Source organism: Hypanus sabinus, chromosome X1, assembly GCF_030144855.1.
Source record: "Hypanus sabinus isolate sHypSab1 chromosome X1, sHypSab1.hap1, whole genome shotgun sequence".
Classification (NCBI taxonomy): Eukaryota; Metazoa; Chordata; class Chondrichthyes; order Myliobatiformes; family Dasyatidae; genus Hypanus; species Hypanus sabinus.
Genome location: NC_082738.1, coordinates 2,698,782 through 2,770,870, shown reverse-complemented (window position 1 = coordinate 2,770,870; position 72,089 = coordinate 2,698,782). Strand labels below are relative to the sequence as shown.

General features: G+C 43.1%; 1 long non-coding RNA gene across 1 annotated transcript; it reads right to left on the bottom strand.

Moving 5' to 3' along the window:
- Positions 1-17,040: 17,040 nt before the first annotated feature.
- Positions 17,041-65,329, bottom strand: LOC132385014 (uncharacterized). Its single transcript, XR_009509053.1, has 3 exons — positions 65,234-65,329; positions 64,281-64,563; positions 17,041-17,381 (listed from the first exon to the last, which is right to left on the bottom strand). It is a non-coding gene; the product is annotated as an uncharacterized LOC132385014 (long non-coding RNA).
- Positions 65,330-72,089: the final 6,760 nt, after the last annotated feature.

Below are 72,089 nucleotides of genomic sequence, written 5' to 3'. Positions count from 1 at the left end.
TTGTCAATTGGTTGCTGAGCCAGCAACCAGTCACCAAGAGAAATGAGTTAAATTCCATGTCACCTTACATCTAGAGATCTGAAGACCTGCAGTAAAAGCTAGCAAACATAATAGAAGAAAATCTGCCATCTTTACCAGCGTGGTCTGTGTTTAACATGGTAGGCTTATTCAGAAAGTCAGAAGGCATGAGATCCAGGGAAGTTTGGCCAGGTGGACTCAGAATTGGCTTGCCTGCAGAAGGCAGAGGGTCGTGGTGGAGGAAGTACATTCGAATTGGAGGGTTGTGACTAGTGGTGTCCCACAAGGATCGGTTCTGGGACCTCTACTTTTCATGAACTTTATTAACAACCTGGATGTGGGAGTAGAAGGGTGGGTTGGCAAGTTTGCAGACGACGCAAAGGTTGGTGGTGTTGTGGATAGTGTAAAGGATTGTCAAAGATTGCAGAGAGACATTGATAGGATGCAGAAGTGGGCTGAGCAATGGCAGATGGAGTTGTTCAACCCAGAGAAGTGTGAGGTGGTACACTTTGGAAGGCCAAACTCCAAGGCAGAGTACAAAGTAAATGGCAGGATACTTGGTAGTGTGGAGGAGCAGAGGGATCTGGGGGTACATGTCCACAGATCCCTGAAAGTTGCCTCACAGGTAGATTGGGTAGTTAAGAAAGCTTATGGGGTGTTAGCTTTCATAAGCCGAGGGATAGAGTTTAAGCGATGCGATGTAATGATGCAGCTGTATAAAACTCTGGTTAGGCCACACTTGGAGTACTGTGTCCAGTTGTGGTCGCCTCGGTACAGGAAGGATGTGGAAGCATTGGAAAGGTACAGAGGAGATTTACCAGGATGTTGCCTGGTTTAGAGAGTATGGATTATGATCAGAGATTAAGGTAGCTAGGGTTTTACTCTTTGGAGAGAAGGAGGATGAGAGGAGACATGATAGAGGTGTACAAGATATTAAGAGGAATAGATAGAGTGGACAGCCAGTGCCTCTTCCCCAGGGCACCACTGCTCAATACAAGAGGACATGGCTTTAATGTAAGGGGTGGGAAGTTCAAGGGGGATATTAGAGGAAAGATTTTTACTCAGAGAGTAGTTGGTGTGTGGAATGCACTGCCTGAGTCAGTGGTGGAGGCAGATACACTAGTGAAGTTTAAGAGACTACTCGACAGGTATATGGAGGAATTTAAGGTGGGGGGGGGTTATATGGGAGGCAGGGTTTGAAGGTCAGCACAACATTGTGGGCTGAAGGGCCTGTACTATGCTGTACTATTCTGTTCTATGTTAACTCCAGACTACCAGCATGGATGACTATTAACTGCCTGCTGAAAGGACTTTGAAAGCCATTCTCTTCAAGAGAAACTGTGAATGGGAAATAAGACACTCATCTTCACTCTGACACCCACATATTGTCAATAAATACAAATTATGAAGAGGTGTCATGATGAGGTAGGGAACGTTTATAATTTGTTGGATTAATAAACCCAGATGTTTAAATGCAACTGCATTGCCATACTAGATAGACACCCTAGTAACACAATAACAACTTTTCGACATTGCTTCTCCCATCACAAACTGAATTTGGAAATGTGTGGATGCTCTGTTCCACGACCAACTCAATGTCCACATATGGGTAGTATGGCTGGAGTGCAGTTTCTGACCAACACTAACTTGTGTTGTAGCTGTTACTAGTGTGTGGTCAGGGAGGGGGTGTGCCCTCTGGTACTTAAGTTGTAGTCACCTTGGTTCCAATCCTCCTGCAATACCCATAAGAGGATTATTACACTTGGAAAAATGTCAACTTGTGTACCAGACAGGGAAATTTCATTTGGAATGATTCAACAATCAGAATCAGAATCAGGTTTATTATCTCTGGCATGTGACGTGAAATTTGTTAACTTAACAGCAACAGTTCAATACAATACATAATCTAGCAGAGAGAGAAAAAATAATAGCTAAAATAAACAAAAGAATGAATAAGCAAGTAATTCAATTACATTATTTGTATATTGAAAAGATTATAAAAAGTACAAAAAGCAGAAATACTGTTTATTAAAAGAAGTGAGGTAGTGACCAAGGGTTCACTGTCCATTTAGGAATCGGATGACAGAGGGGAAGAAGCTGTTCCTGAATCACTGAGTGTGTGCCTTCAGGCTTCTGTACCTCCTACCTGATGGTAACAGTGAGAAAAGGGCATGTCCTGGGTGCTGGAGGCCCTTAATAATGAACGCTGCCTTTCTGAGACACCACTCCCTGAAGATGTCCTGGGTACTTTGTAGGCTAGTACCCAAGATGGAGCCGACTAGATTTACAACCCTTTGCAGCTTCTTTTGGTCCTGTGCAGTAGCCACCCTGCCCCCTCAATACCAGACAGTGATGCAGCCTGTCAGAATGCTCTCCACAGTACATCTATAGAGGTTTTTGAGTGTATTTGTTGACACGCCAAATCTCTTCAAACTCCTAATAATGTATAGCTGCTGTCTTGCTTTCTTTATAACTACATCGATATGTTGGGACCAGGTTAGGTCCTCAGAGATCTTGACACCCAGAAACTTGAAACTGCTCACTCTCTCCACTTCTGATCCCTGTGTGAGGATTGGTATGTGTTCCTTTGTCTTACCCTTCCTGAATTCCACATTCAGCTCTTTCATCTTACTGACATTGAGTGCCAGGTTGTTGCTGCAGCACCACTCCACTAATTGGCATATCTCACTCTTGTACGCCCTTTCATCACCATCTGAGATTCTACCAATAATGGTTGTATCGTCAGCAAATTTACAGATGTTATTTGAGCTACGCCTAGCCACACAGTCATGGGTATAGAGAGTAGAGCAGTGGGCTAAGCACACACCCTTGAGGTGCACCAGTGTTGATCGTTAGCAAGGAGGTTATCACCAATCCACACAGACTGTAGTCTTCCTGTTAGGAAGTTGAGGATCCAATTGCAGAGGGAGGTACAGAGACCCAGGTTCTGCAACTTCTCAATCAAGATTGTGGGAATGATGGTATTAAATGCTGAGTTATAGTCGATGAACAACATCCTGACGTGGGTGTTTGTGTTGTCCAAGTGGTCTAAAGCCGTGTGAAGAGCCATTGAGATTGCATCTGCTGTTGACCTATTGTGGCAAAAGGCAAACTGCAATGGGCAGGGGTTCGGTCTAGTCATAACCAACCTTTCAAAGCATTTCATCCCTGTCAATGTGGGTGCTACCAGGCGACAGTCATTTAGGCAGCTTAAAGATCTTAATAGTCATTTAAGGATGATTCATGCCTGGATCCACCTAGTCAAGATCCCAAAGTGGCATAAAATGACCTGTTATTGATTGTTTTTGCAGTTCACTCGAAAAAAAAGGATTTTTAATTGCATAATGTTGTAAAAAGATGTAATGTAGTAAATATCAACATACCACACAGTCATGAACTTAAGCACTGACCATAAAGGAAGTGAACTGAGACTGGGAAAGAATACATACTCCATTGTTCATCTGCTGTTGGTAAGGAATGTTATAGTCACTTTGAAATTAGGTGTGGGAAATCACAGGTGGGCGTTGAAGGAACATGGCAGTGAGATTAAGCTTTAGTTTACTTAGCATACATCAACGAAAGTTATGTCACTTTAATGGACTCCATAGTTCGGCAGCTGGTCACCCAGCTTCCGGCGTTATCATTTCAGAGGGTCTGTCCAGGGTCCATTACAAAAGTATTACCCCTCAATCATCAGGCTCTTGAACAAGAGGGGTTAACTTCACCCAACTTCACATGTCCTGTCTGTCAGTGAAATGTTCCCACAACCTATAGATTCACTTTCAAGGACTCTTCATCTTATGTCCTTGATATTTATTGTTTATTTATTGTTATTATTATTATTCTTTTTGTATGTGCACAGTTTTTTTTTGCACATAGGTTGATTGTGCGCAGTTTTGCATTGATTTTTGGTACTATGTATTTTTTGTGAATGCCCATAAGAAAAAAACTCAGGGTTGTATATGGTGACATATATGTACTTTGATAATAAGTTTACTCTGAACTTAGAAGTTAATTTCTGTTTTGTTAAATTGTGCTTTTGTGTGAGTGGTGTTTGTGGTCTACAGGTGATGCCAGCATAATTGAAAATTAGGAAAGTGCTATTCAACACCATTATGTGTGCTTAGTCTCCTCTTATATTAATGCATCAGACAGACAGAGGTCCAGAAGGAAAACTCTGGGGCTTACATCTCATGTTTAAATTCCCAAATTTCAGTTACTAATACATTTTCTGAAGAAATCCATTTTCAAAGCAGGCATACTATACACCACCAAATTCGCCACCTTTGTTTCAACTCGATGGTTAATGTGACCACCTGGACTTGTTCTGAGCATCTGAGAGTTTCAGAGGAGCTTCGCACTGACTGGCCCTGGGATTTCTGTCTAGCTCTTGCTTCTCCCAGTATTTTTAGAAAAGAAGTTGGATATATTTAGGCACAAAGTTATGGAGATTGCCATAAGAATTATTACCTTCAGTATAAAGACTTTGGTCAAATAGTAGGACCATGTTCTGCAATGTGGGGTTATAATTATGCTGAATACTCAATGTTGGAATATTTCTATGTGTTGATAGTTTTAGTTAACTCTGCCATGGACGCTCCCAAGCCTGGCTGTGAGAGGAGGAGGGCTGGGCATGGGGCTAGCAACCCTATCACATAAAAACCCAGTGCTACAGAAATGCCAACAGAAGCTCCAAAGTCCTCATCCCTGGAAAAGGAAGGATACAGTTTGAAAGACTGATTCAAGACAGAGGATTCTGGCAAGCTGCTGTCAGCAGTCTAAGCTCCAGTAGGGGTGATGAGCTTAAGTAGATAGCCTTGGTTACCTTTGCACCAACAGCACTATTTCAATACTGCGTCAAATGTGACTATAACATTTGCAGAGAATTAAGTGATCACCGAATTAACTTGATCATGGTATTACAATGAATACAACAATGATCTTTTTCAACAGTATGGTAAACAGATAATATGGGATGCTACTCCTCACCTAATAAGTGTCTTCAGTAATGCTCTAAATCACTAATTAGCGAGCAGACAGATCTTTTATTCATGTTAAGACATAGTTAAGATAACCTGTTCCAATAAACCCATTATGAGCAAATGAATATGCTAAGTGCAACAAAGTAAGGCATTGTAGAAGATTACATTCATTGAGACTGCACTCCACATTCTTGTAGGTGGATTGAGAGTAAATCAGTTTTGCTAGAGTCAAAGAGTATGCTATTTAACAGCCCGATGTCATTTATGGGAAGAAGTGGCACAGAAGGTAAACTTTGACCTGCAGGGTCAAGCCAGGAATTTTATTCTGAATTTCTTCACTACATTTTACATAAGCATAACCAGCCGAGGCTTTCATAAATACCGTTCCATCAAGCTGACTTCGCAGCAAATGTAGCAAATTAAAGCAATCCCTCTCTCAGGACATGCTCCTAGACTTAGTTGGCTCTTTCAATAGCTGAGCCACATTGTGTGAGGGATACTTGTACAAGAGATCTTCTACTTATCTATAGAGAAGGGTATAGCTTGGATTTAGGTAGCCCCTGAAAACATTTTTACAACAAAACAAATATCATGAAGCAAGATATCATGTCGGTGTAGGAAATCTGGCAATCAAATTGTTCATAATGTCCTGACAAACACCAGTGTGATAATCTGTTTAGATACTGGTGAATAAGGAATGTTTGCAGAACACGTGGAAAAACAGATCTGTTCTACAGGCCCTTCTGGCTTTTTGAGCCACAACACCCAGCAACCCCCGATTTAATCACGGAACAGTTTACAATGACAATAAACCTACCAACTGGTACATCTTTGGACTGTGGGAGGAAACTGGAGCACCCAGAGGAAAGCCAGGGGAGAATGTACAATTTCAGCTGTGGGAATTGAACCCTTATCACCTGTACTGTAATGTGTTGTGCTAACCACTATACTGTTATGCTTCTTCATGATAGTTCTCCTTCTAGAGTGTACTGAAGAGTCAATTCAGGTCTGGGGAGTGGGGGTGGAGGAGGTTAAAACCACTATCTGCTGACACACAGGCAACAGTGTTACTGCTGAGCATAGTATGAGCCACGCTACAGCCTTTGAACTCAGAGTGTGGAGCTGCAACCTTGGCAAACTTCAATAGATGTGTGGTGGAAAGTGTGCTGACTGGTTGCATTAGGCCTGATATGAGAACATCAATGCCTTTGAGTGGAAAATCCTTCAAAAGTTAGTAGATTCGGCCCAGCACATCAAAGGTAAAGCCTGATCACATCTACATGAAACAGGAAGGAGTCAATAATTCTACTGGGGTTGAGTCAGGAACGTTCACGCCGTGACCCTGTTAATCCGAAAGGAAACCAACCCTGACATTACGTGCCAGACCAAGTGATCCAGTGGGTGGTAAAAGGATAAACCCTTGGCCCACTGGAAATCATGAAAATCGTTAGCCACAACATCGAAGGCTTCAGCCACAGTAAAGCAGAAATCCTGGCAAACTTAAAACCGGACATCTTGTGCATACAAGAAACTCATAGGCTGAACAACCAACCCTACGAGCCAGGAATACACTTGGCTACTGACACCCCTAGCCAAACTTATGGAAGTGCAATCTTTGTTAAAGATAAATCTATAGTAATGAGCACAGCAAACATCCAGGGTGGCTCAATGGAACTTCTGAAAGTTGAAACAAAACACATAAATATCATCTCAGTCTACAAACCCCCTAATGAACCATTCATGTGGCTACCTAACCTAGATCTCCAGGACAAAATGTGCCTCATTAATGGTGACTTTAATAGCCATAGCACCAACTGGGGATACGAAGATGACGATGCAAATGGACAAGTTGTATCATGGGCTCTAAACAACAGCCTTGAGCTACTATACGAGTCAAAGGACACCCCTACCTTCACTAGTGCCAGATGGAGGAAAGGATACACCCCAGACCTTGCCTTTGTTACCTTGGCAAGCTCCAACCACTTCACACGATCAGTCCTCCAATATACACCCAAATCCCAATACCGTCCAGTCCAGGTAGAATCCCTTCCAGTCTGAGACCTGTACCGTCAAAGTACCTACCAAGATTTAACCTGAGAAAAGCAAATTGGACATCTTTCTCAGAATCCCTTGATCAACTTATCGATACCATACCACCAGAACCTGATCATTATGATGAATTTGTCTGACTAATCTGGAAAGTAGCGCAACAGAATATACCTAGAGGCTGCAGAACCAAATATATTCAGGGATTGACTAGTGATATCAAACAAAGTTATGATGGGTATGTCAACTTATACAACCAAGACCCGTTTGGTCAAGACACAGTTGAAATGGGAGAGTCAGTTCTGTCCCGACTGAGCCAAGAGAGACAACAGCATTGGCAGGAACCGATAGAAAACACAGACAGGACCAAGAACAGTAAGAAGGCATGGGCAACTGTTCGGAAACTCAACTCAGACAACAGACCACCACAGAGGATTGCTGCCGTAACACCCAGTCAGGTTGCCCACCAACTAATACTAAATGGTCGACCAAATAACAAGGAACGGAGGCAAAAGAGAAAGCAACATCAGGAGATGGAGTCAGCTCTCTCAAATGGGAATAACAACTTCCCACCTCTCACCCTAGAAGAGTTTAAGGATGAAGTATCACAGCTAAAACCCAACAAAGCTGCTGGCATAGATGGGATTCTTAATGAATTCCTTAAACACCTTGGACCTAAAGCACTCCACTGGCTTCTGTCCCTTTTTAACTGTTGCCTAAGATCATTAAAAACACCTAAAAAGTGGAGAAGAGCCTAAATTGTTGCTCTCCTAAAACCCAATAAAGACCCCAACATTCCTAAAAAACTACAGACCGATTTCCCTGCTCTGCACCCTCTAAACTCTACGAGAGACTCAAACTGAAAAGAATAGTCGAAGATCTTCCAACACCAGACCAGGCCGGGTTCAGGCCAGGCAGCTCTTGCTGAACCCAATGTATTGAAGATGGCTTTGAAATGCAACAAACTACAGGGGCAATATTTGCCGACTTAACAGCAGCATACAGCACTGTGAATCACAGAGGCCTTCTACTGAAATTATCTAAAATGTCAAAGAACAAAACCACATTCAAAGTAATAAGAAGCCTCCTAGAAAATCATAGATTTTATGTAGAAATGAATGGAATTAAGAGTAGGTGGCGTCCACAAAAGAACGGACTACCACAGGGATCAGTCCTGGCACCTCTACTATTTAATGTTTACACAAATGACCAGCCAACCTTTCCTAACACATGCAGGTTTATTTATGTAGATGACCTATGCATAGCAACACAAGCTAACTTTACTTTACTTTATACTTTAACTCTACTTTACTTCTTCCAAGAAGTTCAAGTACGACTTACAGCAGCCCTCGAAGCAATGAAGCAGTATTATGAAAAATGGTCTCTGAACCCAAATCCATCAAAAGCTCAAGTGTGTGCATTCCACCTGAGGAATCAAGAAGCAGCTCGGAAACTCAAGATCTTCTGGTGTGGGTAGGAGTTCATCCGACTCCAATTTACCTGGGCGTGACACTTGATAGGACACTATCATTTGCCACCCACATCCAAAAACTCTGATGGAAAGATCCTGAGAGGTAGGATTTATGAACATTTGGAGAGGCAGAATATGATCAGGAATAGTCAGCATGGCTTTGTCAAAGGCAAGTCTTGCTTTATGAGCTTGATTTAATTTTTTGAGGATGTGACTAACATTGATGATGGTAGAGCAGTAGATGTAGCTTATATGGATTTTAGCAAAGTATTTGATAAGGTACTCCATGCAATGCTTATTGAGAAAGTAAGGAGGCATGGGATCCAAGGGGACATTGCTTTGTGGATCCAGAACTGTCTTGCCCACAGAAGGCAAAGAGTGGTTGTAGATGGGTGATACTTCTGCATGGAGGTCGGTGACCAGTGGTGTGCCTCAGGGATCTGTTCTAGGACCCCTGTTCTTCGTGATCTTTATAAATGACCTGGATGAGGAAGTGGAGGGATGGGTTAGTAAATATGCTGATGACACAAAGGTTGGGGGTGCTGTGGATAGTGTGGATGTCACGGTCCTGATTGGTGATTCCCTGGTTCCTTTAAATTTCCTTTGTGTCATGATCGGGACCATTGACTCCTTGTATTCCTTTATTCCTTGTTTCCCTGCATTTCTTGGGCTCTTTAATTAAAGTCCCAGCTCTGTGTCCTGTGTCCAAGAAGAGTCCCAGCTCTGTGTCCTGTGTTCCGAGTTCCAAGTCCAGGCGCCGAGATCTGAGTTTCAAGTCTGGGTCCCGAGTCCAAGTCCAAGCCCTGGCCCTGAGACCCAGTCTACGTCCTGGGCCTAAGTCGGAGTCCAGCCACACTTATTCCCACTTCTGCTTTGCTTACTCCTTGAATTCCCTCTGAGCAACCCTTGCTTTTTGGCTTTCCTTATAACTATTAATAAACTCTATTTTGTTAACGCTACAGAACGTGTTTGTGTTCTGCATTTGGGTCCACCCATGCCCTGCACTTGTGACAGTGGAGTGCTGACAGCAGGACATTGTTAGGATGTAAAACTGGGCTGAGAAGTGGAAGATGGTGTTCAACCCAGATAAGTGTGAAGTGGTTCATTTTGGTAGATCAAATATGATGGCAGAATATAGCATTAATGGTAAAACTCTTGGCAGTGTGGAGGATCAGAGGGATCTTGGGGTCCAAGTCCATAGGACGCTCAAAGCAGCTGCGCAGGTTGATGCTGTGGTTAAGAAGGCATACAGTGCATTGGCCTTCACCAACCATGGGATGGAGTTTAGGAGCCGAGGGGTAATGTTACAGCTATATAGGACCCACTTGGAGTACTGTGTTCAGTTCTGGTCGCATCACTACAGGAAGGATGTGGAAATCATAGAAAGGGTGCAGAGGAGATTTATGAGGATAGGTTGAGTGAACTCGGCCTTTTTTCCTTGGAGTGTTGGAGGATGAGAGGTGACCTGATAGAGGTGTATAAGATGATGACAGGCATTGATCGTGTGGCTAGTCAGAGGCTTTTTCCCAGGGCTGAAATGGTTGTCACAAGAGGGCACAGTTTTAAAGTGCTGGGGAGTAGGTACAGAGGAGATGTCAGGGGTAAGTTTTTTACGTAGAGAGTGGTGAGTGCGTGGAATGGGCTGCCGGCGATGGTGGCGGAGGCAGATACAATAGGGTCTTTTAAGAAACTCCTGGACAGGTACATGGAGCTCAGAAAAATAGAGGGCTATGGGTAACCCTGGATAATTTCTCAGGTAAGGACATGTTCGGCACAGCTTTGTGGGCCGAAGGGCCTGTATTGTGCTGTCAGCTTTCTATGTTCTGTGTTTCTATGATGGGTCCAGGACAGGCCCTCTGAAATAATGACATCCAGGAAATGAAAATTGCTGACCCCCGCTACCTCTGATCTTCTGATAATCATTGGCTCATGGACCTCTGGTTTCCCTCTCCTGAAGTCTACAATCAGTTCCATGGTTTTATTGACATTGAGTGAGAGGTTGTTGTTATTACACCACTCAGTCAAATTTTCAGTCTCCCTCCTGTATGCTGATTCATCATCACCTTTGATACAGCTCACAACAGTGTTTTCCATATATGCTGTTGGATCTGAACTTCGGCACACAATCATAGGCATAAAGCAAGTAGACCAGGGGCGAAGTACACATCCCTGCAGTGCTCCTGTGCTGATGGAGATTGTAGAGGAGATCTTCTTGCCAATCTGAACTGACAGGGATTTACAAGCGAGGAAATCCAGGATCCAATTGCACAAGGGGGCATTAAGACCCAGGTTTTGGAGTTTACTGATTAGTTTAGAGGGCATGGTTGTATTAAATGCTGAGCTGTAGTTGATAAAGCGCATCCTGATGTACACATTTTTAGTGTCCAGATGTTCCAGGATTCTATTATGGTTATTGGATTTATTGAGTATACCTGCAAGAAAAGGAATCTCAGGGTTGCAGAAGTCTTCGACACACATATATAGCCAGGATGCCTAAGACTTTAGCAGAGGACAGTATTTGTTAATGTGGAGTGGAGGATGTTGGGAATGGCGAGGGTGGAGCGGAGCAGGAGTGGGTGTGGGACAGATGGCAGAGAAGGTGCACTGGGGTGGGGTTGGCATAGGTGCAGACCCACCCAGCCCTGAGACACCAGGGAAGGTCATCTGATTCCAAACAATTGGCTTATTGATCATTACAGAATGTCTCTCTGGTACTTCCCACTCCCTCGGCAGTCCCTTCCCCTTTTCCCAACCATGATTCCCCTCTCCCTGCCCCCTTCCCACTCTCAGTCCACAATAGAGACCCAGATCAGAATCAGGTTTATCATCACTCTTGTATGTCATGAAACTTGTTTCTTTTGTGGCAGCAATACAGTGCAATACATAAAATTACTACAGTACTGTGCAAAAGTCTTAGGCATCCTAGATATTTATATATGCCCAAGACTTTTGCACAGTATTGTATATGGTGATATATATGTACAGTACTTTGATAATAGAACATAGAACATACAGCACATTACAGGCCCTTCGGCCCACAATGTTGTGCCGACCCTCAAACCCTGCCTCCCATATAACCCCTCACCTTCAATTCCTCCATTTAATAAAATTATAAATTTACTTTGAACTTTGAACTTCAATTTCAAATTTCAAATAATTAGTTCATATACCAGGCCGCAGTGAAGTTCCTTGCTCACAGTGCCAACTGTGTAGATGGTAATAACAAATCAACACTAAGCTCAAAACTTCAGAAAAATGCAAAGACTGTAGTGCAATTGAAGAAATGCTGCAGTGACAAATGTCTAGTGAAATCTTGGGCATGGTCTTGAGCTGAAAGAAAAAGCAAACAAAGTTCTGTTTAATTTGCAAAGGAATCCAGTCAGACCATTAGGCCAATTAGGACATTGGCCCATCGAGTCTGCTCTGCCATTTCCTCATGGCTGATCCATTTTGCCTCTCAGACCCAATCTCCTGCCTTCTTCCTGTATCCCTTCATGCCCTGACCAATCAAGAATCTATCAACCTCTGCCTTAAATACACATAAAGACTTGGCCTCTACTTTTGCGTGTGGCAAAGAATTCCACAGATTCACCACTCTCTGGCTAAAGAATTTCCTCCTCATCTCTGTTCTAAAATGACACCCCTCTATTCTGAGGCTGTCTTTTGGTCTTAGACTCTGCCATCTCTCCACATCCTCTCCACATCCACTCTGTCAAGGCCTTTCACCATTCAATATGTTTCAATGAGGTCACTCCTCATTATTCTGAATTCTAGTGTGTGTGTGTGTATAGATGACTCGAGAGTAATACGTTACATATTTGAGTTGAGAATCATTCTCTATTGAGTTGGAGTTTATAGCTAAGCAGGGAAGAGTGCTGTGTATTTAATATTTCAGTAATACTGTAAATATATTGTTTGCTTAAGCATTCTTGTTCATTTAAAAATAATTATTGGTTACATATAAAATTATGTGAGTGGCATACATCATCACAACACCACGTCAGATATGTGTGTCTCACTAAAAGTAAAAACAAAATTAGACACGCATCTCTCAGGCTCCCTTATTTTTATTTTGATAAGTTTTTATGTTTTGGTGTTACACCATCCACCAAGTTGGGACTGGCAGGGTGGGGGCGTGGGAGTGACTGGAGCAAGGGGGAAGATGTCGTAAGTTTGAGCTGGGAAACATTGAACTGAGTGTATCTTCATTGATGATAGTAGGTATAGTCTATAGGAGCCTTCTCCACTACAAACGGTCCCACATAGTGTGGGGCCAACTTGAAGCTCTCTACTCTCAAAGGAAGATCTTTAGATGCCAGCCAGACTTTCTCCCATGGCTTGAGAGGCCACACCTGCTGATCAGCCTGCTGGGCATATTGTTTTTGAGTACACAGGAGAGAAACCCTGGCCTTTCTCTGCGTGTGCTTGTAACGTTGGACCGAGATGAACTGCTCAGCAGCAGGGACTCCCACGCCCACTCTGTTTTTCAGGGAAGAGCGGTGGCTGGAATCCCTTCTGGCATTCAAAGGGGGCCATGGAGGTTACTGTGGGCCATCTCTGCCCAAACCAGTTGGAAACTCCAGGACGTGGGGTTGGAAGAGACAAGGCAGCACAAGGTTGTCTCCAGCTCCTGATTCACTCTCTCAGTCGGGATGTTAGATTGGGGGTGGAAACCTGATGAGAGGCTGGAAGTGGCTCCCACAAAAGAACAGAAAGCCTTCCAAACATGGGAGGTGAACTGCGGTCCTCAATCAGACACGAAGTCCTGAGGAGAGCCATGCAGCCTGAACATGTGTTGAACCTTGAGTGTGGCCGCTCAGGGAGAGCAATGAAGTGGGCAGCCTTGGAGAGCTGGTCCACAATGGCCAGAATGGTGGTGTTTCCATCTGACCAGTGATGAAACCCATCGCCAGGTGGGACCAGGAGCAGTGAGGCACAGCCTGCGGGCAGAGCAAACCAGCAGGGGCTATCGTGACGTCTTGTTCTGGGCACAGGTGGGACAGGTATGGACATGTGTGGACATCTTGGGCCGCAAAAATCACCTCTTTATAAATTCCAGGGTCCACTGAATCCTCAGGTGGCCAAGCAGATGGGAAGAGTAACCCCACACCAACACTCTGAGGTGCAGAGTGGCAGGGACATTCAGCCAGTTGAGAGGTTGCCCACCCGGGCCTGGATCCGTCTGTTGGACAGCCCTCATCTCTGCCTCTATGCCCAAAACACAAGCGAGGAAGGGTGGATTGGCATAGTCCTCAGGGATGTCGAGCGGGTGGGAGAGAGCACTGGCCTTGGTATTCTTGCTGCCAGGATGGTAGGTGAGGGTGAAATTAAACCGGGTGAAGAAAAGAGTCGAAAGGGCTTGATGGGAGTTGAGTCTCTCAGCGTCCCAAATGCAGGAGAGGCTTTTGTGATCTGTCCATAGCAGAAAGTGGTAGCCAGAGTCGCCATGCCTCCAGGGCCTCCTGTTCCTCGGTTCTCATCATCATAGCTACATCAGGCAACAGGAAACAAAATCACAGCTGATTATCCAGAGAAGAGCGCTGGGAGAGTAGAACTCCATTGGTGACACCTAATGCATCAAGCTCAACAATGAAAGGAAGGGCTGGGTGAAGCATTGCTTTAGTTCTGAGAAATCTTGGTCCAGTTCACCTGTCCATAGAAATCCTGCAGAGCTCTTCTTGGTGGGTGCATTTATGGAACTGGGGCTTCTAATGAAGCAGTGATAAAAGATTGCAAACCCCATGATGCATCTCACCTGTTTGACTGCCGATGGATAGGGCCACTCTGTGACTGCATGAGCACTGGAATGAGTGAGGATGAGACTCAAGAATGACACTTGCTCTTTGTGGAAATCACACTTCTTGGCATAAAGGTTGTTCTCGAGGAACCATCTGAGAACCCTCTGGACGTGTTCCTGGTGAGAGCGGGAATAGATAAGAATGTTGGCCAACTACACAAAAACAAACTGATTTAACATCGTTGATCAGGGCCTGTAAAACAGTAGGGACGTTGTCCTGACCAAAGAGCATCACAAGGTACTCATAATGGCCAATTGAGTTCTTGAATGCTGTCTTCCTCTTGTCCCCTTCTCCGATGCAAACCGGGCTGTAAGCATTGTACATTTTGGAGAATATGTTTGCTCCCTGGAGATGGTCAAATGCAGAAGTAAGCGGGGAAGAGGGTAGCAGATTTTCACTGTGATTTTATTGAGTGGCTGATAACGAATGCAGGGTCAAAACTTGCCATTGTTCTTTCTCACAGAAAAGAAGCCCGCCCCTGCTGGTGAGGTTGAGAGACAAATAAATCCTAAGGCCAATACCTCCATGGCCACTGTCTTAGGACAAGAGAGGGAGAAGAGTCAACCCTGGGGAGGACCAATACTGGGTAAGAGGTTAATGGTGCAGTCATATGGCTGGTGTAGAGGCAGGGAGGTGGCCTTTTTCTTTCTGAACACCTCTAGAAGGTCAGCATATTCAGCCGAGACACCAGACAGGCCCACACCAGCAGTTGGCACAGGACGGGATAGGCTGACAAGGGCTTGAGCTCGACCCTGACAGGCATGCCAGTCCCCGCTCTTGGAGTGCCCTTAGGGACTTATCGATCCATGGATTGTGTTGAGGTAGCCCAGGGAGGCCAAGCACCACTGACAATTCAGTGAATCAACAAGTTGGAGGAAGAGCCGTTGTCTTGTAGCACAAGTTGGAGGGTATTGTGGCAAGGTGGATCTTGCTGGTGCCTAGAGGCCGTCCATTCAGAGAACGTACACAGCATACAACCTGAAATATTTAGTCTTCACAGACATGCACGAGAGAAGGAAGAACCCCAACAGAATGAACGACAGCAAAGCATTAGAACCCCAAAGCCTCCTGTCCCCCTCCCCCTCCCTGCGCAAGCAGCAACGTAACAACCTCCCCCTACCCGGCCCATTTCAGCAAAATGTGTCAGCGTCCACCATCCATCCAGCCAGTAGCAAAGCACCCAAAGAGAGACCGTGACCTGTAGTCAACAAAAACTGTTTGACGTGCCACAGACCCTCCCTCTCTCTCACTAACGAGGGACAGAGACATCACTCAATTCACAGCAAAAGGGGAGACTGACAGTTGCTGTTATGGTGTTACAATCTGCCTTTTATTCCAAGATTCTCCGATTGGGAACTCCCCATTTTTGAGGCAGAGAAATATCCCTGAGGTTTCCATTTGCCCTGGAGTCAATAAATACTTGAAGCTCATGGGTCTGAGACACACGACAAGGAAACTCGGAGCACTGTACGATTAGGGGAAGATGCCTGCAGGAAGAATTCCCCTTCTTACTGATGGATCTCCACTTTTACTGGGAACTTGGAGACTGATGCCTGAACGTGTCTTGGAGAGCCACAGTAGAGGCAGCACCTGTTCTTCTGTGCCAATCTCATTCCTCCTGAGAGGTGCATGCTGGCCACCTACAGAAGCTCCTTTGTTGTCTGCATGGGAGAGAGGGTGAGGACAAACGGTGATCTAGAGTAAGAGGCTTGGGACGTTCTCTCGCAGCACTGCTCAGTTGCCTGGTTAACTATTCGAAGGCCAGGCTGACCTGTTTGTCCTGCATTGTGATGTCATGTTGGACACCTCTGCTCAACCCATGCTGGAATGGGCCATTTCGGCCAACCCAGACTCCACAGTCTGTAACTTCTCTCCTACCTGAACAGCCAGCTTCGGTTTGGGCTGGGCTTGCTGATCAGAGAGCATGGGCCACTTCTGCCAACCCAGACTCCACAGTCTGTAACTTCTCTCCTACCTGAACAGCCAGCTTCGGTTTGGGCTGGGCTTGCTGATCAGAGAGCATGGGCCACTTCTGCCAACCCAGACTCCACAGTCTGTAACTTCTCTCCTACCTGACCAGCCAGCTTCAGGGCCATGGTGTCCGCTGTCTCTCCACTCGGTCTATTTTGATGCTGGAGTCTTGCAGTCACAGGGTTCGGTGATGGTGCAAGTGCAGAGGGAAAGACACTGAAGTAACTGAACAGTTCACTGAATTTTAATAAGAGCTGTGCAGAACAAAAGGAAAATAATAAACGCTAGGCCAACAGGGCCACTAACTAAACTCTCAAAGAACAATCTAACACCGTCACTCTGACCTGGAAGCAACAACTTAATACTAAACTAAGACCACCCCTTTACAGCATCAACCTAAATTGTCATCTGCTTTCCCGGAATGTGGACCAACGTGAGCAGTCAGCACTTCCCTCACTCTGCTTCAGTCGAGACTCGACAAGACTGAAACGAAAGGAAGGGAGTTAAATACAACCACCAAGAAGTCCTAATTGGCTGGAAGGACCATACTCATGAGTGTGATTGCCGATCCCTTTCGGCTGCCCACCTGTGAGGGCACCAGGCTCCACAGCAGAGTCCGAGATAGTGACATTTCCCTTTCTCATGCAATTGTACACTTAAAAAATAACAACTGCAGGGCAAATGGAATCCAATAAATAACTTACTATGAACTCAAAATAAGCCCTACCAAATCACAAGCTAAACAGTGCAGCACTAGCTTAATAAAACACTGGGAATTCCACAGACCGGATCTGTTCTCCAAGGGTTCATGTATTTTTTGCTTCTGATATTATTACAATCACAGCTGATGAAAACATGGTTATTATTTCAGAAATCTGCTTGCTTTTTGAAGGAAATTTCCACAAAGTAACAAGGCTACAGTATGATGAATCCATTTATGTGACAGGTTCCATCTGTTGTCTGGTCATCATTGGCACCATTTGATGGGAAGAAGTCCTGTTGGACCGCATTTCTGGTCGAAGAATGCACAAGCTTGTGTTCCATTATAAGACGAAGAAAAGGTGCTTGGCCAAGATAAAGGAAGATAGCTGGTGCCTGTAGAACAATTTCAGAAACAGAATCAGAATCAGGTTTCTTATCACAGACATATGTTGTGAAATCTGTTGTTCTGCGTCAACAGTACAGTGCAATATATAAATTACTCTGATTTTTGAGAAAAATACACCTTATAGAGGAGGGGAAGGAATAGTTGAAGCACCATTCCAAAGTAATTCAGGAAAATATCCAGAGCATCATAATGTCTCTTCTTGTTATCCCAGCTCACGGTTGTAGCAGTGAGTGTATCCTGGTCTGACCTGTGAAATGCTGAAACACTCCCTTTATTGACTGTTGTATAGCTGCTGACAGCTGCTGGGCTGTAATCCTACACTCCAACAAGAGTGCCTGTAACATCTGTGGCCAGTTTAGTCCAGATTCTTTCCAGCCAGTGAACCTCTCAGTCCACAACCTGCCTCAACCCTCTGTCTCACTATCATAGCTAAAGGCTATCTGTACTCTCTGCTCTTTGCTCTCAGTCTCAACCTGAAATGTCAGCTACCCTTTGTCTCCACAGATGCTTCTAACTACTAAATTCTTCCAGCAGTTTGTTTTTGCTTCAGTTTTAGGATGTGTTTTAAAGGAAGAGAGAGAATGTGAGCGAAGGTAAAGTTTAGAAAATAAATTGCACAACTTGGGACCAAGCCTGTTGAAAGCATTTAAAGCATCTTGGAATGAATCTCAGTTGGTGATATGGAGACACAAGGGACTGCAGTCACTGGGACCTACAACAACACATACAACACGGGGGGAATTCAACAGGCTAGGCAGCAGCTAAGGAGGGGAATGCAGTTGAGACCCTTCAACTGGACTCAAGGTCATGGTGATAGATGACCCTCATTTATAGGGTTGATGTTGCTAAAAATTCCCAAAAAAATGGACTATGATATTAACACAACAAAGAAAAATAATTTACATTTCAGCATCACTACGTAGAAGTTCTATAGAGTTCTACAGCACAGGAATATGCCCTTTTGTCCACCAAGGTGGCACTGATCAACAAGCACTCATATGCACTAATCATACACTAATGCCATTTGATTTTCTCCATTTTCCCATTAACTAGTCTCTGAGCTACCACTCACCTACACACTAGGGACAATTTACAGTGGTCAGCTAATTTACCAACCTATGTAACTTTGGGATATGGGAGGAAATTTGAGCACCTGGAGGAAACACACACAGTCACAGGGAGAATGTGTAAACTCTATAGAGAGTACTGAGGGTCAGGATAAAACCTTGGTCACTGCAGCTGTGGAGCAGCAGCCCTACTAATTGTACCACCAGACTACCCCTTTGGTTCTAGCCATAGTAGCTGAGCGGTTAGCACAACACTATTACAGCTCAGGGCGTTGGAGTTTGGAGTTCTATCCTGACATCCTCCGTAAGGAATTTGTAAGTCCTCCTTGTGGAATGTGTGGGTTTCCTCCAGGTTCTCCAGCTTCCTCCCACAATTTGAATGGCTTGTAGGGCCAGAAGGGCCTATTTTGTTCTGTGCACCAATAAGTAATTAAATAAAAGGAAATGGAATTGGTTTATCTTGTCACAGTGTAAAGCTGTTGATTGCATACCATCCAGACCGACCACTCCATATATAAGGACATTGTGGTAGCAAAAAAGGAAAACGGAACGAAGAATATAGAGTTACAAAAAAATTCACCTGTATAAATCTTAGAGTTACAGTTTGAATATATAATCTGTGCTGAATTTTCTGTGGGGTTGCATCGTTTGACCACCAATAATCCACCTGTATTTTATGGTAGTTATAGCCAGCAACCCATACTGGACTTCAGGTGAGAGCAGGAGTGGGCTCAGTTGAGCTACAATTCCCTGCCAACATTCACTGACCCAGCTCCCACGTTGGGTGGACTGGAGCTTAGAGGTATCCACTGGAAAATAACACAGTGAGGCTCATTTATTGCACATTGGCATTTATGTTTCCTTCATGTTGCAACTTGACAACATGCTAGGCCACTTCAGAGGGCAGATAACATTCAAGCATGTTGCTGTTGTCTGTAGCATCGAGCTTACTCCTCCAAAGGGCATCAGTGAATTAATGGGCTCACTTCACATTGAACATTAATCTGTGTCTCTGGATTTCTAGTCAAATGAATAATTACTATACTGCTAACTACAAGAGCAGAGGGGAGAATCTACAAAAACTGAAACACCCAAAATTCACAAACACAGGAAATTCTGTAGATGTTGGAAATCCAAATCAACACACACAAAATGCTGGAGGAACTCAGCAGGTCAGGCAGCATCTATGGAAATGAACAAACAGTCAACATTTCAGGCCAAGACCCTTCTTCAGGACTGGGAAGGAAGGGGGAAGATGCCAGAATAATAAGGTGAAGGGAAGGAAAGGAGGACAGCTAGAAGGTGATGGGTGAAGCCAGGTGGGTTGAAAAGGTAAAGAGCTGGAGACGAAGGAATCTGAAAGGAGTGGAGAGTGGGCCAAAGGAGAAAAGGGAGGAGGAAGGTGTTCAGCAGGTGAGAAGAAGAGTCAAGAGGCCAGAGCGGGAGTAGAAGAAGAGGGAAGGGGGAGGGGAAAGAAAGAATAAAAAATGCTGGAAGGAGACATCGATGTTCATGCCATCAGGTTGGAGGCTACTTAGGTGGAAACCAAAACACAATAAACATTAAAGTGGTAACCAATGACATCTTTATATGTGTAGCTGAAGAACTATTATTATTGTTATTATTATCTTGATTTCTATCTACAGGGACTGGAATCCATTCTTCTTATAGATATAATTGGCCCAGAGCGAGAATACTGCAATGCTGTGCCTCAGCCAATTACAGATGATGAAACACTTTCACGATCCGCAACTCGTGTTACCCACTGTTTAATTCATGAGTTATAAAAGATTCAGATACTATTAAGCGTAAGTAGCTAGCAACATCAACATATAAACCGCAGGTCATGGGATGGTGGTGAAATGAAATTGGCAGAAAGCAACAAATATATATATACATGAAAGGAGGAATTAAGACAACAGGCTGCTTTAAAGTGAAACAGTGTGCAATTCATTGAAGATGTTTCCATTGCAAAATGTATTAAAAGAGTGCCCAATAAATGCCTATGAACTCAGCAGTTCTTCATTGCAGGTGTGATTAACAGACTGAAACAATGATATTTTTGTTTGTAGATAATAGTTGCCATTGTACTCATTTTCCAATTTGTTCAGGAAGTTAACCTTTTCACCTGACCAATCATGATCCAGCAAAAGCTTTCAACACTAGACCTTTCCTGTCGCGAAATTGCCCTTCAACTTTCTTTGGATGTTTGCAGATGTTACATGACATGTTTAAACATTGAATCAAAAATTGTTTTTTCCCTGATATGTGAAATCCCTAATTTGGAATGGCTTCTAGCATTTTTCATTGCTAAACTTCATGCGTCTGGCTGCAATATCTGAAATTCCCTCTCCAAGGAATTACAAGGAAGGTTTTCCTTTATAATCAGTCTTAACACACAACAAATACTCTATGTTAAATAAAAAAAAAATGATGATTGCTATTTTGGAATAGAATATAGAACATAGAAACATGGAATATAGACAGTGCTGCAAGATATCACAAATGGCACTGAAAAATCGGGCCATCAAACTTGGTTTGCTGCTATTAATTCAGGAAAGAATGTCCTTCAAGTCACTAGAAGAATGCATTGTTTTGTTTTGAAAACCTCGAGTGAATCTTTCTGATCAACCACCAGAGCAAGACTTTCTGTTGGACAACACATCTGATAAGGTGGTAAAGTGTGAAGCTGGTTCATATATTCACTTTCTGGAGTAGTGTTAAAACCAAAAAGCTAGTCATTCAGATGGGAGCATGTGACTAACTAAACCAAGCTGTCTTATTGGTTAGTCATAAGCACTCTTAGTTCTTTTTCTCTCTCTCTGTAGTATTGCAATAAAGTCAAATAAGTTATTTAAAATTTTAATGATGGATAATCACTGCAAGTAGTACGCTGAAGCAGTACGAGCTGGGATGCCCCAGAGTCGATTTTTTTATCTGTGCTAAGGGAGCTGGTTAATGGAATGGTGATGGGTGTTTCCTATTGCCTTCTGTTGACAGGATAAAAAAAGGGATAGAAAATTATTGCGTGACAGATGTAGCATATATGTAGCATGTGGAAATGTCAGAAATGAAGTTATTAATTTCAAATTGTTATATTAGAGATGAGTATGATACTAGAAGGAACTTTACAAGGTTTGTACTTAGCATGGAGAACTTCACATCCACAATGAAGAAATGTCACAACCTCACCACGATTGTTAATTTCTTATTGAGTCCTCCGTCAGTCAGAGTTGATCATGGATATTGCATCCCAGCTGTCCAGATACACAAGCCAGGGCAGTATGATATGGAGGTAAGCTGTTGCCCGTGCAGTATGGCTCCCCCTCTCCATGCATCTGATGAATCCAAAGGAACGGCAGAGACTGATACTGTTGGGTACCAATAGCATCACAGGAGTTGTCAGTCAACATTGAGCTCAATATAGGATTGCCTTAGGGACTCCAGATCCAGATTTTTCCCTCTGGGTTTACTCCCAAAGCCTTCCCCATGAGTGAGTATAGTCACAAGGCAGTGGAGGTTTGAGATCAGTTTTCCTTCTCCTAGCTGAGCTACCGACCATGGCTGATGAGCCCCATCTGCCTGAAGCGACTGGTGTTAAGATGCCAGTAACCTACCTTTGCCTCTTCTCCTGTCAATAGAAACAATTCCACCATGGCTAGTAGTTAAGCCACATGTGAATGTCAGGAGTTAGACTTGATTGTCAGAGTCTATTTGAGATGCATGTCATTGGGAGCATTTAACAGGTAGTGGGAGCTTGTCCCATTACCATCACTGGCTATAACAACCTGAAGGAACCATTTCTTACTACACCACACCAAAACTTCCAACCACTGTTACAGCAAAATTTATTGTTCATTAACTTCTGTCATACTTGAACTGTTGGAATGGGAGAAGCAAGGGAATGAAAGCCAATCAGCCAGTGGTCATTGGTCATATTCTTGAAATATTCACTTATATCCAGAGAACAAAAATGGATATGTGGTATGAAACCATAACTGTGTTGTAGAATGAGAGTTAGGTGAAAGAAATTGTTTGGGTTCTGTCCAACAGAACTAGTTGCTTTTAATAATCAGTGTCATGGGTGAGAGATTCATTCTAATATTTAAAAAGCATTAATAATATTTAAATAAGGTTGCTTGAAATATCTGATTTATTTGCAAGGTAAGACCTGGTCTACAGAGTCAAACTTTGAATGCATAGAATGATATTGTTGGGTTATCTTGACTGTAATGTAAATTTTAATTGGCACAGTTTGTGTATGGCTTCTTATCTAAAGGGCAAGGAAGGCATCAGAACGGGATTTACTTTTGCAGACATTTTTATGGACATAAACACACTTAATCATCCACACAGACTGGAATTATGGGAGAGTTACTGTATATGCAGATGTTACAGTATGTTACCGTAATTAAATTTGTTTACGACACTACATTGATGGGCCTTATTTCAGACAATAACAGTGTGGACCACAGGGAAGAGGTTATCTCTCTGATACAGTGGTGTCAAGAAAACAACCTCTCCCTCAATGTCACAAAACAAAGGAGCTGGTTGTGGACTACAGGAGGAATGGAGACAGGCTAACCCCTATTGACATCAATGGATCTGGGGCTGAGAGGGTAAACAGCTTTAAGTTTCTCAGCATCCACATCACTGAGGACCAGCTGTGTGGTGAAAAAGGCACAACAGTGCCCCTTTCACCTCAGACGGTTGAGGAAGTTTGGCATGGGCCCCCAAATCCCAAGAACTTTCTACAGGGACACACTTAAGAGCATCCTGACATGGCTGCATCACTGCCTGGTATGGGGGGCTGTACCTCCCTCAATCGCAGGACTCTGCATAGAGTGGTGCGGACAGCCCAGCGCATCTGTAGTTGTGAACTTCCCATGATTCAGGACATTTACATAGACAGGTGTGTAAAAAAGGGCCTGAAGGATCATTGGGGACCTGAGTCACCCCAAGCCCAATCTATTCCAGCTCCTACCATCCGGGAAACGGTACTGCAGCATAAAAACCAGGACCAACAGGATCTGGGACAGCTTCTTTCACCAGGCCATCAGACTGATTAACTCATGCTAATTTGTATGTACTCTACATTACATTGACTGTTCTATTTATTATAAATTACTATGATTGCACATTCAGACTGAAACGTAACATAAAGATTTTTACTCCTCTTGTATGTGAAGGATGTAAGAAATAAAATCAATTCGATTCAATTCAAAAATTATAAGTGATGACTTCTGGTCAAGATGGTTTATATACCTGATCCATTTTGTTCGCTTTTTCGTGTGGGAGGAAGGATTTGCAGGTCGATGTGCCTGAACATTTTGATCTTTTTTTTGTGCGGGGAAGAAGGTTTAGAGGAGATGTGCCAGTTCCATTTTTGTTTGTTTTTTATTGAGGGTGGGGGATTTGGGGGAGATGTGACTGTTTTGCTTTGTTTGTTTATTTTTGTTTGAGGGGGATTTGGGGGTTGACGTGTCTGATCCATTTTGTTTGTTTTTTTGTGCAGGAGGGGGATTTGAGGGAGATGTGACTTCTGTTTTGTTCATTTTTCTGTGCAGGAGGAGGATTTGCCTGTCTGTTGGTTTGTGTTTTAATGCGGGAGGATGGATTTGATGGTCGATGTGTCTGTTCTGTTTTGTTCCTTGTTTTTGCATTAGGAGGGATTTGGGTATTGATGCGCCTCTTTTGCTTTGTTCCTTTTTTTTGTGTTACAAGGGATTTGGGGGTTGATAGAACATAGAATAGTACAGCATATTACAGGCCCTTCGGCCCACAATGTTGTGCTGACCCTCAAACCCTGCCTCACATATAACCCCCCACTTTAAATTCCTCCATATACCTGTCTAGTAGTCTCTTAAACTTCACTACTGTATCTGCCTCCACCACTGACTCAGGCACTGCATTCCACGCACCAACCACTGTCTGAGTGAAAAACCTTCCTCTAATATCCCCCTTGAACTTCCCTCCCCTTACCTTAAAGCCATGTCCTCTTGTACTGAGCAGTGGTGCCCTGGGGAAGAGGCGCTGGCTGTCCACTCTGTCTATTCCTCTTAATATCTTGTCCACCTCTATCATGTCTCCTCTCATCCTCCTTCTCTCCACAGAGTAAAGCCCAAGCTCCCTTAATCTCTGATCATAATCCATATTCTCTAAACCAGGCAGCATCCTGGTAAATCTCCTCTGTACCTTTCCAATGCTTCCACATCCTTCCTGTACCGAGGCGACCACAACTGGACACAGTACTCCAAGTGTGGCCTAACTAGAGTTTTATACAGCTGCATCATTACATCGCATCGCTTAAACTCTATCCCTCAATTTATGAAAGCTAACACCCCATAAGCTTTCTTAACTACCCTATCTACCTGTGAGGCAACTTTCAGGGATCTGTGGACATGTACCCCCAGATCCCTCTGCTCCTCCACACTACCAAGTATCCTGCCATTTACTTTGTACTCTGCCTTGGAGTTTGTCCTTCCAAAGTGTACCACCTCACACTTCTCCGGGTTGAACTCCATCTGCCACTGCTCAGCCCACTTCTGCATCCTATCAATGTCTCTCTGCAATCTTCGACAATCCTCTACACTATCTACAACACCACCAATCTTTGTGTCGTCTGCAAACTTGCCAACCCACCCTTCTACCCCCACATCCAGGTCATTAATAAAAATCACGAAAAGTAGAGGTCCCAGAACAGATCCTTGTGGGACACCACTAGTCACAACCCTCCAATCTGAATGTACACCCTCCACCACGACCCTCTGCCTTCTGCAGGCAAGCCAATTCTGAATCCACCTGGCCAAACTTCCCTGGATCCCATGCCTTCTGACTTTCTGAATAAGCCTACCGTGTGGAACTTTGTCAAATGCCTTACTAAAATCCATGTAGATCATATCCACTGCACTACCCTCATCTATATGCCTGGTCACCTCCTCAAAGAACTCTATCAGGCTTGTTAGGCACGATCTGCCCTTCACAAAGTCATGCTGACCGTCCCTGATCAGACCAAGATTCTCTAAATGCCCATAGATCCTATCTCTAAGAATCTTTTCCAACAGCTTTCCCAACATAGGCGCAAGGCTCACTGGTCTGTAATTACCTGAACTATCCCTACTACCTTTTTTGAGCAAGGGGACAACATTCGCCTCCCTCCAATCCTCGGGACCATTCCTGTGGACAACGAGGACATAAAGATCCAAGCCAGAGGCTCAGCAATCTCTTCCCTCGCCTCGTGGAGCAGCCTGGGGAATATTCCGTCAGGCCCTGGGGACTTATCCGTCCTAATGTATTTTAACAACTCCAACACCTCCTCTTCCTTAATATCAACATGCTCCAGAACATCAACCTCACTCATATTGTCCTCACCATCATCAAGTTCCCTCTCATTGGTGAATACTGAAGAGAAGTATTCATTGAGGACCTCACTCACTTCCACAGCCTCCAGGCACATCTTCCCACTTCTATCTCTAATCAGTCCTACCTTTACTCCTGTCATCCTTTTGTTCTTCACATAATTGAAGAATGCCTTGGGGTTTTCCTTTACCCTACTCGCCAAGGCCTTCTCATGCTCCCTTCTTGCTCTTCTCAGCCCCTTCTTAAGCTCCTTTCTTGCTACCCTATATTCCTCAACAGACCCATCAGCGGCAGGTTGCTGTCAATGCAATGCTCCTCAGACAGGATGAAGAGATCATTACTCCCCAACGCCATTCGGCTCTACAATTCAACCACCAGGGGCAAGACATGTTGAGTGCCGGGGTTAGGACTGAGCTTAAGTTACCACTCAATGCACTTTAGTAAACTATTTAAGAACTTTTTAAAAGTTATTTATTAATGCTTTTTGGGAGGGTGATTTTAGATGCATATCATATTTATACTGAGTTAAATACTGTATGTAATTAGTTTTGCTATAATAAGTGTATGGGACACTGGAAAAATGTTGAATTTCCCCTTGGGGATGAATAAAGTATCTATCTATCTATCTATCTGATCCTTGCTTCCTAAACCTCATGTATGCTGCCTTCTTCCACCTGACTAGATTTTCCACCTCACTTGTCACCCATGGTTCTTTCACCCTACCATTCTTTATCTTCCTCACCGGGATAAATTTATCCCTGACATCCTGCTAGATATCTCTAAACATCGACCACATGTCCATAGTACATTTCCCTGCAAAAACATCATCCCAATTCACACCCACAAGTTCTAGCCTTATAGCCTCATAATTTGCCCTTCCCCAATTAAAAATTTTCCTGTCCTCTCTGATTCTATCCTTTTCCATGATAATGCTAAAGGTCAGGGAGCGGTGATCACTGTCCCTCAGATGCTCACCCACTGAGAGATCTGTGACCTGACCCGGTCCGTTACCTAATACTAGATCTAGTGTGGCATTCCCCCAGTTGGCCTGTCAACATACTGTGACAGGAATCCATCCTGGACACACTTAACAAACTCTGCCCCGTCTAAACCCTTGGAACTAATCAAGTGCCAATCAATATTAGGGAAGTTAAAGTCACCCATGATAACAACCCTGTTATTTTTGCACCTTTCCAAAATCTGCCTCCCAATCTGCTCCTCGGTATCTCTGCTGCTACAAGGGGGCCTATAGAATACCCCCAGTAGAGTAACTGCTCCCTTCCTGTTCCTGACTTCCACCCATACTGACTCAAAAGAGGATCCTGCTACATTACCCACCCTTTCTGCAGCTGTAATAGTATCCCTGACCAGTAATGCCACCCCTCCTCCCCTTCCCCCCCTGCCCATCCATTTTAAAGCATTGAAATCCAGGAATATTGAGAATCCATTCCTGCCAGCCAAGTCTCCGTAATGGCCACTACATCATAATTCCATGTATGTATCCAGGCTCTCAGTTCATCACCTTTGTTCCTGATGCTTCTTGCATTGAAGTACACACACTTTAGCCCTTCTACCTTACTACCTTTACACCCTTTATTCTGCTTCTCTTTCCTCAAAGCATCTCTATATGTTAGATATGGCTTTACTCCATGCACTTCTTTCACTGCTCTATCGCTCCGGGTCCCATCCCCCTTGCAAATTAGTTTAAACCCTCCCGAACCATGCTAGCAAACCTACCAGCAAGGATATTGCTCCCCCTCATGTTCAGGGGCAACCCATCCGATCAGTACAGGTCCCACCTTCCCCAAAAGAGATCCCAATGGTCCAAAGATCTAAAACCCTGCCCCCTGCACCAACTCCTCAGCCACGCATTCAACTGCCATCTCCTCCAATTCTTACCATCACTATCACGTAGCACTGACAGCAATCCTGAGAACGCCACCCTTGAGGTCCTGTTCTTCAGCCTTCTGCCTAGTTCCCGGAACTCACACTTCAGGACCTCATCCCTCTTCCTGCCTATGTCGTTGGTCCCAACATGTATCACGACTTCTGGTTGCTTGCCCTCTTGTACCAGGATGTCATGCGCCCATTCAGAGACATCCCGGACCCTGGCACCCGGGAGGCAACAAACCATGTGGGTTTCCTTCTCACGTCCACAAAATCTCCTGTCTGCTCCCCTGACTATAGAGTCCCCAATGGCGACAGCTCTCCTCTTCTCTGTCCCATCCTTCGGCACCACAGGGTCAGACTCAGTGCCAGAGGCCCTGCCACCGTGGCTCACACCTGGTCGGTCGTCCTCGGAATAGTATCCAGGATGTTAAACTTATTATTCAGGGGACTGGCTACAGGGGTGCTCTGCACTACCTCTCTACTCTTCTTCGCTTTCCCCCCTCGGACTGTCACCCAACGACCTGCTTCCGGCAGCCTAGGTGTGACTACCTCCCTGTAGCTCTCATCTATGACGGCCTCATTCTCCCTTATGAGTCGAAGGTCATCCAGATGCTGCTCCAGATTCCTCACACGGTCTTCCAGATCGCCCAGCCGCAAGCACTTCTGGCAGATGTGACTCTGCGAGAGAGGGGAGTTCCCCCAAGACTGCCACATCTCACAGGAGAGGCACATCACTGTCTCAGGAGGCATTTTAAAGACTAACTGGGAAGAAGCTCATCCTCCGCCTCTTCTCGTTGAAGCCTCTCGAGTCAAAGCCTCAAATCTCCACTACTTCACTGGCCCACTCACTCACTGGCCGCTTTCCACAGGCCACTCCGCTTGAGGTAACCCTCTATTTATTTGTTTGAGCTTTTCAAACTGCTTGGTCACCTGACCTCGATTGCCCAATCAGCTGCTTTCTGCTGAATTCGAGCTATTTAAATCTTGATTGTCTAATCAACGACTTTCTGCTGAGCTATTCAAATCTTGATTGACTTGATTGCACAGTCCAACTGCCAAAACTGCCAGAATCTCTCGAGTCAAAGCCTCAAATCTCCACTCCTTCACTGGCCCACTCATTTACTGGCCGCTTTTGATATGTCTGTACTGTTTTGTTCATTTTTTTTGTGCAGGAGGAGGAATTTGAGGGTTAATATGTCTGTTCCGTTTTTCTTCTTTTTTTGTGTGTAGTAGGAGGGATTTGGGGGTCAATGCGCCTGTTCCGTAATTGTTCGTATTTCTTTGTGCAGGAGGAGGGATTTGGGGGTTGATGTGGCTGTTCTCTCTTTGCTTGTATTTTAGTGGGGGAGGAGGGATTTGGGGCTGACGATCGTGCTGCTTTTCTTTCCTTTCTTGGTTTCACGGCTACCCAGAGCAGAAGAATTTCAGAGTTGTATACTTTGATAAGAAATGAACCTGTGAACCTTTGATTATTCCCTCATGTTTCTAAAGATATCAGTATAACATGTAGTTCTTTGCTTTCCCTTATATCTTAATACTGCAAGAGGAATGGAGAGATATCAATACTGACAAGGCAATATCAGGCAAACCAACATCAGATATTTCCAGCATTGATATTTCTGTCACGCTTGGCCAGCTCTTTTGGGTGGCTCACACTGTCCATACATCCGACAACAGTCTCTCCAGCCACACACTCCATTCTTCTGATCTCCACCACAACAAGCAGTTATTTCAATGTCTCCTTCGAGAATTGCCATGATGAAGCCACACTCAGGTTGGAGGAACAATACCTTATATTTTGTCTGTGTGTAAAACCTACCCTGACATCCCCTCTGTACCTACTCCCCAGCACCTTAAAACTATGCCCCCTCGTTTTAGCCATTTCAGCCCTGGGAAAAAGCCTCTGGCTATCCACACGATCAATGCCTCTCATCATCTTATACACCTCTATCAGGTCGCCTCTCATCCTCCATCTCTCCAAGGAGAAAAGGCCGAGTTCACTCAACCTATTCTCATAAAGTACACCCTTCAATCCAGACAATATCCTTGTAAATCTCCTCTGCATTCTCTCCACATCCTTCCTGTAGTGAGGTGACCAGAATTGAACACATACTCCAAGTGGGGTCTGACCAAGGTCTGTATAGCTGTAACATTACCTTACAGCTCTTGAACTCAATCCCATGGTTGATGAATGCCAACACACCTTATGTCGTCTTAACAACACTGTCGACCTACGCAGCACCTTTGAGTGTCCTATGGACACGGACCCCAAGATCTCTCAGATCCTCCACATTGCCAAGTGTCTTACCATTAATATTATATTCTGTCTTCAAATTGGACCTACCAAAATGAACCACTTCACACTTATCTGGGTTGAACACCATCTGCCACTTCTCAGCCCAGTTCTGCATCCTATCAATGCCCCACTGTAACCTTTGACAATCCTCCAGACTATCCACAACACCCCCAAACTTTGTGTCATTCTGCAGACATTAACCCACCCTCCCTTCTACTTCTTTATCCAGGTCATTTATAAAAATCACAAAGAGGAGGAGTCCCAGAACAGATCCCTGAGACACACCACTGGTCACCGACCTCCATGCAGAATATGACCCGTCAACAACCTCTCTTTGCCTTCTGTGGACAAGCCAGTTCTGGATCTACAAAGCAACATCCCCTTGGATCCCATGCCTCCTTACTTTCTTACATGCCTTGCATGTGGAACCTTATCAAATGCCTTACTGAAATCCATATACACTACATCCACTGCTCTACCTTCATTAATGTGTTTTGTTACATCCTCAAAGAATTCAATCAGGCTTGTAAGGCACGACCTGCTCTTGACAAAACCATACTGGCTATCCATAATCAGATTATGTCTCTCCAAATGCTCATAAATCCTGCCTCTCAGGATCTTCTCCAAATACTTGCCCACCACTGAAGTCAGACTCTCTGGTCTATAATTTCCTGGGCTATCTCTACTCCCTTTCTTGAACAAGGGAACAACATTTGCAAGCCTCCAATCCTCCAGTACTTCTCCCATCGCTATCAATGATGCAAAGATTATTGCAAAAGGCTCAGTAATCTCCTTCCTCACTTCCCACAGTAGCCTGGGGTAAATCTCATCTAGTCCCGGTGACTTATCTAACTTAATACTTTTCAAAAGTTCCAACACATCCTCTTTCTTAATGTCTATATGCTCAATGTTTCAGTCTGCTGTAAGTCATCCCCACAATTGCCAAGGTCCTTTTCTGTAGTGAATACTGAAGCAAAGTATTCATTAAGTATCTCCGCTACCTCCTCCGGTTCCATACACACTTCTCCACTGTCACACTTGATTGGTCCTGTTCTCTCACGTCTTATCCTCCTGCTCTTCACATACTTGCAGAATGCCTTTGGGTTTCCCTTAATCCTTCTCACCAAGGCCTTCTCATGACCCCTTCTGGCTCTCCTAATTTCGTTCTTCAGCTCCCTTCCAGCAACCTTGTAATTTTCTAGAGCTCTAACAGTACCTTTCTTGAGCCTTTTGTAAGCTTTTCTTTTCTTCTTAACTAGATTTGCGAATGTTCCCTGAATGTTCATTTGCCACACTTCTGCCATGTATTTCCCTGAGAACATCTGTCTGTTCCCAATTTATGTTTCCATGTTCCTGCTGATTAGCATCATATTTTCCCCTACCCTAATTAAATGTTTTCTCAAATTATCTGCTCTTATCCCTGTCCAGCGTGATGGTGAAGAAGACAGAGTTGTGGTCACTACCTCCAAAATGCTCTCCCACCGAGAGATCTGATGTCTGACCAGGTTCATTTCCCAATACCAGATCAATCCTCTAGTTGATTCCCCCTTCTCCAGCCCTGTATCTCTTTCACCAATCAACTTCCCAGCTCTTTGCTTCACCCTCCCACTCCCCCCCACCCCCAGTTTCCCCTATCACCTTGTGGTTCTCTCTCCCTTACCCTCATCTTTTTTTCTCCAGTCCTGCTGAAGGGTTTTGGCCTGAAACATCAATTGTACTTTTTTCCATAGTTGCTGCCTGGCCTACTGAGTTCCTCCAGCATTTTGTGTGTGTTGCATCAATCCAGGTATAGAAGCTTTCTTATGTATTTATATTTGTTGTGTGTCCTCATTGTTATAGTGCCTTTTATGTTATTTTTTTTGTGCTGCTTCAGATCAGGAGTAAAAATTACTTCGTTCTCCTTACACTTGTTTACACGAAATAACATTAAACAATCTTGAAGGAGGCCATTATTAATTTGTGTCTTGTGATGAATATGAAAATGATTATACACTGAATATTTTTCCTGATTTTACTGTTGGTTTCTTCATGGAGACATTTGTCAATCTGCAATGCACAAACCCATCATGTTCCTGCTTCATTGCTTAATTTCACTGGGTTATCCTATGGAAACCAATAACCTACATACCGGCTGCGTGGTGAAAAAAGCACAACAGCGCCTCTTTCACTTCAGATGGTTGAAGAAGTTTGGCATGAGTCCCCAGATCCTAAGGAATATCTACAGGGGCAGAATTGAGAGCATCCTGACTGCCTGGTATGGGAACTGCACTTCCCTCGATTGCAGGGCTCTGCAGAGAGTGGTGCGGACAGCCCAGTACATCTGTAGATGTGAACTTCCCACTAAGACATTTACAGACAGGTGTGTAAAAAGGGCCCAAAGAATCATTGGGGACCCGAGTCACCCCAACCACAAACTGTTCCAGCCACTACCATCCAGGAAACAGTACTACAGCATAAAAGCCAGGACCAACAGGCTCCGGGACAGCTCCTTCCACCAGGCCATCAGACTGATGTACTCAAGCTGGCATAATTGTATTTCTATGTTATATTGACTGTCCTGTTGTACATACTATTTATTACAAATTACTGTAATTTTCACATTGCACATTTAGACGGAGACGTAATGTGAAGATTCTTACTCCTCATGTATGTGAAGGCTGTAAGAAATAAAAGCCAATTCAAACTCAAATTCAATTTATACTGATTCCTTCTCCTTCCATGTTTTCCTGAATTCTGGAGTGTTATTGAACTCCTTGAATCAGAATGTCCAGTGATTACAGTCCTGGTGGTTGTAAACTTCATTGTCATTATTACTTGCTGGTTGTTGTACATCTTTGCAAAGTCAAAATGCTGAATTCTGGATCAAGTGGACCCCCATTAAGAGCAGTATTCTAAAAGTGACCTGAGGAAGATGTGGCTTTTCTGCAACTTCAGAGCATGCTATTGAATGAGACGGTTAATTTCAGTGACTCAATGGGGGACGGTGATTATCTTAAAGCTAGTGAACTATCATATTTCCTTGCTTTTCTGGCAAAGATAATTCGTATTTGTAAACATCTTCAAGTGATGAAAATGTTACTGAGCTCCAATGTCATTATTTCAACTTGTGTCCTTGCCATGCTGGCCCAGTTTCAATAGCTGAGCAGCAAGAGCCAGCAGCATGGAAATCATGTCCTACCAATTATCTTCAATGACCCTTATTTAGAACAGAGATAGCTGTTTCTCCACCATAGTGAGTACAGTTACAGGCACAAGGCTAGTTTGGGAAGAATGTGTGAGTTCTTCTAAAATGCCCTCATTGAGAACCACAGATTGTCAGGCAAATACAGCTAACCAGGGTAATCCAAACCGTAATCAGCTGCTGATGTGTGCTCACACTATGAACTGGGTGATGTAATACAGACAATACTGCAATGGAAACACAGCCTGTGGCTACTGTTGAGATTGCATGAATGCCCTAAATGCCCAGAGGGAGATCACATTTGCTTTAAACAGTAACAGAGACCTCTCTGTCCATGCTGTTGGTCCAAGTAGCAAACAAGCTCCTCCCCCACCACCACCACCACCACCCCACATCTTCTGGGGAGTGCAGGTTGCCGACTCCTAACAGATTTATGACTTAGCAGTGCTGGGAAAGCTTAGCAGGAGTTGCAAATTCTACATTGTCTTTTTTTCCTTTCCATAATTAAAGGACATAACTGTTAACTTAATTTATCTGCATTCTTCAAGTCCTTGTGGTTTTAACAGCGTTTAGTAGGTGATCCATACTGTTTAGTTCATCTCCTTGGAAAGAAGACAGAAACAGTCTGTTGCTGGGTTCTTCAGTAGGAAGTGTTGCTCTGGGCTTCAAGTGGCTGTGGTTGTTTTCCTTGGATTTAAGCTCTCATGGAATGTTTGGGTCAGCTATAATGTACTGAAATCTCCATGTGTTAACACTGAACACGGTTTTCATTGTTGGCACTGTTATAATGCTGCACATTGTTAGAAAGTACTGTGTGTAACCATTATGGGCCAGACTTTTTTTCCCTATAATTCTTCCTTCTGGAGTAGAGACTTTACAGTGAACCGTCCAGTTCAAATGTAGGGTTTGTATTGTTTGTGCATGCCTGAATACTGAGAATTGGTTAGTTATTGAACAGTAGGGGCTAAGATTTAAGGACCTGAGTTCTGGTGAAAGGTCAAATAGCTTGGGACTTTATTCCCTGGAATGCAGGAGAATGAGGAAAGATCTTATGGATGTATACGAAATTATGAAGGGTATAGACATGATGAATGCATGCAGGCTTTTTCCCCTTGGGTTGGGTCAGACTTGAACCAGGGGTCATAGGTTAAAGGTGAAACAGGCAAATCTTTAAGGGGAATCTGAGGGTTCGCTTTTTCTATAGGGTGGTGTTGGTGTGAAATGAGCTGTCAGCATAAGTGGTGGATGCGGATTCAATTGCAACATTTAAAGAAGTTTAGATATTATACAAGGATGAATGGGGATGATGGTTATGCTCTGGATACTGCTATAGGGGACTAGGCAGAAACCAAGGTCAACATGGATGAGATGGGCTGAAGGGCCTTTCCTGCGCTGTAGTACTCCATGATAATATGGTGTTGGAACTCTGTGTGCCAAGAACATCTATGGGGGGAAAGTAATTGTTGATGTTTCAGTCGTGACCCTTCATTAGGACTATATTCCTTTGGGTTTCCTACCACTAACCCTTCAACAGGCTACCAATCAGGGATGTCCTTAACTTAGGTAATTTAAGAAGTTATCCTCTCTTGAGTGTATTGTCTTGTGCAGCACCCTGTACCTTTCCACAAGCATTGTCAGTTAAGCAGCCTTGTGCTTTCTTTTTGAGTGCATGGTGCTAATTCCCTCAATAACATCTCTTTCAATTCCTCTCCCTTTCTGTAGATCAAAGGGTTAGCCATGGGCATTCACATGTGTCCTAGCTTTTTGTGTGGCCTGTCTTCTTGATGGCTTACACGGAATAGTCCTTGTTCCAAGCCTATTCGGGCACCCTCTCCCAGCTCACTCTTCATAGCATCGATAACCATATTGGCGCTGCTTCATGCACTCAGATGGTCTAATTTTGGTTCTAGTTTCCAACATCTGCCATCTCCTTTGCCTTTGTGGTACTAAGTTACCGTTGGAGGGAAGGCAGTAATGTGTAATGCTTTAAAATAGGCAATAGAGTAACACTCTTGAATTTTTGATCTGTCAATTAAAACACCATTTTTTGTGAAACCAGCAGACCCATATCAAAGTCGATGCAAATTGAGTTGGTGTATTTGAAATAGAGAGAGATTTCCACAGATGTCACTTTACCTGCTCCAGAATTTCAGGATTTTCTGCTTTATGCCTTATTAATTTTTGTGTATGAAAATGCAGGGAAAGGCCTTAAACAGTTATTTATCATTTTTAATGGAAACAGTCTGGCAGGAAAGTCTGATTCTCACTGACCCTCACCAACCCACTCCCACACCATCCCACCCTTAAAACATCAGGAGTTATCTCTTCAGATCTTCTTGTACCAAAGATTAATTTCTTCAGGGATGTTTGATGTACCCACTGCTGAGGTTACAAAGCTGATGTAAATACGTGTTTTCACACATCATGGGCTTATACTCAAGGCTATTCTTCAGCTGTCAGCTTTCAGAGGATGATGGGGACTAGTTTACTGCTGTCAGTGGGGGTGATAATGTCATTATCTTAACAGTATGGATAATGTTTTGGCTCTCCAGAAACGTGTGTTTCAGTTCATGATGGAATGCTTGTGGTTAAACTGATTATGCTACTTGAAGGAATGCTTATTTGAACTTTTAAAAATATGCTGAAGATTCACAAGACTATTTTCTCTGATCAGCAGTATGGAGCAGTATGTGTAGTGTATGATATTATAGAGGCTGAGCCAAGTTCTCCAGTGAGGGAGTAGTCTAGAATTCTTTCCAAAAATAGAAAGATTTGTATTTTTACACTGCCATATGTTGCTATATTTGTACTGCACAAAGCAATCCTCAACCAATGAAATACTTTTTAATAATGGTCAGTTTTAATGAGAACATTCAGCACCCAATTTGCACATAGTAATTTGATACTATTCAGGCAGTCTGTTTTACTGATCATGAAATCAAAGAGTCTGTGAGAGATATGACATGGTAACAGGTTCTCTGGCTTATCAAGTCAATGCTGATCATCAGGCATCCATTACTAATCTTACCCTAGCCCTTTTTATTCTTTCCACATTCCTATGAACTCTACCACCCTAGCTGCAATTTTACTGAGAACAATTAACCTACCAATTTGTGTCTTTGGGAATTGGAGAAAAGAGGAAACCGCTCATGTAGTCACGTGGAGAACTTGGGGGTGGCACAGTAGTGTAGTGGTTAGCACAACACTTTACCAGTGACCCAGGTTAAATTCCTGCTGCTGCTTAAATAAAGTCATAGTCTACAAATTACAATGGGAGATAGAAAATGCATGTCAAAAGGGCAATATTACAATAGTCGTGGAAAAATCAGGTTGGAGCTGGATCCTAAGTGGGGGAATTTCTAGAACACCTATGAGGTGACATTTTAAAGCAGCTCATGGCTGAGCCCACTGGGGATCAGCTTTTCTGAATTGGGTGTTGTGCAATGAATTGGAATTGATTAGAGAGTTTAAGGTAAAAGAACCTTTAGGGGCTCAGTGATCATAATATGATTGAATTCACCCTGCAATTTGAGAAGGAGAAGCTGTAGGGTAAGTGTGGGAAGCATGGTTGGTTGCCAGTGGCTAATGGTGTTTCAGAGGGTTAGTGTTAGGCCCACTTCATTTCATGTTATACTTCAGTGATTGGGATGACAGAATTGATAGTTTTGTGGCCAAGTTTGCGGATGATACAAAGATACGTGAAGGGGCAGGTCATGCTGAAGAAGCAGAGATGCTACAGAAGGACTTGGACAGATTAGGAGAATGGGCAAAGAAATGGCAGATGGAATAGAGTGTGGGGAAGTGTATGGTCATGTACTTTGGTAGAAGGAATAAAGGCATAGCATATTTTCTAAATGGGGAGAAAATTCAAAAATCAGAGGTGGAAAGGGATTTTGGATCCTTGTGCAGAATTCCAAAAGGTTAACTTGTGGGTTGAGTCATTGGTAAAGAAAGCAAATGCAGTGTCAGTATTCATTTTGAGAGGACTAGAATATAAAAGCAAGGATGCAATGCTGAGGCTTTATAAGGCACTGGTCAGACTGCACTTGGAGTATTGTCAACCCTCTCGGGCCCCTTATCTAAAATGGATGTGCTGGCATTTCAGAGAATTAGGGGAGTTTCACAAGAATGATTCTGGGAATGAAAGGGGTAACATATAAGGAGAGTCTGATGACTTTGGGCCTGAACTCACTGGAGCTTAGAAGAATAAGGAGGGTGGAGGGCAATCTCAGAGAAACCTATCGAATACTGAAAGGCTTAGATGGAGTAGATGTGGAGAGGATGTTTCCTCCCCTTCAATCAGACGAATGATTGCTTTTGTAACATTAATGGCCAGAAGATCTATATTACAAAACTGGAAAGAAGTAAATCCTCCTACCACGTTTCAGTGGTTTTCTCAAACTATTTCTTATCTGAGCTTAGAAAAAATTAGAAGCACTATTTTTGACTCATCAATTAAATTTGAAGAAACTTGGAGACCGTTTATTCGACATTTTCATATGAATTAATTTGGCCTTTTCCAGACCTTCTTTCTGCTTATTCATGTTCAGGTATGGAGTTCTGGAGTTTTTTGACACTATCATATACGTGTAAGCTATTACTATTGCCCATGTTAGTTTAGTTTAGTGTTTTATTTTTCTTAATATATACTTTTTTCACATATTTTCAAATTTTTTCTTCTTTTAATGGTTATTTTTGTTTTTTTTCATATATAATCATATGGACTTGATTGATTAAGGTATTTTTTTCTGCTGATGTTTAATAGGATATTGTTATCTTATTATCAACGTGACTTCAAGTCTATTGTATTCATAATTTACTCATTATTATGTTATGTTTTTTTTATATGTATATATGAAAATCAATAAAAAAATTGAAAAAGAAAGAAGATGTTTCCTATAGTGGGGGATTCTAAGACCAGAAGGCATAGCCTCAGAATACAAGGACATCTGTTAAGAACAGAGATGAGGAGGAACTTCTTTAGCTAGAGAGTGGTGAGTCTGTGGATTCCACTGCCACAGGTGGCTGTGGAGCCGTCATTGAATGTATTTAAAGTGGAGGTTGATAGGTTCCTGATTAGTCAGAGCATCAAAGAGGAGTTGGTAAGAGAATGCGTTTGAGAAAGATAATAAATCAGCCATGCTGGAATGGCAGAGCAGACTGATAGGCCAAATGGCCTAATTCTCCTATGTCTTATGGTCTTATGCTCGCATATACTGTCATTTCCTTGTAGGCATTTCCAGGAAAAATAAAGAAACACAATAGAACCTATCAAAAGCCGTACATAAACAAAGATTAACAAAGTAAGGAGGCATGGGATCCAAGGTGACATTGCTTTGTGGATCCAGAACTGGCTTGCCCACAGAAGGCAAAGAAAGAGTGGTTGTAGATGGGTCATATTCTGCATGGAGGTTGGTGACCAGTGGTGTGCCTCAGGGATCTGTTCTGGGACCCATTCTCTTCATGATTTTATAAATGACCTGGATGAGGAAGTGGAGGGATGGGTTAGTAAATTTGATGATGACACAAAGATTGGGGGTACTGTGGATAGTGTGGAGGGCTGTCAGATCTAACAGCAGGATATCGATAGGATGCAAAACTGGGCTGAGAAATGGCAGATGGAGTTCAACCCAGATAAGTGAGAAGTGGTTCATTTTGGTAAGTCTGAATTGAAGACAGAATATGGTATTAATGGTAAGACTCTTGGCAGTGTGGAGGATCAGAGGGATCTTGGGGTCCGAGTCCATACGATACTCAAAGCTGCTGAGCAGGTTGACTGTGTGGTTAAGAAGGCATACGGTATATTGTATATTGGTATACAGCATATTGGTATATTCAACCATGGGAATAAGTTCAGAGCTGAGAGGTAATGTTGCAGCTATATAGGACCCTGGTCAGACCCCACTTGGAGTACTGTGCTCAATTCTGGTCACCTCACTACAGGAAGGATGTGGAAGCCATAGAAAAGGTGCAAAGGAGATTTACAAGGAAGTTGCCTAGATTGGGGAGCAATTGGAGAGCACTCGCATGTGTCCCAGTTATGCCTGCCTTTTTGTTGGCTTTGTGGAACAGTCCATGTTCCAAGTCTATACAAGTATCTGTCCTCCTCTTTTCCTTCGCTACATTGACGACTGCATTGGCGCTGCCTCTTGCACGCATGCTGAGCTCGTCGACTTCATTAACTTTGCCTCCAACTTTCACCCTGCCCTCAAATTTACCTGGTCCATTTCCAACACCTCCCTCCCCTTTCTTAATCTTTCTGTCTCCATCTCTGGAGACAGCCTATCTACTGGTATCTACTATAAGCCTACAGACTCTCACAGCTACCTGGACTATTCCTCTTCCCACCCTGTCTCTTGCAAAAATGCTATCTCCTCACAATTCCTCCATCTCCGCCGCATCTGCTCTCAGGATGAGGCTTTTCATTCCAGGACGAAGATGTCTTCCTTTTTTAAACAAAGGGGCTTCCCCTCTTCCACCATCAACTCTGCTCTCAAATGCATCTCTCCCATTTCCCGCACATCTGTCCTCACCCCATCCACCCGCCACCCCACTCGGGATAAGATTCCCCTTGTCCTCACCTACCACCCCACCAGCCTCCGGGTCCAACGTATAATTCTCCGTAACTTCTGCCACCTCCAACGGGATCCCACTACCAAGCACATCTTTCCCTCCACCCTCTTTACCGCTTTCCACAGGGATCGCTCCCTACACGACTCTCTTGTCCATTCATTCCCCCCCATCCCTTCCCACCGATCTCCCTCCTGGCACTTATCCTTGTAAGCGGAACAAGTGCTACACCTGCCCTTTCACTTCCTCCCTCACCACCATTCAGGGCCCCAGACAGTCCTTCCAGGTGAGGCAACACTTCACCTGTGAGTCGGCTGGTGTGGTATACTGCGTCTGGTGCTCCCGGTGTGGCCTTTTATATATTGGTGAGACCAGACGCAGACTGGGAGACCATTTCGATGAACACCTACGCTCGGTCCGCCACAGAAAGCAGGATCTTCCAGGGGCCACACATTTTAATTCCACGCCCCATTCCCATTCTGATATGTCTATCCATGGCCTCCTCTACTGTCAAAATGAATCCAACCTCAGGCTGGAGGAACAACACCTTATATACCGGCTGGGTAGCCTCCAACCTGATGGCATGAACATTGACTTCTCTAACTTCCGTTAATGCCCCTCCTCCCCTTCTTACCCCATCCCTGACATATTTAGTTGTTTGCCTGTTCTCCATCTCCCTCTGGTGCTTCCCCCCCCCCCCACCCTTCTTTCTCCTGAGGCCTCCCGTCCCATGATCCTTTCCCTTCTCCAGCTCTGTATTACTTTCGCCAATCACCTTTCCAGCGCTTAGCTTCACCCCACCCCCTCCGGTCTTCTCCTATCATTTCACATTTCCCCATCCCCCCACTACTTTCAAATCTCTTACTATCTTTCCTTTTGGTTAGTCCTGATGAAGGGTCTCGGCCCGAAACGTTGACAGTGCTTCTCCTTATAGATACTGTCTGGCCTGCTGTGTTCCACCAGCATTTTGTGTGTGTTGTGTCAATCATTAACTCTTTGGTTTTGATGACTTAATATTACTGACTCTTCCCATCTCAAATCCCCTAATGCCAGCTGGCTCATGGACCTCTGGTTTCTTCCTCCTGTAGTAAATAATCAGCTGCATGGCAACACTCACAAAATGCTGGAAGAACTCATCATGCCAGGCAGCATTTGGTGTGTGTTGCTTGTCTATGGAAAAAAGTACAGTCGATGTTTTGGGCCGAAATGTCAACTGTACTTTCTTCCATAGACACTGCTCGGATTTTCAGCATCTGCAGATTTTCTCTTGATTGTAATCAGCTCTTGGGTTTTGCTGATGCTTACTGAGAGGCTGTTGTTGTGGTATCACTTCACCAGATTTTCAATCCCCTTCCGGTGTACTCATTCATCATCACCTTTGATTCGATCAACAGTAAACCTCAGTATCCACACAGTCATAAGTACAAAGAGAGTAGCGCAGGGGGCTAAGCACACAGCTGATAGTGATTGTGGAGATGTTTTTATTTAGAGGTGCAGCATGGTAACAGGTCCTTCTGGCCCAATGAGCCTCTGCTGCCCAATTACATCCATGTGACCAATTAACCTACTAACCCCTACATCTTTGGACTGTGGGAGGAAACTAGAGCATCTGGAGAAAACGGATGCAGTAACAGCGAGAGTGTACGAACTCCTTACAGACAGCTATGGAATTGAACGATGGCAATTGAACGATTGGGCTGAGAGATGGCAGATGGAGTTTAATGCTGATAAGTATGAGGTGCTATATTTTGGTAGGAATAATCAAAATAGGACATACATGGTAAATGGTAGGGCATTGAAGAGTGCTGTAGAACAGAGTGATCTAGGAATAATGGTGCGTAGTTCCCTGAAGGTGGAATCTCATGTGGATAGGGTGGTGAAGAAAGCTTTTGGTATGTTGGCCTTTATAAATCAGAGCATTGAGTATAGGAGTTGGGATGTAATGTTAAAATTGTACAAGGCATTGGTAAGGCCGAATCTGGAGTATTGTGTACAGCTCTGATCACCGAATTATAGGAAAGATGTCAACAAGATAGAGAGAGTACAGAGAAGAGTTACTAGAATGTTACCTGGGTTTCAACACTTAAATTACAGAGAAAGGTTGAACAAGTTAGGTCTTTATTCTTTGGAGCGTAGAAGGTTGAGGGGGGGACTTGATAGAGGTATTTAAAATTATGAGGGGGATAGATAGAGTTGACGTGGATAGGCTTTTTCCATTGAGAGTAGGGGAGATTCAAACAAGAGGACATGAGATGAGAATTAGAGGGCAAAAGTCTAAGGGTAACACGAGGGGGAACTTCTTTACTCAGAGAGTGGTAGCTGTGTGGAATGAGCTTCCAGTAGAAGTGGTAGAAGCAGGTTCGGTATTGTCATTTAAAGTAAAATTGGATAGGTATATGGACAGGAAAAGAATGGAGGGTTATGGGCTGAGAGCGGGTCAGTGGGACTAGGTGAGAGTGAGCATTCGGCACGGACTAGAAGGGCTGAGATGGCCTGTTTCCGTGCTGTAATTGTGATATGGTTATTTGGGCCAGTGGGACTAGGTGAGAGTCAGCGTTCGGCACGGACTAGAAGGGCCGAGATGGCCTGTTTCTGTGCTGTAATTGTTATATGGTTATTTGGTTATATGAACCTGGCTCGCTGGTGCCAGCTGCTACATTGTTTTGCAGCCCCATGTTGTTGTTGCCAATCTGTACTGACTGGGGACTGCCAGTGAGAAAACTGAGGACCCAGTTGCACAAAGAGGTATCGAGGCCTAGTTTTTGAAGCTTAGTGATGAGTTTTGATGGGATGATGATGTTGAATGCTGAGCTGTAGTTAATGAAGTGCAAGCTGATGCATGCATCTTCATTATCCAGATGCTCCAGAGCTGACGGAAGAGCTAATGACATGGCATCTGCTGTTGACATGTTGTGGTAGTAGGCACATTAGAGTGGATCCAGATCACTCCTCAGGCAGCAGTTGACATGCTTCAAAGTGTTTCTTCACAGTGGTCAGCCCGAGGTTTCAATGATTTAAACGTTGGGCCTGATTGAAAAGGTCAGGATGTCGGGGCCGGAGGCAAGGAACAGGCCAATTCAGCTCACTGCTCCGCAAGATTTACACAGCTCTGTGCTGAACTGAGGCTGTGGCCTGCAACTAATGGGTTCCTGGATCAGCTGTGACTGGCTTCATGGCTGTGGGCTCACTTTTGTGAACTTCAGTTCTGAATATTATTTGTTTAACTTTATTGTTTGCACTATTTTTTTTATCTCCTGCACATTGGGTGTTTGATGGTCTTTTAAAAAAGGGTCCTATTGGGTTTCTTTGCTTTGTGGCTGCCTGTAAGGAGACAGATCTCAACTTGTATATAGTATACATACATTGACAATAAATGTACTTTGAACTTCAATGTAAGTGCTCCTGGACGATAAGATTACTGCATTCTTCTTGGGTGCCGGTATAATTGAAGCCTGCTTGAATCAAGAACCAAGAATGAACTTTGAAACAAGTGTACATTTGTCCTGTTGTGAATTCAATTTCAAACAGTTTTACATATGTATGCAGTACAAATGACAGAAAATGGAGGAACAGCAGCTCATCTTTTCAGATGGTTCTGTCAAAGGAGTAGACAGTTCCATCTGCTGAACTACAAAGAGCCTCTGTCATTCCATGATAGCTCTGCTTCCAATAAATTTCCCTCATGGTCACAGACCGACACTCATTTATCTCTTTTTAATAAAAGAAAACCACACACAAAAATGCTTCAGAGACAAGGGTCAGGAAATGCAAAAGCCTCACAGCTAAGGGATATCTGATAGGCAACCCTAGGTTTAGCAAGGGTGAAACTTTATCGCTGCTTCCCCAAACAATGCTAAATGGTACCACTGTTGCACAGGAAGTAATGCTTTAGCAACACCAAGAAATAAAGAAGAAGACACAAAAGCCTGATGACCTTTGGCCCCAGGAATCAAAAGGTCATTTTCCAGTGATAAACTTATCAAGTTGATATAAAGGCTGATCTGTTGTGGTCCATCCCCACAGTGTCAATCTTGCATTTCTCAAGAAAGTATATTTTTACAAACACTGCAGTACTATCTTCATCACAAATCATATTATCTGCAGCCTTACATGTTTCTAAACAGTAATTACTTTTCACAAAATTGTAATTTATCTTTAACAGTGTAAGGAGTTTGTATGTTTCAGTGTGGATCTCCTCAGGATGCTCCAGTGTAGATATCCCTGCACCTATCTGGTTATTATTTTGGATTATAACTGTTCATGGACTATCTATACATTACAAATATTATGGAAAAAGTCTTCACTGTCCATGCCTAGAGTTGGGAATGCTATTGCAGCAGACAGAAGATTACCATCGGCAGAAGACTTCATGTGCCAGTGAGGGTGCTTATTGCAGAGACAAATAATGCTTTCAAGGGAAGAATTAGTCAAATCACCTTAACTTTTCCTGCAAGATCAATGGGGTCAGAGGAAATGGAAATGAGGAAAATTAACGTCTGTATGAGCATTAAATCTGAAGAGATGATAAAGCTTGCAATCTTTGACACTTGAAAATAAAATAAAATATATTTTGTTCTGGCTTTGACTGAAGTGTGAGTAAATTTGAATTGTGGACTAGGACAAGCATTAGATAAGGATGACAGAAATGGTGAGGAGAAATAATGCATTGTGCTTGGATCTCAAGATGCAACAAGAGAAACGATGAATAATATTTATAGTCGAGATTGATCCCAAGACAAGTCATCGATGTGAAATGTTAATTCTGTCTCGCTGTCCAAGAATGCTGTCTGATCTGCTGAGCATTTCTAATATGATTGGTTCAGCTTTCCTGCAGCCACTGTTATTTGCTTTGCAGTACTGTATCTGCATTCTGTGCATTGTTGAAAAGGATTTTTAAAAAGCATTTTAACCTTCCCAGCGCTCCAAGAATCTATTTCCCTGATGTGGGTGCACTTTGCATGCCAGTGAAGCTCTTACTTTCCAACACAACCTAGCCTGGAGCTGGGTTATAAACACCTCCATTTAAGGGCACAAAACATAATGATCCATTAGGTCAGTCCCTACACCCCAATGATGAGATCCAGCGGATATATTTGAAGACAATAAGCAAAAATAGCATTATTATGCAGGTATAAAAGTTCAGGCAGAAGAGATTTATCATAATTATTCTGGAGAAGGGAATATAGCAGTGAAATGGTTAAAATGAAATCTTGATAATCTTTTGGGATTGAACAAAATATATGAGTGATATAAATTCATGTTCATAAGGATGGGTCAGAGCTTTAGCTGCCTTGCTGAAAGAATAGGGAATTCATGAACAAAGACAGATATTGTTGTGAGAGATCACATAGCACATTGAGCCTGCCTCTCCATTCATTAAATTCATGCTTGTTCTTTTGCTTAACTCTACTTTCCCAACTAATTCTCATATTCCCTACAAAATCCTACTGTCTTTGGTCAAGTCTACTCAATGACAGAGCAGCTACAGCTGCTCTGCGATGGAAAATTTCACAGATTTGCAGTTCTTTGAGAAACAAAATTTATTCTATCCTTAATTCAGGGAGATTTCCAGTATAAATAAATATTTTGCTTTAGTCTTCACTGTGGAAAACACCAGTAGTGAACTGGTGTAAAGGAAGAGAGGTGAATGCAGTTACTATTACAAGGGAGAAGGTGTTCAAAAAGCTGAATGACCTAATGGTACATAAGTCATCCGGACCAGATGAACTGCACCCTAGGGTTCTGAAAGGGCAGGCAGAGATTGTGAAGGCATTAGTAGTGATCTTTCAAGAATCATTGAATACTGATATGGTTCCGTAGGACTGGAAAATTTCAAATGTCATTCCACTCTTTAAGAAAGGAGATTATAGACCAGTTAGCCTGACCTCAGTGGTTGGGAAGATGTTAGAGTCAATTGTTAAGGATGAAGAGATGGAGTAATTCGTGACGCAGGACAAGATTTGACAAAGTCAGCATGGTTTCCTTCAGGGAAAATCCTGCCTGATGAACCTGTTGGAATTCTTTGAGGAGATTACAAGTAGGATAGATAAGGAGGATGTAGTGGATGTTGTATATTTGGACTTTCAGAAGGCCTTTGACAAGGTGCCACACATGAGGCTGCTTACCAAGTTAAAAGTCCATGGTATTACAGGAAAGTTACCAGCATGGTTAGAGCATTGGCTGATTGGTAGGAGGCAGTGAGTGGGAATTAATGGATCCTTTTCTGGTTGGCTGCCAGTGACGAGTGGTGTTCCACGGGGGTCAGTGTTGGGACCACTTCTTTTTATGCTGTATATCAATGAATTAGATGATAGAAAAGATGAGTTTGTTGCCAAGTTTGCAAATGATATGAAGATTGGTGGAGGGGCAGGTAATGTTGAGGAAACAGGAAGGCTGCAGAAGGACTTTAGCCAAGAGGTCGTTGAATTTGTGGTATTTCTTACCACAAGCAGCTGTAGATGCCACATTGTTGGGTGTATTTAATCTGGACATTCATTGGTTCTTGATTGGCCAAAAATTACAGATTGAAGGCCTGGGAGTGGGGATGAGGAAGGGGAAAGAAAGGATCAGACATGATTGAATGGCAGAGCAGACTCAATGGGCCAAATGGCCTAATTCTTCTCCTATGTCTTATGGCCTTAAAAAGATGGAGAGATGGTTGATGTAAGAGATGGCAGTTCATTGGTGGATCCAGGTGAAGGGGGTGTGGTACGGTTGATGGGCAGATGGGGGAGGGGAGAATGGGAATAGCAGCGTCAGAAGCTGAGAGGCGACACATGGAAGTGATAAAAGGCTGAAGATGATGGATAGGAGAGGATGGTGGAGCATGGAATAAGAGGAAATGTGTGTTGTTCCAAATTTCAGCATTTGCAGTCTCTTGTGTCTTATTTCCATTGATAACATTGGAAAGAAGAGAAGAAGCACACACAATATGTGATTTGGAGGATGGGCCTGATGTGTGGTTCAGTATGCTATCAGCATTCCTTTTTTTGTCCTTACATTCTGTATGTTTAATTTCAAGTCCTTAAGTGGCTGTGTGTATCCTACAGGAATGAGGAGGTAGTAAAAAGGCAGGTTGAATCACAATGCTTCAGAGGCATTTGGTCACGTGTAAGGATAAGAAAGGTTTAGAAGGACATGGACAAATGCAGGCAAAAGGGAATGGCGCAGGAAGACATCCTGTTTGGTGTGGATGAGTTGGGCCTTTTCTGTGCCCTGTGCCTCTGTGACTCCGTGACTCAGTTGTTTCCATTCCAATGGAAGAATGCATCATGGCCTGTCTATCTTTCTGTGTGACAGCTGTTCATCAGTATTACTTTGTTTGTCACTCCTGCCCTTTCATTGTCAGTTTTACATGAAAAGTATTGCTTGATCATGTTCCTCCCCCATTTCAGAGAGTACAGAAGCACCTCCTGTACACAGGACCAATTTAGAATCAACATCAAATTTTGAAGTGTATCTGAGCATATAAAGCCATAGTGCATGGGAACAATAATGACAGTTAAAAGATATGTGGGCAGTTCCATGGATATGAAATGTTCAGAGGGAAATGGCCCACTCACTGGCAAGTGGACTAGCCCAGTTAGGCAACCGGGTTGACATGGACAAGTTGGAAAAGAGGATCTGTTTCGGTGCTGTGCAACTCTCTGACTTTATAACTCAAGTCATACCACCCAGCAATTCCTGATTTAACCCTAGCCTAATCTCAGGACAATTTACAATGGCCAATTAACCTAACAACTGGTATGTCTTTGGACTGTGGGAAGAAATCAATGCACCTGGAAAAACCCCATGCAGTCATGGGTTATAAGACCATAAGATATAGCAGCAAAATTAGACCATTTGGCCCATTGAGTCTGTTCTGTTATTTCATCATGGCTGATCCATTTTCCCTCTCAGTCCCAATCTCCTGCCTTCTCCATGTATCCCCTCATGCCCTGACTAATCAAGAATCTATCAATGTCTACCTTAATTATACCCAATGACTTGGCATCCATAATTGCCTGTGGTGATGAATTCTACAGATTCACCACCCTCTGGCTAAAGAGATTCCTTTACATCTCAAGTTCAAAAAGGACATCCTTCTATTCTGTTGTTGTGTCCTCTGGTCTTGGAGTCTCCCACTATAGGAAACATCCTCTCCACATCCACTCTATCAAGGCCTTTCAATATTTGATAGGTTTCAATGAGGTCACCCCTCATTCATCTGAATTCCAGTGAGTAGAAGCCCAGAGCCATCAAACATTCCTCATATGAAAAGCCTTTCAATCCCAGAATCATTTTCGCGAACTGCCTTTGAACCACCTCTAATGTCAGCATGTCCTTTCTTAGGTAAGGGGCCCAAAACTGCCCACAATACTCCAAGTGAGGCCTCACCAGTGCTTTATAAAGTCTCAACATTCCATCCTTGACTTGATATTCTAGTCCTCTTGAAAGGAATGCTAACATCATATTTACCTCCCTCATCACAGATTCAACCTGCAAATGAACATTTAGGGAGTCCTGCACAAGGACTCCTAAGTCCATTTCCACCTCATATTTTTGAATTTTTTCTCCATTTGGAAAATTGTCTATATTATTCTTTCTTCTACCAAATTGCATGGCCATACACTCCTGGACACTACATTCCATCTGCCACTTTTTTGCCCATTCTCCTAATCTAAGTCCTTCTGTAGCCTCTCTACTTCCTCAAAATTACCTGCCCCTTCACCTATCTCTGTATTGTCCGCAAATTTTGTTAGAAAGCCATCACTTCCATCATCCATCATTGACATATAATATAAAAAGAAGCGGTCTCAACACAGACCCCTGTGGAACACCACTAGTCACCAGCAGCCAGTCAGAGAAGGCTCCCTTTATTCTGACAGTTTGCCTCCTACCAATCAGCCACTGCTTTATCCATGCTGGAATCTTTCCTGTAATACCATGGGCTCATATCTTGTTAAACAATCTCATGTGTCAAAGGCCTTATCAAAAGCTTTCTGAAAAATCCTAGTACACAACATCAACCAAAATTCCTTTGTCTATCTTGCTTGCTATTTCTTCAAAGAATTCCAACAGATTTGTCAGGCAAGATTTTCCCTTTGGGAAGGCTGACTACAGCCTATTTTGTCAAGTAACCCAAAACCACAACTGGAACCATTCCAGAATCTAGTGATTCTTGAAAGATCATTACTACTGTCTCTACAATATGGTAACCTATATGTGCTTTGATAATAAATTTACTGTGAACTTTGTAACTTGATTATCTTTGACTGCAAATTAAATGCACAAGTTTCCCAATAACTCTGAATATCTTTTAGTTTGTTAATTAAAGTTTTTCCATATATAGTCAGCCCTCCTTATCCGCGGGGGATTGGTTCCGGGACCCCCGCGGATACCAAAATTCACGGATGCTCAAGTCCCTTATTTAACATGTATTGGTGTGGTGGTCTTTAGGACCCAGCGGAACCCTGGACTTTATTTAACATGTTTCTGTGCAGTGGACATTAGGACCTGGCGGTGCAGCTCTAAAACCGCAGTATTTCTGTTCACCAGAGTAAATACGATCGCGATTGAAAATAAGGTGGAAGTAATAAAGCGATCGGAAAGAGATGAAACGACATTGGTCATTGGAAAAGCACTAGGCTACAGTCGGTCAATGATTGGATTAATTTTAATGGAGAATGAGAAAGGCCCTGCCCCGATGAAAGCTACAATTATTACTAAGCAACGCAGTGGTTAAATTATTGAAATACATATGTTTCTTAAGTGTTCTATATGCATAGAAAGGTAAAATATGTACTATATACTAAGAAAAACGTTTGACTAACTGATGCTAAATAATACCGGATGCACCTGTTCCGACTTCAAATCCGACTGAAAGACGGACTCAGGAATGGAACTCATTCATAACACGGGGACTGCCTGTACTTTTAAGTCATTTCTAGATTACTTATAATACGTAATACAAAGTAAATGCTATGTAAATAGTTGTTATACTGCATTGTTTAGGGAATAAGAAAAAATAGTCTGTACATGCTCAAGCAACGAGTGCTTGAGAGAAAACTTCCGGGTTTTCCCGATCTGCAGTTGGTTGAATCCACGCGTGTGGAATCCGCGGATAAGGAGGGCTGACTGTATGTATTTTTCTGTGCATTTGGGAAAGGGAGATTTTGGTGATGTTAGGGACTAGGAATCTAAAGAATATGATGTGAACCAAAAGTAAGGTGTTGTAACCACTCATAGTTGCAGCACAAGTGGAAATGTTGTATTTTCCTGTCCTCAGTCAGCACTGAGGTGGTGGGAAAGTGGCATGCAATACCAAGCAACAAAGAAAATGGTATTCGACTACTCCAATTGTTCATTATCGACAGGCTTGCCAGCTCTCACTCCATTTTAATAGTTTCTAATGGTTTGCATCTTTTCCTAGAAATCACCTAAACTATACATCACAATTAGCATGGCCCACACTGCAGAACCTTGCAATATACATGCCAGATCTTTCATTACTAGCACTAAAGATTCCATGATGTACTTCCCTAGTTGTCAAGCACTTCCTGTGGACTTGAAAAGTGTCTCTTGACCTCACAATCTGCCTGGTTATGATCTTGCACCTTTTGTTTACCTGCATTGCATTTTGCTGTACCTGTTACGCTTTATTCTGCATTTTGTTATTGTTTTACCTCATTCTTTCTCAATATATTGTGTAATCATCTGATCTGTATGAAGAGGTGTGTGCTAGGAAATCTTCTCACTGTATCTCAGTACACATGATTCCAATAGAAATAAATATTTTAGTTCACTATATAAGAAAGCTAATGTCTCAGATTTCTGCACAACCTGGCCCATGGCAGGTAAACTGATACACTAAAGCACATGGAATTGTAAGCAACACACAAAATGCTGCAGGAACTCAGCAAGTCTGGCAGCATCTATGGAAAAGAGTACAGTCGACGTTTTGGGCTGAGGCCCTTCAGCAGGATTCCTTTAGCATTTTGTGTCTGGTGCTTGGATTTCCAGCATCTGCAGATTTTCTCTTGTTTGAGATGGAATTGTAGCCAGTTTTAATTTTTCACTTTAGCCCATAACTTTATTGATGCCATTTCTTCTGTCTTTTGATTGCCTGATTGAGTCTTTTTTGTGGAGCTGTCCTCCACAAAGGTGAATAAGTTCCTACAAATAAGGGCAAATATCAGCTGGACTAATTTACAGACAGAAGGCTCACAGACGAATAAAGTCATGATTCTGTTGCTGCTCCCTATTCCCACCCTTTAAGTTGGCTATGTAGCTTATTTGAATAGTTCCAGATTTAGAATCAATATATGCAGTTAGGTTTGTGTTCTCTGGAACAAAATGTATGAATGGGAATATGGTTAAAGTTCACAAGTCATTTTTGATGGATCATTAACCAGCTCTTAATAACATTTAAGACAACTTATTAATAGCAAAACTTGAAATCCGCATGATTGCAAACATAATAAAGTGCCACAATACACCATTGAGTCTGGGCTGGAACTGAGGAGTTATTTCTGTGAGGTTACAGAAGGAGAAATTGGTTTTGGATCTCCTGAATGTTGGAACTGGTCATTTTGGATGATGGCTATGTTTGTGGATGCACTGAGGCAGCTCTGAAGGAAGTGCCAATTCTTTCTGATACCGATTGTATTGTGCACAACTTCCCCGACATTCCATGAGAAAGTGTGAAGTAAATGAAGGGGAGCGGGAATGAAAAGGATAATAAGGAAATGTACAGCACAAACACCAGGAAAAGAACATTTTATGATGTTCTTATGGTTGGATCTATAACTTTCTACTGTTTTTTTCAAAGTGTTTAAAGCTAGATTGTGAATGAGACTGGGAATGCTGCTAAGTTCCAATGGATATAACACCTCTGGAACTTCAAGACAAGAGTACATGTTTTATACTGGTCAAACAGCAACCAGGGATAAGAAGCAGTGCCTCAGCCATGCACAGGATGATGTGCTTCAGCTTGAAACCTAGTTGATGTTTACACATTATAAGTAAACAGACTAGTCACCTTCTCTCCACAAAGCTGTAATATAATTTTCAGCTTGTAGTAATTAACATCGAAAAAATGACAATATTTACAGCATCTTTCATGACTTTAGAATGTCCTAAAGTGATTTCCAGCCAATAATCACTGCTTTAATGAAAGAAAGACAACCACCAACTTGCACATAGCAAAATCTCACAATACCAAAGAGATAGAATTCAAATAGTTAGTTTTGACATTACTTGAGAGAAAATAATTAGTGTAGGTTACCAGAAACATCTCTGTTATTTTTTGAATTGTGTCACAGAATCAAATCTCCCATAATAAACAGTCTGCTGGAGGAACTAGCAGGGCAAGCAGCATTTCTGGGCGGAAAGGAACTGTTGATATTTCAGGGCAAAACTCTGAATCAGGATTGGTTGTTGATCCATTTTCTAGCAACTGCAGTCTCTTGTGTCTCCAGCCAGTTCTCTTGATTGATTTCCAATGCATAACCTTCGGACTTTTGACCTTTTTTCATGTGTGAGCCTAAGTTGCAACTGTTGACATATTCTCATGTCAGCATCATAAGGTTGGTGGTACAATTGTGGTGAAGGAGATCTGAGCACAAGAGAACACTGTAAGCCAGTGCTCTATTGCAGCACAGGCTCAGAATCAGAATCAGGTTTATTATCACCAGCATGTGTTGTGAAATGTGTTAACTTAGCAGCAGCAGTTCAATGTAATACATAATATAGAAAACACTGAATTACAGTAAGTATATAAATGTATATTAAATAACTAAATGAAGAATAGTAGTGCAAAAACAAATAAGAAAAGTGAGGTCGTGTTCATGGGTTCAAAGTCCATTTAGGAATTGGATGGCAGAGGGGAAGAAGCTGTTTCTGAATCACTGAGTGTGTGCCTTCAATCTTCTGTATCTCCCACATGATGGTAACAGTGAGAAAAGGGCATGTCCTGGGTGCTGGAGGTCCTTAATAATGAATGCTGCCTTCCTAAGACACTGCTTCTTGAAGATGTCTTGGACACAACGGAGAATAGAACCCGTGATGGAGCTGACTGATTTTACAACTTTCTGTAGCATTCAGGGAGTATGCTACTCTGTTGGAAGTGTGTTCTTTTGAATAGATCATTAAGCAGTGATAAACAACACCTGGCACAGTTTATTTCTGTCTGGACCACATCAGTGAGCTGCCCAAACTTGCCATTCTCCCACCGGTACTCACCTGGAGCAAATACCCCAGGACCACCAACTGTAAACTGCAAGATTGCTCCCATCAATGCTAGTCTAGTTTAGGGAAGACAGCAGGTCATGCTGCTGTCTCACAGTTTCAGCCAATCTGGTTTGATCTGACCTCTAGTACTGTTGTATGATATTATCATGTTCTCTCTATGACCACATATATCACTCTGAGATTTTCTGTTTCTCCCTCATCCCAAAGATGTATTGGCTGTTGAGTTTGTAACATTCTGGGAAAGGCTTAATTGCTATTGTAATGGTTTTTTTCTGTAGCAGCAGTGTTTGGGTTATGACTAGATATAACGGGGGCTTTGGAATGTGTGATGTCCAATGAGGGGAGTGATTTTTTCCTGTTGTGTGCCTGACAGCGAGGGGTTCTGAGTCTTTTGTTCGGTGAGAGATGAAGTGAGAAGACTAGAGAAAGGGGAGGTTGTAGCCCGCAGGACAGAGTGGACTTGAATTGGGGTTGGGACTCAACATCACCTGACTAACGGACAGGAAACGGTGAGCTCCAATGTGCACGTTAGACTGTTTCATTAGAATGGGCCTTTTTCTTTTTGTTTTTCTTTACTAATCCTCTAGTCAAATTAAGAATTATAAAGCTAAATCGTTTAGTTGTATATGGTGTACTGTCTTTTATTTCGTGGTACTGATTTGTAACAGGAGAACACATCACATAGCATCCACACAAACAAGAGGTTTTGCATTTCAGATTTCACACATTTGATAGGGCCAGAGGCTGTCTTCCCTAGATTAATGCCTCTGGCTGACCCTGAGGGTTACAATTGTGGGGGTATAATTCCGGGATTGATTTCATTGGAGGCTGCATGATTGCCCTGAGCATTGAACCAGTGGGTTGTGTGTTTAAGTCTGTGTGGGTATCGATGTTGCTGGGGAGGAGCGGTGGTGTGCATCCATCGGAAACGAATGTGTGCGTGTTGAGTGGGGTGGATATTCATACTCTGGATGAATTGTTAATTCGACTTTTGAGTACTGTTAAAGCTGTTGGCAAAGTTATGATTGTGGAGCGGAGATTTGATAAAATAGCGGGCACAGACCTTGTTTTAGTTCAGACTAGTGCTGACGTAACAGCAGTGGAACTGCCTGCTACTATTGGGGCCCCAGGTGAGGTGGGGGAGCATGGCCTGTCCATACTGTTAGGGAGGAAGGAAAGGTAGTGGAGTGGGCCGAATCACAAGTCGGGTTTCCTGTACCGGGGGGGGGGGGGGGGGGGCGGAGATTTCAAAGACAGGATTCTCTCATTTCTGAGAATTGAGGGGAAGGAGTGGTCAGATTTGGAATGTCTAATTAGTCCCCATCCCCCAGGGCAGAGTGAGAATTCTGAGTTAGTATCTGCCCTTACCTCTCTGGCGAATAAATAGCCCAGTGCACAGGCAGAGGGTCCTAGTTATTGGAAGCTAAGAATATTCTCTGGAATAACGCCCACCCCCGAGGGGGAAGAGGAGTATGAGACTTGGGTAGAGCAGACCTCTCAGTTTTTAGATGAGTGGCAGCTGCTCAGCAAGATGACCTGGGCATCAGTACCATTTGGTCAGCGGTTGAATAGGGAGACAAAACACACTGCGGTGCCTCCCCAGATTGGAGTTGAGGAACCAGATCTTATACCGGGTCACGTCACCTCTGGACCGGCCTTGATGTTGCCAGCTGGTTCTGCCTGAGAAGTATCGGAGGATTGTGTTGAAGTCGCTTCGTGATGATTCTGGACATTTGGGGGTTGAAAAGACCTATGGATTGCTCAGAGACCGGTTTTACTGGCCCTGAATGAAGCTGGAGGTTGACTGCAAGTTTTGCATTCATTGCACATGGAGGAAGACGCTGCCTACATGGGCAGCTCCCTTGTCCCAGTTGCAGTGTACAGGGCCCCCGGACCTGGTGTGTATGGATTTCCTGTCAATAGAGCCAGATGCAAGCAACACGGCAAATGTGTTAGTCATCACAGATCACTACACCAGGTATGCTCAGGCTTTTCCTACCAAGGACCAGAGGGTGACTACGGTGGCAAAAGTGTTATGGGAGAAATATTTCATTCATTATGGCCTTCTCAGGTGGATACATAGTGATCGGGGATGGGATTTCGAGAGTAGACTCATCTATGAGTTAATGGCAATGCTTGGAGTCGAGAAGTTGAGGACTACTCCTTATCATCTGCAGGGTGATCCCCAGCCCGAGAGGTTTAATCAGACCTTGCTAGACATGCTCAGGACCCTGGAGATCAGCAAGAAGAGCAGGTGGAGTTGATATATTGGGCATCTGGTCCATTGCCACAACTGTAGCCCAAAATGAAGCTACCGAGTACTCGCCATATTATCTGATGTTAGGGTGCGAGGCAAGGTTGCCCATCGACCTTTGTTTTGGTACTAATGAGGACGAACTACCACTGAAGACTTATCTGAAGTATGTATCTGATATGAGAAGGGAGCTGAAAAAGGCTTATGAATTAGTTGACGTCACGGCTGCTAAGCAGAATCAAGGAAATAAGAGGAGGCACGAGCAAAAGGTGAGGTTCTTCCAACTCCTGCTGGGAGACCGAGTTCTAATAAGGAATTTGGGGCTACCTAGGAAGCATAAGTTGGCTGACTGCTGGGCAGCTACATCCTACGTGGTGGAGAGTCAGTTGCCAAACGTATCAGTTTTCCAGGTGAAACCAGAGTATGTGAATGGGCCTGTCAAGATTCTCCATTGGAACCACCTTCTGCTTCTGGGACAAGAGGTGTGGGTTGACCCAGAGACCAACCTGGAGCCTACACCTAGTAAGAGAACTCTGCAGCGACGGGGCGGGGGGGGGGGGGGCGCGACTGAAGGACCTACAGCAGGAGAGATTAGACAGGTCCCTGCCCTTGAGCGGGATACTCATTTGGGGGATGAGGAAATGGGGGTGTGGTATATGCTGCCTTTTGCTAACTCCCCACTGATTGAGGCAGAGACTCCCAACCCTTCTCACGCTGTCAGGTGAAATTGTTGGGGGGGGTGGGCGTGCTATCTGTGGACAGCCTGGATTTCAGCGGGACTCAGACAAGGGACAGAGGGGTTCAGGTGGGCACGAGTGATAGACCCTTGCTGGGTAGACTAGAAGTATCCCCAGTAGTGTTGGAACATGAAGAGGTAGAAGAAGGAGTACAGAGGTCTCAAAGAATCAGGAGACCACCAGATAGGCTGGTTTATGTAGCACCAAGGGAACAGAGTGTGGCCCCTACCGCCTTGGAGAGCTTTATCACTGCTTTTTACACCTGGATCAGATTTTGTGCTTTGTAGGAAGGATTGGCAAATTATCTTAAAGTCATGAGGACGTGACTAAATTCAGTGGGGGGAGAGTGTAACATCCTGGGAAAGGTTTCACTGCTAGTGTAATGGTTTCTCTGTAGCAGCAGCGTTTGGGTTATGGCTGGAGATAACGAGGGCGTTGGAATGTGCACCGTCCAATGAGGGGAGTGTTTTTTTCTTGTTGTGTGCCTGAGAGCGAGGGGTTCTGAGTCTTTTGTTCGGCAAGAGATGAAAAGAGAAGACTTCAGAAAGGGGAGGTCCTAGACTGCAGGACAGAGTGGACTTGGAGTGTGGCTGGAAATCGACATCACCCAGGAGGAGATTGATGGAGGACCAACAGACGGGAAACCATAAGCTCCAACGTGCACGTTAGACTGTTTCATTAACATAGGCCCTTTTTCTTTTTGTTTTTCTTTACTAATCCTTTAGTCAAATTAAGAATTATAAAGCTAAATAATTTAATTATATATGGTGCACTGTCTGTTATTTCATGGTACTGATTTGTATTAGGGGAAACCGATCACACAACATCCACACAAACAAGAGGTTTTACACCTCAGGTTTCATGCATTTGGTGGGGCAGGAGACTGCCTTCCCTAGACTAATGCCGACGGTCGAACCTGAGGGTTACACGTTCATTGGCTAATGCAGCTGGTAGGCAGGAGAATCAGAAGGATGTTGATGGACATGTGAGAGACCATAGGTTGCATGGAAGTGGGGCAAAGTAAATTGCTGGATTACTGCAAGAGTTGGCAAAGACCTGATGAGCCAAGTTGTCTCCTTCAATGCCACACTGAGATATGAAAGAAGCAAGACACTTAGTCAAGCCACCGCATCAAGGCTTACTATCAATGAAGAATATTCAAAAACTATTAAAGGTTAATCATGCCATTCAAACAGATCAAAAAGTATGCACAATTTTTAAACGTGAAATTATAACAGCTGGAAAATTAGAGAGAACTTCAAATAATTAATACATATCAATATATTTTTATCAACAATTAAATAGATTTGTTAACTGAGCCAGTAACCTTCACACTGATATTCGTGAGACTGAGCTCGGTTTAAACCAATGCAGATTCACTGGACATGTCCTTCTGTAGTTGCTGGAAGCTTGCAGTCTGGCACTGGACTCCTTGAAGAGTCCAATGTTGGTGCACAATTGGAATCACAAAAGTGAGTTACTCTTGGAAAAATTTCTGTAATTGGAAGAGTGACATTTTTTGAGTGGAAACATTCGGTTAAGATGATGCTACCAAACATGTGCGATAGCTCACTCGTAATTAATAAGTTAAGAAAGCTGTCTAAAAATATCACTAAAAACACCTTTTCTGAGGTAAATTGTGTTAAATTATCACCCGCAAACAGTGAGGGGGTGAGTGATGACAAGACAAGCTCGGGGGATGAGCCGAGATGGTGTGTTGCAGAGTGAGCTATTCAGAGAGGAGAGGTCAGGGCAGTGGAGATCTGATGTCCCGTACAACTGGGCCAGATGCGAGTTTGGATTGCTCTGGATGCCAAGGGAAGAAGTCGTGGCATAGGAAATTCAATACCCCTGGATATCTTTGCCGGGTGTGAGGTTGAATCAATCTGGGTGCTAAGCTGATTTGAAGAGCTTGAGAGAGACTTCGAGCTGGGCAATGAAATCTGGTCCCAGAGTGAGTAGTTGGATTGCGTGGTCTAGACCCTGAGCCCTTTGCAGCAGCCGGGTCCTAGTGTATCCTAGTGTAGTACAATCCGCTATTTAGATAACTTGAACGTTGGCCCATATTGGAAGTGAGAGCCGATTTCACACACCCTCCACGATGTTCACTCCTCTCTCCAGGGCACCAGAGCCTTTTGCTGTTCTGTTTTTTGGTCAACTTAAATGCTCGTCTAGATAGATGCAAAAAACAAGGTGTCGGGATCTGAGGCGAAAGCTGATTTTGCTCGCTCTCTGCGATGGTTATCTCCATGGTGCTGAGGCTATGAAGACTATCCTGGCTGCTGTGCTCCATGCCCACTAATATGATAAGCGAGGCTTTTGGCCTACTCCAGGCTGCTCCAGGGTTTGTATCTGAGGACACAATTTTGGTTCGGAATGTTCTTGCTCACCTCAATGTTTGCATGATTTTTATTTCTTTTACTTGTACATAGGTAGTGGGTCTTTTATTTTTATTTTTATTCATTAATTGGGTTTTTTGGGGTTTCTTACATTGTGGCTACCTGTAAGCAAGCAAATTGCAAAGTTTAATTTATAGATTCTTTGATAACAAATGTACTTTGAGCTTTGAACCCGAGGCCCTATTTGTAGAAACAAAGAGTTCTAAAAAAATCTTTCCAAGAAAGAGCAGAGGCTTATTCATAAGACCATAAGATATAGGAGCAGAATTAGGCCATTTGGCCCATTGAGTCTGCTCCACCATTTCATTATGACTGATCCAATTTTTCTCTCAGCCCTAATCTCCTGCCTTCTCCCCATATCTCTTCATGCCCTGACTAATCACAAACCTATCAACCTCTGCCTTAAATATACATAAAGACAGCTCCACAGCTGCCTGTTGCACTGAATTCCACAAATTTACCACTCCCTGGCTAAAGAAATTCCTCTTCATCTCCGTTCTAAAAGGACACACCTCTATTCTGAGGCTTTGTGCTCTGATCTTAGGTTCTCCCACCACAGGAAGCATCTTCTTCACATCCACTCTATCAAGGCCTTTCACCGTTTGATAGGTTTCAATGAGGTCACCCCTCATTCTTCTGAATTCCAGTGAATACAGGCCCAGAGCCATCAAACGTTCTTCATATGAAAAACCACTCAAACCTGGACTCATTTTCATGAACCTCCTTTGAACACTCTCCAGTTTCAGCACATCCTTTCTCAGATAAGGGACAAAACTGCTTGTAATACTCCAAGCGAGGCCTCACCAGTACGTTATAAAGTCTCCATGTTACATCCTTGCTTTTGTACTCCAGTTAACTTGAAATGAATGCTGACACTACATTTGCCTTACTGACCACAGACTGAACCTGCAAATTAACCTTTAGGGAATTCTGCACAAAGACTCCCAAGCCCCTTTGTACCTTAGTTTTTTGTATTTTCTCTCCACTTAGAAAACAGTCAAAACTTTCATTTCTTCTACCAAAGTGCATGACCATACACTTCCCAACACTGTATTCCATCTGCCATTTCATCGGCCATTCTCTTAATCTGTTTAAGTCCTTCTGTAGCCTCTCTACTTTCTCAAAACTACCTACCCCTCCACCTGTCTTCATATGGTCTGCCAAATTTGCATTAAAGCCATCAATTCCATCATCCAAATCATTGACATATAATGTAAAAAGAATCGGCCCAATGCAGACCCCTGTGGAACACCACTAAGTCACCGGCAGCCAACCAGAAAAGGCTCCCTTTATTCTTCCTCTTTTTCTCCTACCAATCAGCCTCTGCTTTATTCATGCAAGAATCAACCTGCAAATTAACCTTGAGGGAATCCTGCATAAGGACTCCCAAGTTCCTTTGCACCCCAAATTTTTGGATTTGTTTCCCATTTAGAAAATAGTCAACCCTTTCATTTCTTCTACCAAAGTGCATGACCATACACCTCCCGATACTGTATTCCAACTGCCATTTCTTTGCCCATTCTCCTAATTTGTCCAAGTCCTTTCTACTTCCTTAGAACTACCTGCCCCTCCAACTATCTTCATATCATCTGCAAAGTTTGCAACAAAGCCATCAATTCCATCATCCAGATCATTGATAATATAATATTAAAAGTTGTCCTGTCAAATATTATGCCTCACTGAACATTGTTGAAAACAAATATTCTGGTTAGTAACTCTTTGCATTTTCTGGGAATTTGTCATATTCGATCTGGTTGCTTCATGACTACAACTCAAAAGTAATTCACCATCTGCAAAGTGCATTTTGATATCTTTCTTGAAAGAGATCTGAAGGTTTCAAAATAGTGCAAAATTTTATTTGTCTTTTTATCCATTATTAAAACATTAGCAGTGACCATGAGCAGAAAATGGTGGGGATAGTCAGTGGATCCTCAATCCTAATAAGATGGTGATAAAATGTTGCCATTAAGTAGCGATTCTTCACATGCAACTCCAATGGGAATCATCAAATATTCTTGTTTTGGACTACTACAGCTGAAATCCAATCACAGCCATGGGTACTTCAATAAGCTTCATTTTAAGACAATTAAAAAAAAAATCTATCAATCCTCAAAAATTGGTGGACCCCGGACAGCAGACACAGGACATGATTGCAGTTTCCCTTTAAGGAAATGGAAGTGCAGAAGACGAGCCAGTCTGCAGGGACGATTGAAACATAGCCCTCAGATCCCCTGCCCCAGCTGGCAAATATAGTCTGTAGAAAATAAAACTGAAGACCTCAGGGCAAGATTGCTGTACCAGAAGGACATCAGGGACTGATGTGTACTTCACTTCATGGAAGGATGGCTATTCCCCGCCATTCTGATGCAGTGTTGTAGCCCAAAGGCTTTACCATTCACCACAAAGACAGGACATCTGAGTCTTTTAAAGGTCAAGTAGGTGGAGTATCCTTTCTGATTAACTCAGATGTAGAGACATGGCAGTTCTGTCAGTCCTGCTCATCTGACCTGGAACATCTAGTGGTCAAATGTCATCCATTTTATCTGCCAAGGGAGTTTTCCGCTATCATTTTGTTAGTGGTGTACATTCCACCTCTGGCCAACGTCAGTCAGGCAGTGGAGGAGCTGAGCACCGGGATCAGCTGTCATGAAACAGCATACCCTGATGCCTTCCCCATCATTGTGGGGGATTTCAACCAGGCCAGCTTGAGATCTCTGGACAGATACCACCAACGTATCACCTGTGGAACCAGAGGAGCCAGCACACTTGACCAACATTATACCACCAAGAACACTTACTGTGCCGTCCCATGCTCACACTTTGAGAAGTCCGATCATCTGGCACTTACAGGACTGCTTTGAGTCAGTGGACTGGACAATATTCAGGGATTCATCTTCTGATCGGAATGAATATGCTACATCTGTCACCGGCTTCATGAAGACCTGTGTGGATGAGTGTGTGCCTTCGAGAACATACTGGACATACCCAAAACAAAATCCATGGATGAACCAAGAGATTTGCAGTCTGCTGAGCGCTAGATCTGTGGCATTCAAGACCGGTGATCCAGAACAAAGAAGTAGTCCAGGTATGACCTATTGAATGCTATTTTAAGGGTGGAAAAAACAATTTCAATTCAGATTAGAGAAAGAATTGGATGCATGTCAGCTCTGGCAGGGTTTGCAATATTTCCAACAAGGTGAAACCTAACTTCATGATTGGCTGTGATATGTTACCTCCAGATGAGCGTAACTCCTTTTATGCATGTGTTGCAAGGGATAATAAAACTACACCTGTGCAAATCCCTGCAGCATGTGGTGACCCTGTGATCTCTGTCCTGGGAGCCAAAGTCAAATTATCGTTCAAGAAGTTGAACCCTCGCAAGGTGTCAGTTCCTGACAGTGTACCTGCTTGGGCTCTGAAAAACTGTGCCAACCTGGAGTATTCAAGAACATCTTCAATCTCTCACTGCTGCAGTTGGGAGTTTCCACCTGATTTAAAAGAATGATAATTATACCAGTGCCCAAGAAGAGCAGGGTGAGTTGCCTCAATGACTATCATCCAGTTGCAATTCATCACAGTAGACATGAGTGCTTTGAGAGGTTGGTCACGGCCAGAATCAACTCTTGCCTAAGCAAGGACCTAGATCTGCTGCAATTTGCCTATCAGCACACTAGGTCTACAGTGGATGCCATTTCACTGATTCTCCACTGTCTTGGATCACCTGGACAATAGCAATACCTGCGACAGCCTACTGTTTATTGACTACAGCTCAGTGTTCAACACAATCATACGCTGAATTCTAATCAACAAGCTCCAAAACCTGGGCTTCTGTACCTCCCTCTGCAACTGGATTCCTCGCTGGAAGATCACAGTCAGTGCCGATCAGAAATACCATCTCCTCCTCACTGACAATCAACACTGGCGCACCTCAAGGATGGATGCTTAGCCCACTGCTACACTCTCTCTACACCCATGATTGTGTGGGTAGGCACAGCTCAAACACCACTTATAAATTTGTCAATGACTTAACTATTGTTGGCAGAATTTCAGATGATGACGAGAGGGCATACAGGAGTGAGATACATCAGCTGCTTGAGGGGTGGCGAGGCAACAACCTTGTACCCAACGTCAGTAAGACCAAGAAGTTGATTGTGGACTTCAGGAAAAGGAACTCGAGGGAACACACATCAGACTTTACAGAGAGATCTGAAGTGGAAAGGGTAAGCAGTTTCAAGTTCCTCAGAGTCAGCATCTCTGATGATCTATCCTGGGCCCAACAGTTAGAAAGAAGGTGTGACAGGCTATATTTCATTAGGAGTTGGAAGAGATTTGGTATGTCACCAAACACACTTACAAATTTCTACAGATGTACCGTGGTGAGCATTCTGACTGGTTGCATCACTGTCTGGTATGGAGGGGCCACCGCACAGGATCAGAAAAAGCTACAGAAAGTTGTAAACTGAGCCAGCTCCATCATGGGCACTGGCCTCCCCAGCACCAAGGAGTGGTGCCTCAAAAAGGTGGATCCATCATTAAGGAAGCACATCACCCAGGACATGTTCTCTTCTCAGTAAGAAGTACACACCATCAATAAAGAAGTACACACTCACACATCTGAAGACATGCACTCAATGTTTATTCCACTCTGCCATCAGATTTCTGAATGGACAATGAACCCATGAGCACTATCTCACTGCCAAAGGGTCTCACCCTGAAATGTCGGCTGTACTCCTTACCATAGATGCTGCCTGGCCTGCTGAGTTCCTCCAGCATTTTGTGTGTGTTGCTTGGATTTCCAGCGTCTGCATATTTCCTCGTGTTTGTGGTCTGAGTAAAATGCAGAATGGGAAGGAAGTGGGAATGTATGACCAGTAGTGGACTGGTGTAGCGGCTAGTCTGACACTACTACAGCTTGGGGTGCTCCAGAGTTCAGAGTTAAATCCCGGCACTATTCTGTAAGGAATCTCTGTAAATCCTCCCTATGGAATGTGTAGGTTTTGCCAGGTGTTCTGGTTTCCTCCCACAGCCCAAAGACATACAGGTAAGTTAAATGGTCCTGTGATTAGGTTAGGGTTAATTGGGGCTGTGGGGCTGGAAGGGTCTGTTCCATGCTGTATCGCTGAATGAAATAAATAACTAAAATGTTGGAGATGGTGGAAATTGCAGATGAAGGTGGGATGGAAGGGGAGTACCAGGGGAATTCGATGTTTGTTCTGCACTGAGGGAGCAGGGTGAGAGCAGACTGGATCCATCATTAAGGACCCTCATCACTCAGGACATTCCCTATTCTTATTGTTGCCATCAGCGAGGAGATACAGGAGATGTTCAATGTTCAGGAACAGCTTCTTCCCTCTGCCATCAGATTTCTGAATGGACAATGAACCCCTAAACACTTACTCAGTACTTTTCCCTCTACTTAATGTAGTTTTCTTTTTTATATATACTTCTCATTGTAATTTATCATTTTTATTATTAAGTACTACAAAGTACTGCTGCCACAAAACAACAAATATGATGACATATGCCAGTGATATTAAACCTGATTCTGATTCTGGATTAGACAGTTTCTGTGAGTGACTAAAACAGAGTCAATGTCTCAGGCTGTTGACCTTTCATCAGAACCTGTGATTGATTCCCTAGTGCTGAAGGGAGATGGGGCTGTTTGCAGTAATCAGGATCTAATTCAACACAGACTAGTAATCTGGATATGTCCACTCATACTCAGCACTGAGCTGCCACATTCCTAGGGTACTCACTCTCAGAGACAATCATTTCTGTACAAGCAAGGGACCAGAAAACAAGTCAAATCTCAGTGAAATAAGATTTATCAAAATGTGAGTTTAACACAAATGTTAGCCTCAAAGATTAAAAGGATACATAAAAATAGCAAAATGAATGCATACCATTGTGTCATGATAGCGTAGCAGTTAGGGCGATGCTATTACAGCTTGGAGCATCAGAGTTTAGAGTTCTGTCCCGGCGCCCTCTATAAGGAGTTTCTACATCTTTCCCGTGGAATGTGTGGGTTTTCTCTGGGACCTCCAGTTTCCTCCCACGTCCAAAGATGTATCGGTTAGTAGGTTAATTGGTCATTGTAAGTTGTCCCGTGATTAGGTTAGGATTAACTCAGGGTTGTTGGGGTGGTGCAGCTCCAATGGCCAGAAGAGCTTACTCCAAGCAGTATCACTAAATAAGTAAATAAAAATAATAAGTATTCACTCACTGCCAAATACTTCTAATTCTCCAACTATACTGAAATTCTTCAGTGTAATGGATATAAATGTTACTAGAAGCTTCAAATCATACTACCTTCCACTGATTTCTGTTTTATCTGCAAATAGCACTGAGCACCATTGTTAAAAGCACTTCCTTTGTTAGTAAAAGGCCTTTTGATGCTCTTCTGAACTCCTTATGTTGATCCATCTTGATTAACATGGTTGTCATGGCATTAAGAAAAACAGCCAGAATGATTAACACCGGGTTTTATGCTTTGTGATTTATTAGTGGCTGGATATATGATGACATTTCTACTTGATCTTTGGAGCTTCAAACATCCTTTCTCTAAATTAAACATAAGACCGTAATATTTCTGTGGGGTACAGTCTTGACTGGAGCATCCAGCTGTCTTGAAAGAACAATTCTTGGTCCATGGGCTCTGACTTTGTAAAGAGAATTTGACAGTGAAAGTGGGATTGTGATTTTGATGTACTTGGACTGAGCTTAAACTTAAAGCAGTCAAGCCAGAGACCAAAGCTTATTTTTCTGAGTCTGAATAAAGAGTTACTTCCTATCCTTTGCATTCCATTCACTCCACTCATGATCAAACCAACAGCCATGACCCTGTAGTTGTATCTACCTGAAGGTCGATTCATGATTTGGGTACCCAGACTCCTCACTTCTTTGCAGTTATTGGTTTCTCACACTAACCCACTGCTTCACCATATTCCTCTTTTCTTTGGTGACCTCGTGAAGACGCTTCCGGGTCTTCTCATTACTTTTGTTCCTCTTCCGGGTGCATGAGTTTACAAGTTGGTTAACCCTTTCTATACCAAAGGGTTGATTTTAGAATTATGGCTCAGACCATTAATTTTGTGTCTTGGAATACTAATGGTTTAAATCATCCAATTAAACGAAAGAAGATTTTCAAAATATTCCAAAGACTTAATGCTCATATCATTTTTGCACAAGAAACTCATGTGAGGAAGGAGGACAAATTTCGTTTTTTTAGATTTTGGCGGGGTCAACAGTATCACGCAAATTTGAATGCTAAAGTAAAAGGAGTTTCAATTTTTATTGACTCCTCTATTCCATTTGTTCAACATGATATTTTTTTGGATCCGAATGGTAAATTTTTGTTAATTATGGGTTTACTTTGTAATAAAAAGGTTGCTTTGGTTAATGTTTATGCTCCAAATGTGGATTGTCCTGACTTTTTAAAGTCCTTATTTACCTCTTCACCCAATCTAAACAAATATAAGTTAATAATGGGTGGTGACTTTAATTGTTGTTTAAATCCTCTGTTGGATAAATCTTTATCTATTCAGACTTTACCTAATAAGTCGGCCACTTGTATTAACTCTTTTTTGACTGACAATGGAGTTTTTGATATTTGGAGATTCCGGCATCCTAAAGACAAAGAGTTTTCTTTTTTCTCACATGTCTATCACTCTTATTCGAGAATTGATTATTTTTTTGTAGACTCTTGTTTTATTCCATTGGTAATCGGTTGTAACTATGATATTATAGCTATCTCTGATCATGCTCCATTATTACTTTCTATGAAATTTACGGATACAGCTTCTAATGCTAGAAAATGGCAATTTGACTCTACCTTGTTGCAAGACTCTGACTTTATAAAATTTATGGAGGAGCAGATCGACTTCTTCTTTTCAACTAATTCTACAGATGATATCTCCTGCGGAACACTTTGGGACACTTTTAAAGCGTATATACGTGGACAGATTATTTCTTATTCTGTTGGTTTGAGGAAACGTACTAAGATGGAAGCTCTTTTATTGGTTGATAAAATTAAAGAAATTGATAAGAAATATTCGATTGCTCCTAGTAAGGAGCTTTACAAACAAAGGGTTGAACTTCAAATGGAACATAGTTTATTACTTACATCCTCGATTGAAAATCAATTAATGAAAACTAAATCTGATTTTTATATACATAGTGATAAATCTGGTAAACTGTTAGCTAGTCAATTGAAGAATGCTTTGGTTAAACGTCAAATCACTAAGATTGGTCAGCAGAATGGGAATCTGACAGTTAATCATGATGAGATAAATAAGGCATTTCAAGACTTCTATACCTCCCTGTATCAATCTGAATTTCCTCAAGATCATAATACCATGTCTGATTTTCTTGGGAAATTAAATTTTCCAAGATTATCATCTGATGATCTTTTGATATTGGATACTCCTATTACAGATGTAGAAATTAAAGGGGCTATTTCCTCAATGAATTCTGGGAAAGCACTGACACTTTTGCTGCTGGTTGAAAGACTGGACCTGAAGTTGCTGCCAAGGCTTTTCCTCCTTCAAATATTTGTATGATGAGAATATCTCAGTCAGGTTGAGAATTGAGAGATAAGGGGCAAAAGTCTAGGGGTAACACGAGGGGGAACTTCTTTACTCAAAGAATGGTAGCTGTGTGGAACGAGCTTCCAGTAGAAGTGGTAGAGGCAGGTTCAATTTTGTCATTAAAAAAAAATTAGATAGGTATATGGACAGGAAAGGAATGGAGGGTTATGGGCTGAGTGCAGGTCGGTGGGACTAGGTGAGAGTAAGCGTTCAGCACGGACTAGAAGGTCCAAGATGGCCTGTTTCCGTGCTGTAATCGTTATATGGTTATATAGGTTCAGATTCAAAGTTGCATAAATGGTTCACCAATTTCTTAGTGGAAGAAAGAGGATATTGAATTTTTCCACCTGGCTGGTTTCTATCTGGAGGGATGAAAACAAGATTTACCAATTTTTTTTAAAAAAGAGAACTTGGAAAAAAGCTATGCGAAAATGAGGCATGACTGATGTAGGAGGGAAAGTGAGAGAAAGACAGCAAACTATTAGAAACTAAAGATATAAACTGTTAAAAGTGGAATTTGTAGTGAGTGTCTCTACCCTTCTTATTTGAAAATCTCAGGGTGAAACCCCAGAGGAGAGATGATAGCAATAAAAGATCGAATGAAGCTACGGCTATAACAAGCAGCAGCTGTAACGAGACAATATCGGCAGAGATGATTGTCCAACATCTCTACCGTGTAACTGGGAATTAGTTCTGTTAAATCATACCAAGTGATTAGGTAAGTTAAAACTTTTACTGTTCTGAGTGTATAAACTTGTGTGTGAGATAACTGAGAAATGTTTTGAAATTGACAATGTGATACTGAGTTATTTTGAAAAAAAAATAGAATATGTACAAAAACTTACGGATTGTAATCTTGATGTACACAGGTCAAGTTTTTTTTGTGTAAGTGTTGTAAATCAACTTTCTGTGGATGATCAACTATTCATCCAACAAAACAAGAAATAAGATAGCAAGCTACCCAAGGTCAAAGAACCAGTGCAGGAACAGAATGTTTAATGACATAGAGGATTTATTATGGTTGGATGAATTAAGTTTATTTTCATTTGAAAGATCTGAATTTGATTTTCTGCAAGAACTGATTATTTTTACCAAGACATTGATAAGTTACTGAATGAGATTTACTTTGTTTAGAAGTTGTGATGTTGGAGAAATGTTGTGAAAGGGGTTAAATTGTGTATATATATATTTTCTGAATTTGAATTTGTAGACATATTGACTGGAACTGAAACTGAAGTTAATCATAATAATTAAGAATAGGAATTCAATTAGTTTTCTAACTAACTAGGGATTAAAAAAAGGAAAGGTTAGCCTGTAAAGCTTTAAATAGGGAACATTAGATCTAATTAGTTAGAGGAATTGGAGTAGTAAAAGTTATTCTAATGAATATCACTGATTTGAACTAAACAGGGATTTGGTTTTTGTTGATATCTGAAATTTGGAACCCAAACAGAATGTTGGAATTTTGAATTGTTCTTACTCATGTAAATATATTGTATATCTTGTTTTATTTTATAAACAAAACTTACCTTCAGAAGTGTGTGTTTTCTATTCACTGCTTCCTTCTGATACCTAGAGCTTCTGATGGCCTACTAGCACCTGGTGTAATTTGATTTTTCTCATAAAGAGTGCGGCGACCAGTCACCTGAGAGAGGACCAGTGCTACATGGGTGGTACATTTTCTTTACAAGTATTAATATATTGTTTTTGGTATACCGGGTCTAGATGTGACACATACACATACAAACACTTGCAAACATGCACTGGCAAACAAGCAAGCAGCGGCTAGAGAGGCAGTTGCATCGGAGTTCTGAGTTCAGTTCCAACAACCTCTGTAAGCAAGTTTGTATGCTCCTTCCTGTGTGTGCATGGGTTCCCTCGGGGTGCCCCAGTCCAAAGACGTATCGGTTGGTAAGTTGAATGGTCATTGTAAATTGTCCGTGATTAGGTTAGGGTTAAATCGGTGGGTTGTTGGGCAGCACGGCTGAAAGGGCCAGAAGGGCCTATTCCACATTGTATTTCAGTAACTAAAAAAATGAATAAAATACACGTACATTTGCGCGCGCGTGCGCACACACACACACACACACACACACACACATCCAAATCAATAGACATAGCATCTTCATTCCACCATAATGCCTTTCTGAGCCTACAGCTTATAAGACAACAGTTTACAAGTTGGTTAACATGATGGTTTAAAAGACTCCTTTCTATTCTGTTTATGACACTATGAATCTTTGACTCTATTTCTGACTAATGTTTGATTATGTATTCTTATAATTTATAACTTGATGTCTGAAAACTCTAATTATGGAATAATATATTGCTGTCTCATTAGTGGATGCAGTCATTTGAAGTGGCTCATGTTAGTTTACTGCACATGGCTACTGTCGCTTGTAAGAATGAACAGTCAATTTTTTTGGTCAGTTTGGCCAGGAAACTTTTATCCAGTAGTATTGTAGGATTTTGTGAATAAAACATGCAAGAGTTATTTCATGTGCTTAGCAAAAGCCACAGCCCTTTACTTCCATTGTGGACAAACCATAAGCAGTCACCTTACACTGATGTCAAAGCATCAGACACTATCTCTTAAAGTGAACACAACTCACTAATGGTGTTTGTAGAATTATGTAGAACAGCTTATATTATGAACAATATGTGTCATCTGTCACCCATTACATTACCCTACACAGGCCCCGACAGAGTTCACCAGAACCGGCATTGAGAGTCCATCTGGAGCTCATACAAGCCACCGGGCTCAGGCCACATGTACCTTGGTTGGGGGAGCAGCAGGTGCCTCTGTCTCATCCATGGTCATGTCGGGATGTGGGGGGTACGCTGGTGTAACTATCCAGGTCTTAGTGGGCCGGTTTAAAGTGCTCTACAGAAATACATTCAGGTTTACCCTTCTTAGTTTTTTGCCCTTTTCCAAAATGTGGAACATGCCATCGTAAGGGGGCATTGATGTGCATCATGGCTAACGAGGTCAAACATAGGTCAACTGGAACCCAAGAGTGTAATAAGACCACAAGACCATAAGATGTAGGAGCAGAAGTAGGCCATTTGGCCCATCGAGTCTCCTCCACCATTCAATCATGGGCTGATCCAATTCTTCCAGTCATCCCCACTCCCCTGCCTTCACCCCATGCCCTTTGATGCCCTGGATAATCAAGGACCTATCTGTCTCTGCTTTAAATGACTTTGCTTCCACAGCCGCTTGTGGCAACAAATTCCACAGATTTCCCACTCTCTGAAGTAATTTCACCACATCTCTGTTCTAAAAGGACGTCCTTCAATCCTGAAGTCATGCCATCTTGTCCTAGACTCCACTACCATGAGATATAAATTTGCCATATCTAATCTGTTCAGGCTTTTTAACATTCGGAATGTTTCTATGAGATCCCCCTCATTCTCCTGAACTCCAGGGAATACAGCCCAAGAGCTGCCAGACGTTCCTCATACGGTAACCCTTTCATTCCTGGAATCATTCTTGTGAATCTTCTCTGAACCCTCTCCAATGTCAGTATATCCTTTCTAAAATAAGGAGCCCAAAACTACACACAACGCTCCATGTATGGTCTCACGAGTGCCTTATAGAGCCTCAACATCACACCCCTAATGTGACCCTGCTGGCATACCTGTTACCCAATGCACCCATAGCCATCACTGCTGATGCTGTGGGTGCTGTGTATGAATGGTTGGCTGGAGGTGTGTGGCAGCTGCTTGCCTGCTTCAGCCGGCAGTTCCACCTCCCCCCATCTCAGGTGGAAGTACTGCACATTTGACTGTGAGCTTCTTGGTCTCTATCTGCCATTTTCGTTTTCTACTGGAGGGTCGGCATTTCACAGTGCTCGATGACCACAATTCCTTCCCCCCCCCCCCCACCCACCGTGCGTGCAGAAGCCAAAGCGTCAGACACATGGCCCACATCTTGGAATTCACAACTGACATACAGCACATAGAAGGGAAAAGTAATGCTGTGGTTGGTTGCCTCTCATGGCCCAATGTCAATGCCATAGACATCAGGGTTGGCCATGCTGGCATGGTAGCCGACCCAGAGCTCCTGCCTTACAGGGCAGCAGTCATGGACCTGCAGTTGGCTGATGCCAAGTTTGGGGATGCAGGAGTTTCTCGCCTGCACTTGCCCTCACCCAATTATGCCTGCAAAATGAAGGCATACTGTTTTAACTCCATTCATGGCCTCTCACATCCTGGTGGGAAGGCCTCACAGAAACCAGTTGCTTTCAAGTTGTGTGTCAGTGGGTGAAAATTGACCTTGAGGTTCAGGCACCTTCGGCACCTCTTGAGCGACAGTTTGACCACGTCAGTGTGGACCTGGTTAGTCCTCTCCCTTCCTCCCGCGGTTTCACACATCTCCTTACCATGGTGGACTATACTGCCACATGGCCAAAGGTTGTCCCTCTAGTGTCAACGACAGCTGCGGACGTGACTCATTGTTCAGCAACATCTGGGTTGCTCGGTTTGGCACCCTATCTGATATTTCTTCCACCCACGATCTCCAATTCACGTTAGACCTCTGGGCTGCGATGCCCCAGAACCTCAGTCTTGAATTGCATCTCATTATGGCATATTACCCGCAGTCCAATGGCCTGTGTAAGCAGTTTCACTGTTCCTTAAAGGCTGCTATGAGGGCCTCCCTGACAGACAAGTGTTGGCGCGATCGCCTCAGAACGGCTCCAAAAGAGAACCTGCAGTAGCTGAGCTACGAGTGCTGTGTGATTTAATTCCTGATGCTACAACTACGTGGTCGTGTCTCAGCAGCGTTCCCCCTCCTCAGTAAACTCAATCCTTTACACCTGCTCCTACTTCACATCATGGTGTACAGCACTAAGTCCACATCAGGAAAAATGATCTTACAGGCAAGTCTGGAATATGTCGGACTGGATAATGATCGGGTGTGATGGCCTCGTTAAGGTGATGGTAATCAACAAATGGACGGCATCCGCCACTGGGCGTAGGGACCATGTGGAGGGGTGAAGCCCAAGGGTTATTTGACCTGTGTACAAAGCCAAGCATTTCCATGTTAGCAAACTCAGCCTTTGAGCTGGCCAGCTTTTCTGGGTCCAGTCCACACTCACAGGCGAGGGCTGGCGAGCCAGTTGT